At 32.6% G+C, this 72,089-nt stretch overlaps 5 protein-coding genes across 5 annotated transcripts; 4 read left to right on the plus strand and 1 right to left on the minus strand.

Annotated features, from left to right (window-relative positions):
• The first annotated feature begins 15,355 nt into the window (after nt 1-15,355).
• LOC133294364 (phytolongin Phyl2.2) lies at nt 15,356-16,669 on the plus strand. Its single transcript, XM_061493019.1, has one exon. It carries the CDS (start codon nt 15,643-15,645, stop codon nt 16,309-16,311), a length of 669 nt encoding a protein of 222 aa, XP_061349003.1. The 5' UTR covers nt 15,356-15,642; the 3' UTR covers nt 16,312-16,669.
• A 4,724-nt stretch (nt 16,670-21,393) lies between these two features.
• On the plus strand, nt 21,394-26,191 carry LOC133294303 (PP2A regulatory subunit TAP46). The gene is made up of 9 exons (XM_061492962.1): nt 21,394-21,687; nt 21,796-21,918; nt 23,348-23,434; nt 23,590-23,694; nt 23,903-24,064; nt 24,488-24,523; nt 24,604-24,675; nt 25,053-25,333; nt 25,657-26,191. Exons 1-9 carry the CDS (start codon nt 21,592-21,594, stop codon nt 25,901-25,903), a joined length of 1,209 nt encoding a protein of 402 aa, XP_061348946.1. The 5' UTR covers nt 21,394-21,591; the 3' UTR covers nt 25,904-26,191.
• Nucleotides 26,192-31,166: 4,975 nt separating this feature from the next.
• On the plus strand, nt 31,167-34,607 carry LOC133294358 (uncharacterized). Its single transcript, XM_061493011.1, has 3 exons — nt 31,167-32,980; nt 33,093-34,009; nt 34,177-34,607. The coding sequence occupies exons 1-3, from the start codon at nt 31,843-31,845 to the stop codon at nt 34,519-34,521; spliced, it is 2,400 nt and encodes a 799-aa protein (XP_061348995.1). The 5' UTR covers nt 31,167-31,842; the 3' UTR covers nt 34,522-34,607.
• An 11,002-nt stretch (nt 34,608-45,609) lies between these two features.
• Nucleotides 45,610-48,311, plus strand: LOC133294370 (uncharacterized). Its single transcript, XM_061493025.1, has 2 exons — nt 45,610-46,388; nt 47,956-48,311. The coding sequence occupies exons 1-2, from the start codon at nt 45,861-45,863 to the stop codon at nt 48,007-48,009; spliced, it is 582 nt and encodes a 193-aa protein (XP_061349009.1). The 5' UTR covers nt 45,610-45,860; the 3' UTR covers nt 48,010-48,311.
• A 19,887-nt stretch (nt 48,312-68,198) lies between these two features.
• On the minus strand, nt 68,199-70,008 carry LOC133294313 (protein RKD4). The gene is made up of 3 exons (XM_061492971.1): nt 69,917-70,008; nt 69,163-69,670; nt 68,199-68,414 (listed from the first exon to the last, which is right to left on the minus strand). The coding sequence occupies exons 1-3, from the start codon at nt 70,006-70,008 to the stop codon at nt 68,256-68,258; spliced, it is 759 nt and encodes a 252-aa protein (XP_061348955.1). The 3' UTR covers nt 68,199-68,255.
• Between the last annotated feature and the right edge of the window lie 2,081 nt (nt 70,009-72,089).

The following is a 72,089-nucleotide window of genomic DNA, read 5'->3' on the forward strand; positions in this document are numbered from 1 at the left end:
AACCCTCGATATGCGAACGTCGAGAACGACGCTGGACAGGCGGAGGGTCCTGTGTATTACGTATCACCGGTGGGGCTGCGGGCTCGCCAGGATCTGTCAATCTGGTCATATCATCACACGCGGCAACTACCCTGAGTGACTCGTGATAAATCTGATCCATAGAGAACGATACCCGACCCTCTGGCGAAGTCATATGGACCACCGTCTCTGCGCGATCAGCCTGTAGTACAAACATGAATTAACTTGTTAGTGACTGAGAAACAAGATTATAAAACAACACATCAATAATATAACAACATACCACGTGCGTCGCAATTGCAGCCCTTCGGGTCATCCATCGACGGGTCACTCTATGATACCACCCCATATACTCACTGTTAACAGATAGGTGGCCCTGATCATTATGTGCAAGAGGCAAAAGCTCCTGTAGTACCAGAGAATCCCTATCCTCCCACTAAGCGATAAAGAATCAATGTCTCTCCCTCCAATCTACGTTTGTCTTACCAGTAATGCTAATCGTCAAGAGGTCAAGACAACTTATCGGAGCATGTGGAACAGGCTACTGAAATCCAAACTGCCGTAGAACTCGATCGGGCTGCTGATAGACAACGACCTGGTAACAAATAAGTGGACAGACAGAGATCCATTTGCGGGCGGTGTCAGAAGGTGGTGGATGACCTTCGAAACCCAGGTACGGTCTCCAACAAAACTCACGTCTCCGCATAACGTCCAGACAATGCCGGTACCTGCGAATGTGTGTGCACACAGTTTGCCGCACATCATAACTGTTAAACCTGCAACAAATAGTCCACATGTATTACCATACAATAATCGCTAAAATATTGACAGCCTGCAATTTGAATAATTTACATTAACAACAGTGCATTTACCTGTGTCCATAAGCAACATGTACATCAGTGACTTCGGGTACTCCAGGAGAGATAGGCTGGAATCTGGTCCACGCCCATAATTGCAATAAGAGTGCACAACCACCCATTTCAGAACGTCTCTTGTCAGTGACTTTGCACAATTCCTTATATAAGACGGCGAGAACTGCAGAGCCCCAACTGTAGGTTCCACACCGCTGAAAATTATCCAAATATGTTAAATATCTAGCAGGAATGAAGCTGGAAGCAGTGTCAACAAACAGTGTCCCCCCGAGTATGCGCAAAATTAGTGCGCGAGTATATCTCATACGGTCAACCTTAGTGTTTGCGTGGCCTGCATAATCCCGAAACTTCTGCCGTAGGAAGTGGAGACCCAGCAAACCTCCAGACAAATCCCTACCAGCCTGTGGATTTATGCCTAAGTAGTCATTGACTAACTGCGTAAATGGATGTCGTCCGTGGCGCCCGGACACAACCTCACCATCAATGGGTAATCCTAGTAGATGATGCACATCCTCCAGGGTAATGGTACCTCGCCCATCCTCATATGAAATGTCCGTGTCTCTGGGCGCCATCGCTCGACAAGCGCAGACACAAGTGAATGGTCTATCTGAAATCATAAAAAATATGTGGTCAATCAGCAATAAATATATTATTATCACAATGCCATATGCCAAAGTCAGGATATAGTGATACAATAAAAAAACTACTAACCTCATGATTGCGCAGGCGCGCAATATGGTAGAAGCCAGCCTGCCTCAGCCATGGCTCAATCTCTTCAGGAATGGCACGGTGATCATGTGTCGCAGCATGTCGCACATTAATCACACGATCCGGGACATTCGGATCCTCACAGGTGTTCCACACATGTGTGGACATATGTTTCTCCTGTAAAGTTAAGAGAGTCTTGTCTGAAGGCCCAGGGTCAATCATGCTGCGTGGAGACCCAGGACGAGGTGCCTCATCATGCTCCATATCTAAATAAATTAATACTAAACAATTAAATTAATATTCATCAACCAAAAATTCATGAATATTTAGCTAAATAAATAAAATTAATAAAAGCACAATTCAAAGGTTTTTCTCCATTTAAGTTTCTGCTTTAACTAAATTAAAATAAATTGATAACCTATCGTGTCTAAGATCAACAGTAACTAACAATGAAATAAGTATTAAAACATAAATAATAAATTAAATTAATTAAACCTACGATTTTATAACTTAATAGATTCACATAATTTCCAACCTAAGGTTTCAAAATTTTAAGAATTAAACAATATTTCTAAATTATTAACGTTTATAAATTAATTAAAAAATTTAATTATGTAGACCTAACCATTCATTTATGCGTAAAATAAATTAACACATTTATTAACCTAATGGCTCAAATACCAACATTAAATAATATTAACACATTTTACTAGCCTAAGGTTTTAAAACCCTAAACCCAAAATCTAAATTTATAAATTATTAACGTTTATATATTTTGTGCAAAATTTTTAATTATGTAGACCTAATCATTCATTCATGCGTAAAATAAATTCACACATTTATTAACCTAACGTTTCAAATACCAACATTAAATAATATTCACAAAATATTACAGCATAAATAAATTTTTTTATTTATATTAGCCTAAGCATTATAGCATGGAATTCATTAACACATTTTACTAGCCTAAGGTATCAAAAACCAAATTAAATAACATTACACATGTATTAAAGCTTAAATAATAAATTAAATAAATTATACCTAATCATTTATGCATGATTTAAAATTATCACATTTACTAGCTTAAGGTTGGAAATATCAACATTAAATAATATACCACATTCACTAACCTAAAGTTTCAAGTATCAACACTAAATACTATAACATATTTACTAACCTAAAGTTTCAAGCCTAAACACTAAATAATATAACATATTTACTAATCTATTGTTTAAAGTATAAATATAAGATAATATAACTCATTTATAAAAAAAACATAATTAATGAAACAAACATATTATAAAAGCAATAAAACAAATTACTAACCTTGTAGAGAGAGAATGCACTTAGAGAGAGAGGGAGTGAGGGAGAGGATGAGAGGAAATGGTGGGGGGAGGGGTGGGGACCGTGGGTTTATATAGGAAAAAATTTGCACCTAATTCGCTATCCAAGGTAGCGAATTAGTGCCAAGCTGCCACGTGTCTGACATGCGCAGGGCAGCAGGTGACCGTTGCCACGTATTTCGCTACACAGTGTAGCGAAATATGAGTGGCTTGACAAGTGTCCAAAAGGTGACTGACCAGGCTGACCTTTTGACCACGTATTTCGCTACACTGTGTAGCGAAATACGTGGACCAGTGAGGACGTGACACATCATCAGGCCTAATTCGCTACACTGTGTAGCAAATTAGCCTGCGTTACAGTTTGGAAATTTTTACTGTGCGTGTAGCATTCTGATAAATTTTATGATGAACAGTGACAAATTGGTCACTGTTCCAAATTACACGCCATGTATTCTGGAAAATATATAGGCATAATATTTTTTTTTTTTCATCTCTTAAAAAATTATGTCAACTGATGTGCTATAGTACTAAATAGTATATTAGATTTTTTCCAACTTTGTCACGATCCTGATGTTATAGTATAGCTTTATAGGTTTGAAAGTTCAAACAATCATTCTACAAAAAATTTATTGCAGGACTGCTGTCCATTGTCACGCTGCACGTTCATTGTATTTAATGAGGCTTATGCTTTGCACTGATGGCCAATTTCATTCTCCATCGGTAAAAAAGTCAACAGATAAGAGATGCTTGTCACACGTTTTGAAATATAGCATGTGGATCCTAATATTCGATTTTTAAACAATTCTATGTTCTTCTAAAAATCTCCTTAATTCTTCTATATTTTTAAGTTTTAAATATATTCATTTTATTATTATTTGTTTTTTTTTTGTTTTAAATGATTAGAATATGCATCATGACTTGTTAAGACGATATTGCAACATTAACAGTTCAATTCGCATTTTTTTAAATAAATTATTGTTTGATTCAATTCTGATAGCGACAAAGGTTTTATATTAATTTTTTAAGAGTTCATTTTTTCTGTAGTTACTGTAAATAAGTTATATACGACGTTATTTTGGGACAAAAAAATTATGTTTTTTTTTTATTTTAAGTTATTTCAGAATTATTATAGTCTTTATAATTATATTTTTTTAATATTTCAATTCCAAAATAACGTCGTTTTGGAAGTAAATGCAGATAACTTATCTGCAATAATTGCAGAAATATTTTTCTGATTTTCTAATCATGTTATTCAATCATTAAAAAAGGTTGATCTTAATAATAATTATGATAATATATATTTATATAAATGGTTTAAAAATTTACAATTGATGTTGATACTTGATAGTATTTACCTTGGAGTAAAAATAAGATGCCATTGTTATAAAATAAAATAAAATAAGATGCCATTAATTAAAATACTTTTTTTTTAAATGATATTTTTCCATCTACAAAACTTTTATTACCATCATGTTCCTTTCAATGCATAAAACTTTCTCTTTCTATTTTTATTAAAAATATAGTTTTAATAAATTGGGTCTGTTATTGTATTCTATTTTTTTTAATTATTTTGTAGAATATTTATAAAATATGTGTTTTATGTATTTTTTAAATTAAAAATCAAAACGCAAAACAAAACTAACTGCGATATATTCTATAAATTCAATTTTAAAAACTTAAAAATAATTATAATCTTTAGAACTAATTTTACGAAACATGACTTGTCAAACATGACTTTTTATTTTTTTATTCTAAAAATAAATAAAAAAGAACTATTTTTGAAAATAGAATTCAAAAAGCCTTATAAGCTTGTTTTGATTTTTGTTTATTGTCGGCACACCACTGATTCGCTTTAATTGGTCAAGCATCCTTGATTAATAGATCATGCATAAGCGGAACAACTTATATATGTCTGTACAAATTGAGTAAATCTATCCTTATACATTAAGTTAAAATATTTTTTTCTTTAAAAGAATTTAAATGTTTTAAAGAACAGAACATATTATTTTCAATTTAATTTATAATAAATTTTAAAAATTACTTAAACCTTTTTTTTAAAATAAATAAATATTTACTTAAATTAAATATTTCTTAAAAATACACTGTTGCAATAGACGAAATACTTGCTAGTAATATATTATTATTAATTTTCGTACATAACTAGCATATATATGTGACTAAATCTCAAGTAGTTATTAGTATTTTCTATAAAAGGAATATTTTTTACTTAATTCCAAAATATTAATTTTCTTGGTTATTTTAAATCTCAAACCTGCTTAATGACTAAATCAATTTTTAAGTTTTTTTTATGCCACGATCTATTTACATGTATCTCTGTCGCCTAAATTTTAAGGAATTTTTTTATTTTATTACAATTTTTTTTTCTATCACATTCCCATAAAAATAAATCAGTTTTATTATGATGAAAAGAAAAAATAAAATAAAACTCACTTACTTTTACTTCTGTGTAAATATGGCATAAAAAATTTGTAGCAGCAAAAAAAATATTATTCCTAAATTATTAATTCGTTACGTGCTTCAATTTCAATTGGTTTCGACTTTGATGCTGTTGCCACTTTGGTTTATCTTAAGGTATTATAAATGAAATAATAAAATAAAAAGAAACATGTACATGAATATATGGAAAAACACTAACATGAAAATAAATTATCTCAGGTTTTATTTAACATCACGTCATATGAGAGAATCCAACTCATATTAACGATGGTGATTTTATAATTATTTATTTTAATATATTTTTCTCTTTTTTCTTATTGCTATTATTCAACTTTATATAATTAAGATTATCGTACGTAATATGATCATCTTAAATAATACAGAGGATTTACTCCTCGGAGTGATCAAAATGTCACTGTTCACCAATTTTTTTATCTAAATATCACTCGAACAATGTTATTTGCTAATATGCCACGAGAACAAGTTCGCTACAGTGTCCAGCAAACTCGATTTGCTGACGTAGCGTGTTTCTGGTGGCCATCTAATTCTCTACTGAGTGTGGCGAACTAGATGACAATTAATACCTTTCTGCTCTAATAAAAGCAGAACACGTGACAATGTAATAGAAGTTCGCTAGAGGTGATAGCAAACTAAGAGCCCGTTTGGATGAGCTTTTAAAAAAATGAATATTTATGCATTGTTTTTTAAAAGATAAAGTTATTTTACGTTTGGATGTATGATCTGAAAATCACTTTTACATAAAAAAGTTGTTTAGATGTTAAAATAATAAAAAAACACTTTTTATATATAAAATTACAATAAAGGAGAGATAAAATCAATGTTATTAAACTCGGCCCAGTTATTGATCCGGTCGAGGTACTGGGTCACTGGTTCAACCGCATGACCCGGTAAGTATATGTAAATCTACAATTTATATTAAAAAAATTATAAATATACTTAAATACTTGTAAAAATATATACAAATTTCAAATATTTTAATATGAAAATAATAAATTACACATCATTGTCCAACAAAAGATCAATCAAACATATAATTTTGTGATACTAGTATTTCAGGTTCAGTAAACGACATATCTAACTATAAATCAAAATTCCCTGCATATTGCATAATCAAGATAATATTAGTGTTGTAGGTACATAATTTATGTAGTTAATAAGCTACAAATCACTTAAATATTTAAAAAGAAAACAAATCATTTGTGTTTGAGAGTAAAAAAAAAGACATTAATTTTTTTATAGAACGGGCTGAGTCACTGGTTGAACCGACCGGGTCACCAATTTTTACGAAAATCGGCCGGGTCACACCGGTTCTATAACATAGTCAGTCCAATATGAAAATCAGACCGGTTACATGATCGGTTCACCGATTTTTGGATCGGTCCAATTTTTATAACATTGAATAAAATAGCATGATCGTAGAGTAAGGAGAGATAAAATAGGTATGATAGGATAAGGTTAAAATTGTATTTTAAAAATTTATATTATCTTTTTTTCAAAAAAAAAAATTTATATTATCTTTCATTTCTGCTTTTTTCAAAAGCAACCAACCTTACTAGAACTTAGTGAACTGAATTTCATTATTGGAAAAGATGATTACAATGAGAACTAAGTTCTACCTTATATACTGACTGAGTCAGATTAAATAACTAACTCTAACTGACTGATAAAGTTAAAACAGAAATGGTAACAACTTGCTAAAACTATCACGTGGGTGCTTCTGTTAATACAGTATCAGTGTGCAAGACTGATGTATCAACTTGGGCTGGACATTGTTGGGCCGTATCTGAAATGGACTCTAATATCCCCCCACAAGGTGGACTATGGATGTCAAATAGGCCAAGCTTGCCAATGATAGAAATAAAAGGTGAAGGATGAAGTGCCTTGGTGAAAACGTCTGCCAACTGATCAGAAGAGTCAACAGGTAGAAGATGAATCAAACCGGTTTGAATCTTCTCACGGGTGATATGGCAATCGATCTCAATATGCTTGGAGCGTTCATGAAAGACAGGATTTCGAGCAAGGTAGATGGCAGACCTGTTGTCATAGTAGATAGAAACAGGTTTGTCATGAAAAACATGTAGCTCTTGAAGTAGAAGATGAAGCCATTGGACCTCACAAGACAGAGATGCAAGGCGCGATACTCTGCCTCAGTGGAAGACTTGCTCACTGTGGTTTGTTTCTTGGAACGCCAAGAAATCAATGCAGGACCCAAAAACGTGCAGAAGCTAGTAATGGAACGGCGGGTATCAATGCAGCAAGCCCAGTCAGAATCGGAAAACCCAGTCAAACGTAAGTCATTGGAGGAAGGAAAGAATAAACCCTTCGCTGGAGCTCCTTTAATATAGCGAAGCACTCGGGTAGCAGCAGTGTAATGATCTTGAGTAGGAGCAGAAACAAATTGACTTAGTTGTTGGATGGAGAAACTCAAGTCAGGTCTTGTAGTAGTCAAGTAAAGGAGACGACCAATGAGTCTGCGATAAGAAGAAGGATCATGATATGGTTCAGCTTGATCACGTTGGAGTTTGGTGGCTGGTAACATGGGGGTTGTGACAGGTTTAGCAGCCAATAAACCACTGTCTTCAAGGAGTTCTAGTGCACACTTACGTTGGTTCAACATTATACCAGCTTTAGAACGCGAAACTTCCAATCCCAGAAAGAAGCGAAGCTGGCCCAGATCCTTGATACGAAAACGACTATCGAGAATATGCTTGACACGTTGAATTTCCCCATTGTCATTACCAGCCAAAACTATGTCATCAACGTATACCAAGAGAGCAGTGAAGGAAGAAGTATCATTCTTGACAAATAATGAGTGATCTGCATTGGACTGAATGTATCCAAGAGAAATAAGGGTGGTAGAAAGCTTAGAATACCACTGACGACTTGCCTGCTTGAGGCCATATAAGCTCTTTTGTAACTTGCAGACCTGAGAAGAATTGGAACATTGATAACCTTGAGGCAAAGACATGTAAACTTCTTCAGTTAAATCGCCATGAAGGAAGGCGTTATTAACATCCAACTGCTCAATAAACCAGTTACGTGCAGCTGCAATGCTTAACAGAACACGTACAGTTGTCATCTTCGCAACTGGGCTGAAAGTGTCGAAGTAATCTATTCCTTCGGTTTGAGTGTAACCTTTGGCAACGAGACGTGCTTTGTAGCGTTCAACTGAGCCATCAGCACGAAGTTTGATTTTGTAAACCCATTTGCATCCAATGAGATGCTTATCGGGTGGAATAGTAACCAGTGACCATGTTTTGTTCAATTCTAAAGCATGCAACTCATCAAGCATTGCTTTCTGCCAGGCAGGATTTTTAGAAGCCTGAGCATAAGTTTTTGGCTCTTTGTGGATCATGGTATTAAGACAAAATCTGGTAAAATTGGGTGAGCAATGATTATATGAAATAACCTGAGAAAGAGGAAAAGGAGTGGTACCTGAAGACTTTTGGTGAACCATTGCATTGGAGAGGCTGCAGTGATAATCATGAAGATAATGAGGCTGAGTTCTCTGTCTGGTGGACCTGCGAGGATGATCTGTTGTAATGGCAGGGGCTGTTGGAGCAGGTACATCATTGTTGACAGTAGAAGAAGGTATTGGAATGGAATCATTGTCAAGACTAGGTATAGAAATTGGAAAGGGGATGGGTGATGTGTGTGTAAAGGAATCTGTTTGAGAGAAGGGAAATTTATCTTCAAAGAATACAACATTACGGGATGTGAAAATAGTATGAGAGTGAAGATTGTACAAGAGAAAACCTTTGATGCCTTCTCGATAACCAAGAAAAAGACATTTTTGGGACCTAGGATCAAACTTGGTGCGATGGGAGGAAATTGTAGTGGCATAAGCTAAGCAACCAAAGGAACGCAAATGGGTTAGAATAGGAAGAGATTGAAAAAGAGTTTCAAAAGGGGATTTATTATTAAGTAATGGAGTAGGCAATCTGTTAATAAGATGGACAGCATGTCTAACTGCATAAGACCAGAAATTTTGGGGAAGATGGGCTTGAAAGAAAAGAGCACGAGACACATTTAATATGTGTTGATGTTTCCTTTCTACGGTTCCATTTTGCTGAGGAGTTTCTATGCAACTTTTTTGATGTATAATGCCTTTGCTATTAAAGAAATGGGGCATCATAAACTCTACTCCATTATCACTTCGAAAGGTTTGTAGTTTGGTATGAAATTTGGTTTCAATATAGGCAATAAAATTCTGTATATTTTGGCGAACTTCACTTTTCTGTTTCATCAATAAAATCCACGTAAATTTGGAAAAATCATCTACTAAAGTGAGAAAGAATTTGTATCCATGAATAGATGGGACAGAATATGGTCCCCGTATGTCTGCATGTAATAGTTGAAATACATGTGTGGACTTTGTAGAACTAGTAGGAAAAGGTAATCTATGTTGCTTAGCTAATTGACATACATCGCAAGGGGATACACTTATTGAAGGTATGAAAGGAAATTGAAAAGAAATCTGACGTAACACAGATGAAGACACATGTCCCAATCTGAGATGCCATAGTGAGGCTTTATTGCTATCTGCTGTATTGAGAGAAACATTAGCTTGGGCTGCATCTGGGCTCTTGGCTTGTTTTGGTTTATGGCTTGTTATCACATACAGCCCCTCCTTAGCTCTAGCTATACCAATCGTCCTCTTGGTGGAGATCTGTTTTATCAAACACAATGAATTGAAGAATGTGAGATAACAGGATATAGTGGAAAGAAGCTTACTAACAGAGATCAGATTTACCTTGAACTCAGGAACATATAGAACATTGAATAGAGTTAAGAAAGGAGAAATATGGATATTTCCAGAATAGGAGGCTAATACACAAGAGCCATCAGGTAGTGTAATAGAAAGAGAAGGTATTGGATGTAGAGAAGAAAATAGAGAATGTATTGAAGTAACATGATCCGTTGCTCCTGTGTCTAAAATCCATTGAATTACACTGTTACCTGAGTTATCTGCATTCTGAGTATTAGATGCCAAACAAGCAGTTGAAGTCTTGAAGTGGTTACTAGCTGGTGTTGTGATTTCTTGCGGTGAAGCTTGTGATTGAGGATAAGGTGAGTGCAAGATATCCATCAGTTTATGATACTGATCAGGAGTTAGTGAAAGATTCGAATTCTGAGCATTCTTGAATTCATCATTGACATTTTCTTCTAAATCACCAAATGCAATGTGGTTGGCAGCATTTCTTGTTCTTGCTAATTGATTTCTGTATCCAGGAGGGAATCCATGGATTTGGTAGCAAGTATCCACAGTATGGTTCCTCCTTCCACAATGTGTACATATTTTTGTTCCACCTCCACGTCCAGCATTTTGATTGTATCCACCTCCACGTCCACCATTTTGATTGAATCCACCTCTGCCTCGTCCATAAGATGGAAAATTTGGTGGCTTATTTTTGTTGTCAGAAATATTTGTATAAGCTCGAAGATCATTAGAGACTTCGACAACTGCTTCAGATTGGAGATGCCTTTCTTGTTGGATGACTATGGAGAAAACTCTAGCCATATTAGGAATAGGATCAATCATCATGATTTGTGACTTGACATGAGCATATTGCTCATTCAAACCCTTGAGAAACTGAATTACATAGTCACGATCTTTATCAGCTCTTAGTTGGTCGAATGCTCCACAGTTGCATTGACTTGCACATCTACAAATCGGTAGGTGCTTGAGATTATCTAACTCATCCCAAAGAGTTTTCAGTTCAGTAAAGTATTGTGAAATAGACATGCTTCCTTGTTGAAGCTTATGCATATCTTCTTGGATGTCTGATACTCTAAAAATATCAGATTGAGCAAAACGATTTCTGAGATCATTCCAAGCATCAAAAGCTTTGTCAATCCATAAAATTGATCTTGCTATTGAGTCATCAATCGATCTGTGAATCCATCCAAGAACTATAGTATTACAACGTTCCCACGCAGGGAATAAAGGATCTTCTATTTGTGGAGATACAATCACACCAGTGATGAACCCTACCTTATTCTTTGAGAGCAGGGCCATCTTCATTGCTCTAGCCCAGCTATGGTAGTTCTTGCCATTCAACACTGGAGAAACAAGAACCAAGGAAGGATTCTCACTTGGGTGAAGAAAGAAAGGATTTGCAGGATTGGTAAGGTAATCTGGTAAAGGCTGTTGTGCCATTGTTGAAAGAAAAGAAAAAGGAAGAAAATAAACTCTGGTATTCTTGCAAAGAAAGAGAAAATTGCAGCGGAAAGAGAAAAGTAATACCAGAGCTTTAAACAAGCTCTGATACCATCTTACTAGAACTTACTGAACTGAATTTCATTATTGGAAAAGATGATTACAATGAGAACAAAGTTCTACCTTATATACTGACTGAGTCAGATTAAATAACTAACTCTAACTGACTGATAAAGTTAAAACAGAAAACAGAAATGGTAACAACTTGTTAAAACTATCACGTGGGTGCTTCTGTTAATACAGTATCAGTGTGCAAGACTGATGTATCAACTTGGGCTGGACATTGTTGGGCCGTATCTGAAATGGACTCTAATACAACTACTGGCTATAAAAAAAACAGCATTTTAACTTTTATTTTAAATTTTACATTTTTTAAAAGTTGTTATCCAAACACCTAAAATTTTTCAAAAGAACTTTTATTTAATAAAAATAATTTTTTAGGAATAAAAATTCATCCAAATAGATACTAAGTACAAATAGTCTGACACACATAAGTTCGCTACACTAAGTAGCGAACTACGTGCCTTCTAATAATAATAAAGGACTTTGTCATCTTAGTACTTTGCCTACTAATAATAGTTTGACGCACACACTTAACTTTTCTCTCTCCGATACTATTTGACTGTTTGGACTTTATAGGTCCTTTATAAGTTAAAAGCAAATATTTTTATAGGCACATACTTCTTCACTTAGTGTAATGAATTTGTGTGTGTCAGACACATGTTTCAACAGTTATTTTTACTTAGTTTGTTATTACCTCTACCGAATTTTTATGATATTGTCACGTGTTCTGTTTTTGTCATAGTAGAAGGATATTAATTGTCACCTAATTCGCTACAACCAATAGCAAGCTAGATGGCCAACAGAAACACGCCACACCAACAAAATCGAGTTTGTTGTCTACTGTAGCGAACTCAGACACGTGGCATTTTGACAAATATTAAAAAAAATTACGAATGTGTGATACATTGTTCATTGTTCCTTACTCCTTACTAACCTTCAAACCAAAAAAATCGACTCAAGGGAATCACCAGCGTATTTAATTTTCTTTTAACTGAGGGAGCGACATTTTCTTCTACTCATCATCAAGAAGGGCTGTAACATTTAGGAGAATTTATTTGGGTACTACTACATTATTTGTACGGGGATTGTTTTTCTCATTTAACACGAGAGAAAAACAATCTTCTACACACACATATGGAAGAGAGATAAGAGAGAATAAAAAAGAGAGAGAAAATTTAAAGTGGATCCTACATCTAGATAATTATCTCATGTAAAATGAGATAATTATTTCCTTATTTGTATTTATTCTAAAAGAGGAAAATTATTGGGACTTAAAAAGAAATATGAAAATAAGTCTACATTCAAATAGAAGAAATGTTGGATTTGAATTCTCTCATGTGAAAAAAATGATCATATGATCATGTTATTTGATTATAATCACTTATTTAAAAATCATATATTTTTCTTTCTCTTATCTCATCATCAATGAATGAAAATGAGTGATAGTGATCAAATAACATGACCATATAATAACTTTTTCATACGAGAAGATTCAAATCCAAAAAATATTTACCTGTACAGATAATGTCCTCAGAGGCGGAGCCAAAGGCACCTGCTTGTTTTTTTTTTTTACTTATTATATAATTAATTATAAATAACTAAGGTAAAAAGTATAATTTGGCACCACCTAATTAAATAGAACATCAAATCTATATACAAAGTAACAACAAACCATCTAAGTACAAACAAATAATAAGGAACATTGTTCTTAAAATCTCAATTTATCATTACGATTTTACGTTTTTATGATTTTTTTTCATCAAAACGATTTTACTAATATTCCAAACGCTTTTACGTTTTTACAATTTTTTACGATTTTTTTACATTACGATTGTACGTTTTACGATTTTTAATCCCTATCCGATTTTACTTAAGATCTCGATTTTAACAACATTGATAAGGAACATGTATAGTATGGTTATTCTTGTGTTTTACCTTTTTTTTATTTTTATCTTGTATATTTTTTTTTTACTGCTTTATTCTAATCAGTTATGTTATTTATTCTTACTCCTATTTTTTAAAAACTTAATCACAAAAATGATTAGTTAACTTATTTCAAAATTTGGGCCCAACTAAATCAAATAAACCCATTTAAAAGTAGGAAAAAGGGTTTATCTTTTTAAAGGACATGAAGTTGTATCCTTTTAGTTTTTGACACTATATTTTACCGGTAAAACATAGTTATAATATGAAAAATAACTTTTTTTTCCTATTAAGTGACTTGGAGAGAGAGAGAAAATAAATTTTCATGTTATAACTATATCTTACCGGTAAGACATAATGTTAAAAATTAAAAGGACACAATTTGTATCCTTTAAAAGGACAAACACTTAACCCTTGAAAGTAACAATCGTGAAACCAAATGAATAACATGACTATAATTATGGAATACGAAGGTACATTGAACTATTGTGTTTTGGGTTGTTACACACACAAAGAATAGTCAAAAACCTAATTCCCAAATGTGAGAATTTTTCATCGTTCTTATGGCTGTTGCAAACAAGTGCGATGTTCTCTAACGCGAGATATTGAAAATTTAAGGAATAAAAATAATGAAAGAGGAGACGAAAAACAATGCTTATTATACACATAATTATTATATTTGTGTGTTTTCATATCCATAGGATAAGGTTTGTTTGGTTCATTACTTATTATATTGTGGGAGGAAAATGAAATTCTTATGTTTGAAATGTTTACCGAAAAGGTTGATGTATTTTTATATGTTTGTTTTGATATATAATCAACGATAATTGTTCATTTGAGTTTTTAATATTATGTGATATTATTTAGTACATAATTTAGATAATTATGTTAGAATTCGTAGTAATTTTTTTCTGATAAATTTGCGTAATTATCATAAATATTTTGATAATTTAATATGTCAAATTTTTTGACACCGTCCCAGCTCCGCGACCGAGTGTCCTCCTACTGCATTGAAAAAAAATCCCAGCATTCGGAGCTTATATAATCTCGAGTCTCGACTGTTGAATAGCGCAGCATCCTCGAGTTGAACTCAACTTACAACTAATCTTGCTATAAATGTAGTCATCAAAATAATAATTAAAAAAATGGAATAACATTTATCCTTTTAAAAGGATATAAACTTATATCCTTTTAGATTCTAACCGTTGATTTTCGTCCATCAACGGTTATAATTTATTAGATCAAAATTATTAATTAATTAATAATAAATTTAGCCCATTAAGTTTAACTCAATAGATCATAACCGTTGATAGATGGAAATCAACGGTTAAGATCTAAAATGATATAATTTTATATCCTTTAAAAAGATAGATGTTTTTCTCTTAAAAAATATAATATTTATCTTTATAAAAGATACAAAAGTCTATTATTTTATTCAAAAATATTATAGTTTATAGTGAGAGAAATAAAAATAATAGTAGGAATAGTGAGAGGTTATCTTTTAATTTACATATTAAATAAAATTATAATAATAAAAATTTTAATTTTAATTTTAATTAATTATTCTTTAAAATGATAAATATTTTTTTATTAAAAAAAGTCAAAAAAAACGTAATTTTTTACGACATCGAGGAGAATTTAGTAATTTAAAAATAACGACAGGGACAGTTGGCCATGGTTGGCGCAGCAAAGCCATCCATCCAATCGCGTCGGACTCAAATTTTGTTTTCCCCAACTCTCTCTCTCTCTCTGTTTATTTTTTATTTTTATTTTTTTCAATGCCTTTTTCATCTTTCCTCGTTTTATTTTCTTCCCAAATCAAATCCTCCCTAAACTCCATGCCAAAATTGAAACCAAGACCAAAACCCTAAATCCACAATGGTCTTGTTCAGATTGAAAATTCACCTTTGTGGATGCATGGTTGGAATCCCAATGCAATTCAACCTTCATCTCTGAACAATTAGAAATTCAATTCAATTCAATTCCATATTTGGCGTTTTCTTTCTATATCCTTCCAATGATTTCGAATCCAGAGTTAATCCACTATGCGTGCATTGCAAGATCAAACACCATCCTGGGACATCACAACAACAATTCCAAAGACCCAAACATTGAAGCATTAGCCTCCAAATGCATCTCTCTAACCCCTCCAAACCACTCCCTCTACACCCACACCGTCAAAAACCGCACCTACACCTTCCTCATCGACCCTCCTTTCGTCTACTTCGCCATCTTCGATCACCAACTCCTCAAATCCCAAACCCTATCATTCCTCAACCGTATCAGGTCATCCTTTCGTGAAACCCTCGCCGGTTCCGATCATTTCGCCTCTCTCTGTTTTCAGACACAATTCGATTCCATTTTCCGTGACGCGCTCTATCTCGATTCCGTCGATGGCAAGAGATCCGCGACGCTTCCTATGAAGCCCGCTGAAGGGTTGACGAAGAAGAAGAGGCTCCATGAACCCAATGGAATGATCGATGCTAAAGATGCTGCTACGGTTGATCTCTGTGACGACGTCGTTTCGTTGCCGGTTTCGAAGGGCACCGTCAACGATCGCCAGAAGGCCAAGCACGTGTGGAAGAAACACGTGTGGGTTGTGTTGCTGCTGGATTTGTTTGTCTGCGCGATTTTGTTTATCATATGGTTATGGGTTTGCAGCGGTTTCAAATGCATGGCCTATTGAAGATTCAATGCTGAAAATTCTTTTTTTTAAAAGAAAAAAAAATGGTTCCTTTTTTTCCGGGGTTTTTGTCCCTTCTCTTTGGGGGATTCTTAGCTTCCGGTTTTTATCCATAATTGACAAGCATGAAATTGCAGAGCATCAATCTTCTGTACAAATTGGGAAAAACCGGTTTATATACATTAATATATATGGAATTGGGGTTTCGGTTTGCTTCTTTTTTTCAATTTCCCTGCTTTTCTTGATGGGAATTGTATATGAAGATCTTGTGAAGTTATTAACCGGCCCATGGTCTAATCTTTGTGTTATGGTCTCATACACTCGTGAGATTTGTTCAATTGTGCAAAATTACAGATTCCAGATGTTGAATATAATTAATATACTTTCTACTTGCTAAGCATTATTGTTATTCTTAGTTCATGGATTGTTCAGTGATTATGTTAACATCGGTATTTTGGTTCTGTGGGTCAGTAGATGGTTTGTTAATGGGTTTGATGTGGTTGCTTTATGTAATGATAACGTTTAATTTGAACATAAAAGGGCTGGACATATGTCTGAGAGACTATAGAGTGAGTGATCTACAACCAACTTAGGAATCTATCCTTATCAGTTGTCATAAGGTTAATTTTTCTGCACTGTGATGTGGTGAAAAAGATGAGTTGTATTTGGGATAAGGGATATGCAGGTGTTCATGGTGTTCGCCTCTACTAAGTTCCGTGATTTCTGAAAAGGTTCATGTTAGAATTTTTTTTTTCTTTGGCCATATATTTAACAGGTTTAATATCGACATTTAGTAAGTTTTGTTCATAAAATATGTACTTATGGTAGAAAATCTGGAAGCACATGTTAGGTTGGACACAAAAAAATGTTGAGAATGGATTCTGATCTAGTCATGTGAAATTATCTCTCTCTTTATTAATAATAGGAATAAATTGAATTCCACTAATTTAATGCATATGAAAGAGAAGAGATATTCATAAAAAATTCAAATTACCACCCAAGAATGTTACTTTCATACCAAGTACAGCACAAAATAAAAATCTTCAAGTAGAAAATCTGGAAGGCGAATGCTTTTTGGTTCCCTTAAACTCCCCACAATAAAGGAAAAATAGTCAGTTATGCTGTCGGTAAAGCCGGTGCGGTGGGACTAGGGAAGGACAATATTTGTGCTTAAATGTGCTGGCAATTGATGTGGCCAACTATGAACTATCCTCTTTATGCTCATTGATTTGTCCGTGGTCGACAAACAAGTTCAGTTTTAGAGAACCAGCACATGCGCAGCGAACACGTTGCAGACTAGCATCCCAACTTGGAAAAGATAAGATGAGATGTGTACTAAATTACTAATAAACAAACTTTATAAAAATAGCAATCATTATGACAAGTCGGCAAGCTGGCCTCGGATCTAAGAAATATTGAATAATACGATATGTGCCATAATATAGTTTGAAGTATCTGATTAACGTTTCCAACTATATGCTCCTTTCATTATCAATACTGTGTTATATTTGAAATTTCAGATTACTGCCTAATATCCATCTATTTCCTCTTTCTTTTTTCACTCTTATATTTAAACGTTATTTGATGACCGGAAACATTATTTAAATACTTAATTACTTGAATTTGAACCGTGGATAGCCTTCTTCTCATGAATATTATAATACACATATTTACACATATATGATCTTTTGTTTGTATAATTTTTACTATTTATTTTAATCAATCACACATAGTTTGTACTTTGTAGTATACTTACGCTGGACCTCGTTAGTTCACTTAAGTGAGGGAAGTAAGAGAGGAAAGTAACAAGCAACTAGTACTGCTTTCTCTCCCTTCTATTACTCTGTCTCGTTGGTTCAACTGTCTGATGCAAAAGCAACTCTTCTCTATGGAAAAATGTAAAGCAAATGTTATAAAAAATAAAAATAAAAATTAAAGCGAATGTAAAACACATAAAAGATGAATGGACTAAAAGAACATTTTTTTTCATATATTAAATTTATGTTACAAAAATAGTGTACCTTTATCTTTATTTAAAAAAATGCTAATGTCGAATGTATAGCCTATCTACTATGATTCAAAATCTGAAAGATACTGCAATTATTCATGTGAAGAAAATAATTAAATTTGAACTTGTTAGAGGGGTGAGGGAGGAGATATTTCCTTTCGAGGGTGAAGTAAATTAATGTAATAGTGACTGATCAGGCAGCGATATGAACTACGTAGAGGAAGGAGAAAAAGGAAGGTGGTTGGGGGGGAGTAGGGCTCGATTGTGCTTGGTAAATGGTGATTTCAGCAGAATTTGAACAATGATGCAAAAAATACTCCTATGAGAAAGAATGCAGGTATAGATAGTGGAGTGAAGATTCCCATAACGTGTGCGTTGGGTTTGATGTTTGTAATTTTAAATGACATAAATTATGTCATTTTAGGAGAGAAATAGATACAGAAAGATGAAAATCATGGGAGAGAGAAAGTTGGTGATTTTTTATAATTTATAATTTAAATAGAAAAAAGTTATGTGTCTGTCTCTTTCTTAAAATGACATAACTTTATGTCATTTAAAATGACAAACACTTTTCCCAAACTTGTTTTCCAGTAGTGTGCACCCCACTAAGGTATGTGCTTGGTCAAGTGTGTGTGCAAGTGTAAAATAAACTATTTGTCCTCTAATGAGTTAATGGGCTAGACCTTTTGAGTGGCTCATGAAAGCCTATCCAAGACGGTTCAAGAACAAAATTGTCCATGAGTTAATGTAAAAACAAATAATATAATTTTCATAAATTAAACTAGGAATTTATAATTCTCGAGAATTTTAATCCTACGTTACAAACACAAATTAATTGCGGGTCTCACCACTAACTTTAAACAAATAAAAAAAAAGATGGGGATTTCAATGAGTCAGTAGGAAAGGAAAATTAACAAAGGGGAATACTAGTCTCATGTTATAGGAGCCTAGTATCTCATGTCATAGACACAAAACATGTGAGACTTATTCATTTATTTATTTTAAAAGAATGGGCCCCGCATACTTTGTGTCTATAACATGAGATACTAATTTTCTTCAACATGAGACTAGTATTTCCTTTAAACAAATCTAGTAATACAAATATATCAAACTTTTGTTTTAGAAAATGTACCAGAAGAATACTCCTCTCTATGTGCTTGTAACATCTATTGATCTCTTTTGCCTTCTTATTTTTTTCATTCGATATCCTTGTTTTGCCTAAGATAATTGTGGTTATCAACTAATTCAGTATTTTTTTTTCTCTCTCACAAGAAATATTTTTACACCCAAGACTAATCCCTCTTTAGGTTTTGAAAGGTGTAGCCCTGGCCCTATGTGTTGCCAATGAAGTTCTACAAAACGAGTAAAATTTACCAGCATTGAACTTAGATTGCTAATTGAGGACACGTTATGATTAACTAATTTAGTAACTGGTAAAAGGCTCTACCAATGAGACATTGGTTGGGCCTGTGTGACTGAAACTGTTAATTAGGGCCTAAATCCTGTAAATGCTTTTTAAAAGCCCGAAAGAACCGAACACTGTGTGTGTCAAATGTAATGGATCCTAACTCTAACACACCTGGGCCTACGTTAGATCTGTGGATGCTATCATTCTTTTATATTATAAGATTGGGAAAAAAGTTTCTGATGTTACTTTACACAACTTTGTCTAATGTTCATCGAAACGACGTCGTTTTTGAAGTGAGTTAGTTTTTGAAGTGTACAAATCCTTATTTTTGAAAAAACAACTTTAGACAAAACAAACCCTATAAGATTTTATAAAAGTGAGTTAGTTTTTGAAGTGTACAAATACTTATTTTTGAATTTTAGTAAATTAAATTTATAACACATTTTAAAATCCGTTGGTAGAACATTACTCGTGGGTATAGATCTCTCATATAAGTTTTTTATATGGCAATTAAATATATGAAATTATATTAAAATTTGTGAAAACATAGGGATAATCACAAAATTTTCATTAATCGTATACTCTAATGAAGTTCCTTAAATTCCAATTATTAAGCTAGTTTTTTAGGTATTTAATTATTAAGATAATTAATACATGTTTAAATTAACTTATTCTGTATTTAAAAATATTAGTAATGATTTAAAAAAAATACCAAACATGCTGTTAGTTCAACAATTTTGTCTCTCTGCATATATATTTTTGGTTTATATTTTTATAGAATGACACTTTAAAAATAAATTTAAAAGAATTAATTTTATCAAAATAATACAAAGTAAAAGCAGAAAATTATTTTAAATTTTTTTGATTTAAGTCTTAACTCTAAAAGTTTAGAACAGTGAGAGCAAAATTGTATTATGACATGATAGGCAATTAAGAAACTACTTTTTTTTTCCTCCCCCACCCAAAGCACATCTTTCACTGCTTCATAGTTTTAACCATGCATATCAATGGGCATAAAAAATAGCTAATCATAATCCTCTTCATAAATAGTTGCTTTCAAAAATAATATAATTCATAAAATAATACAAGGACAATTATTTTCTCTTATTACAAGAGAAAAATGTTCTCTCATGGTGATACAAATTCATGGCTCATGGTTTAAAAAAAAGTAAAAAAAGGGCTGACATGATTTTTGATATACTTGCATGAGGGAATTAGTTTCTCCTGTTATCCATAATATAATTATGAAAAGGGATGCAATAAATATTAGCCTTTGTAATCTTAAGCAACGATAATCATGGTTATTTTGATAAAGTAAATCCATTTACTATTTTATCCACTAAAATTATAGCTAATAAGGGGAAAGAATATAGCATTGTTTTTTAGAGAGGTTATACGTTTTTTTTTAATTAAATTTTAATCATTAATTTCTATCAATTTAATAGTTATAATTTATTAAAAATTATTAATTAATTAATAAATATAACAGAATAAATTATAATTACTAAATTAATAGAAATAAAGGATTAAAATTTAATAATAATAAAAGTAAGTATAACATTGTACTTAATTTTTTATTATATGTAAAGAGTGGATTATTTTTTTTTTTTGAAGTAACAGTGAAGGGCGCATGTATACACCGTGCACCCTTCCACACTCAGCACATAACGCTCCTCTTCATCGTTTCTCTTTCTGCATCGTCAACCGTTCTCGATCTCTCTCGATACTTTCCTTCCTTAAATTCCCTTTTTATATTTTTCAACAAACTGGGTGCTTCAGATTTGCACCACCAAACACCTCCAAAAGTTTTGATTTTAAACCCAAAATTATAAAAATAAAAAACACCTTCCTTCTTCTGATTTCAGCGATGGGCGAGTGCAAAATTGAGGACTTGCCGTTGCCGGCGCTGTTTGAACAAGCTCGGAAGATCCACGCAACGGCGACGGAATCCGGGGCTGGCCAGGTACCGCTTCGCCTTTGTTAAATATTCCCTTCTCTTGTTTTTTTGTTTCTGGATTTTTTTATTTTTTTTTTGATTGGACATGGTTTTGGGTGGGTGTGATTTTTTCAGGAGCTTTTGAAGAAGGGATGCGAGACTCTGCAGAAGTGCGAGGACATGGTTAACAAGCTGGGTTTGTTCTCTGCCAATGAGACCAAAGAGGATATCAGCACCAACAATCTTAAGTATATTCTGGTACTTGTTCTTCATTCTTCTCAAAAACTTTATCATTCTCTTGGAAACGTTGTTGTTCTTTGCTATTATTATTATTATTATTATTTTACTGAACTTGGTTTTTTTATTGATTTATGCTTGCTTTCCTGGTTTACTATTCGTATTTGATATATCTTCATCCTGTTTTAGTTTAGATGTTTTGGGTTTTAGGTTTTAACATGAGTGTTTTATATATTGAAGGCAAATGAATAGTGTTATGTATGACGAACTTAGGCTGTGTTTGGAAGAGTTGAGTAGGGTCTAGTGGATTTGTTCTTACTTTTGAGTGATAGAGACATCTGTTTGGGAGTATTTTTGCTGATAGAATGGAGTTGTGGGAGGTGCCCAAATCCCTCCTACGCATTTGGATTCAGTTTTTCAAACCCCTAGAATTAGAGAAATTTTTATGTACTTTCAGAGTAATTTACCAATCCATCAAAACATAACACGTGAGACAGAAATTTAATTTGTGCAGTTAGATTAACTGTATGCCCTGTAGTAAACTCTGGGTCATTGAGTATATTATATAAGAATTTCTCATAAAAAGATATAGTAAATTACCCTTTTTTTTTGCTTTTTTCCTTTTCTTTCCCCTACTTTCTGCGTAATAACTACTTGACATTTTATAAATTATAACCACTCCATTACAAACCATTGATCTTCAATATCCAAACAATGTGTAGTTTATTTTTCATTCCACTCAACTCCATACACAACGGGGTCATCCTGGAAATCTGTTATCAACAAATCCAAACTGGAGGAAAATTACTATTAGAAGATTCTTTTAAAAATTACTATTAGAAGATTCTTTTAATCCTTTAACTGAAACTAACTTTTCTTGTGCCTCTACTTACTCATTTCAAGGTTGAGAAAGGAAGGTAATACGGCATTGAAAACTGAGAATTGTGTTTTAGTTCTATTTAAATTTCTTGTTTGAATGGTTTGGATTGCATTCTACTAGAAAGATAGATCCCTGATGGAATAGATTTGCTCTCTTTTGAGCTTCCTTTGGGGGTTAGATATATTTTGGTCAGTAAAAGCACTCACTTGCCATGTTCAGCCGCTATTCAGTTACTTGATAGATTTAGTGGTGGATTTTCTAATGGAATAAGTTTCATCATGGGAATGGTTGTTTATGCTGGTTCCCCCTAAGTATCAACTAAAAGGAATGTGCAGCAATTAGTACTGGCTAGGGAAATTCGTATTTAGAAAGAATTCCTATCATCATTATTCATTTTCCCACCTGATTATTTGAACCTATTATGAGGATTAAAGCTGGACATATGCACCATCTATGGAATATTTGATTCATCTGTTTTAACTTTTTAAGTACCGATTTTTGAAGATAACTGAGACATTAATATTGATAGCTTTTTACTATTATATTAATTTCACATGATAATTCCTGCAGGTTCCCTTTTATCTTGCTGAGTTGACTGAGAAAATAGCACAGGATGATAGGATACCGATTCTAAAGGCTTCCCAAGAAAAACTAAAGGTGAGAGCTGATAACGACCCCCCCCCCCCCCCCCCTCTCTCTCTCTCTCCAAAAACAGCCAATTCAACATAATATGCACAATTTTTATCAAATTTATGTAATACTCATTTTAATTCCCTTTGATTGAAGCTTACTAAAACAAAACCTTTTTGTAGGAATTTATCTCATTCTGTGAGGCAATGGAGCTGGTCCCGAAAGAGGAGTTAGAATCTTATATGCAAGGGGTACCAAAATCTGTTGCTGATCAGCGGGCAAGAAAGGTATTATTTTTTCTATTATTTTATTTTATTTATTTATTTTTATTATAAGACATGCTTTTCTATAGAATTCAGGCACTATAAATGTGTTTTTTCAATCCCTTTTTCCCTTTATTCCTTTGGAAGTGAAAATTAGACAAGCAAATTTGAATGAAGAGCATGATAAATGCCCACAATTGATTTAGTGATTGATTTGTATACGGTTGTACAGATTGCTAGATTTAAACGTCAGAAAGCTGCAGAATCAAAGTTATTGGAAATAAAAGAGCGAAAGGAACGGCGAGGGCGTTCTACCAAGGCAGCTGCCCTGTCGACCCCTGTTGAGGCAGGAGAAGAAGAAGTATTGGATGATGATGGTGAAGAAGAAAGAGAGGTTCGTGTCTTGATCTGCTATTGATTTTAGTGCAATGCTGCTAATATTCTGTTTCTGCTACTCATGCTTTATTTTGTGAGCTTATGCTGTATGCCTGTATCCCTGAAAATCTGTTCTTGCCGGATTGTTTTACCTTACATTAGATATGCTTAAGTTCGGCTTACTTCTGCTCTAAGCTTTGATAATTAGCACTCACTGGAGATATTTAACACATAGGTTAAGCTCTTAAAATTTGGTTTCTGAGACCTATACCGGTCATCTATATTGCCTGACTGGTTTGTGATTTATGAAATGGATTCTGCCTGTTTCAAATGCCCAAAAGCATTGATTTATTTGTATATAATGACTGCAAATTCTGATTTCTGTGAAGTATGACCTGTATCTGGTCACTGTACCATTCATTTTTTTATTTTTTATTTTCAGGCTTGGAATACTACCATATCTTTGGCGATCTGTAAGGTTGGTTCATAATTATGCAACTTTTTTACTTGTTGACACTTTTATTTCCATTGTACTCATGTTTATCTTGCCATGTTTAGGCATTAGATCTGCTGGAAATGTTAAAGAAAGAGGAAGAGATGCTTTCTGCTGTAAAGGATAGACAATCCAAGGTAATAAAATGCTTGGTGTGTGATGCTGCACGAAGCACAGTTGTACCTTGTTGGCTGTTGGCTGTGGGCCTGTTGCCACTATTTTATATTGATATTGTTACACTGGAAATCTTTATTGCTTTATGGAATGTTGTTTAGCTAAAAGTTTAAACTTGAAAAGCTGTTATAAAGTAAGTAGCAGAAATTAATACATAACTAATTTTGTTGTGAGATCATAGCACGTTTCGTATCCTTATTGTAGAATCTCAGGCTTTGTAACATATATAGTTGAATCTATTAGACATATTCTGTTTTAAAGAGGAATGGGGAATTGTACTTTTTTGCTGGCTCACATTTGGTTTTGTTTATTGTTTCTTTGTTATTTTGCCATGTTTTAGGATGGGGATAAGGAGTTCTCTACGGATGTTCTTGACGAACGTGCCAAGAAAGCAGAGGCTTGGCATCGTGACGCTGCTGTTCGTGCACAATACACCAAGCCGTCACAGCCTATAACATGTGCCACTTTTGCTCAAGACGTTCTGGAAGGAAGAGCAAATGCTTCACAGGCACATGATCACAAACACCAACCACTCATATTTGGACCAGCCAGCCTTGTGAATGGAGGCTTAACAACTGAGAGGGAAAGAATAGCAGCTCAGGTCTTCCAACCTGGTCATAGGTACATATTTATCCTCTTTATGAATAAAATGCACATATAGCCTAGCTAATCAAAGGCTTTGGAATAAGGAAACATAAGAAATGTATTAAACAGAGTAACAGACTATGCCTGAAAGGAAATGAAGTTTTATTTCCTTGCAGTTTGCTTTATTGCTAGGAATGATAGAGGATTAATAGCATCATGACACCATTTATTGCCTATGACTGAGAGAAGTGGTTGGGTAGAATTTTGCATATAGACAAATCTTACGGGGACATAATTTAGGCTAAGGATGGACTTTATTTACACCCTGGTTAATCTGATTACATTTTTTGGGGTGGAAGGTTGCCAACCATGAGCATTGAGGAAGCTGGGGTTAAAGAAATGGAAATAATGAATAAATGGCAAGAGACAAATGTCAGACTCATGGAAGAAGCCAATTCATCTTGGTACAAGGATAGGGTGTCAAGGCCTGGAGAAGATGATGATGAAGATGATGATGCTGCACAGGACAAAGCAAGAGCTTTGGATGACTGGAAGGATGATAATCCGCGGGGTGCAGGAAATAAGAAACTTACTCCTTGTGGGTAAGTGACTCTCATCTATTCTTCCCTCGCTACAGAATAGTGGGCTTTGGATAAATCTCTGATTGTAACGAAATCTCAAAAAGTATAGAGTTCATTTGCTCGTAGTTTGTGTTAAAGATTATATGTATGCCAGGGTGTCTAGTTGGTTACATGTTATATTCTTGGAGCGCAATTAGGGTCCTATTATTTTCTGTTTTTCATGTTCTTTCCCACAAATTTTTGTAGAAGTAGCTTGTTTTGCAATTTGTTTATAGAGCTTTTCAACCAGTTTTTCACTGAGGTGAGAGAATGCATTGAAAGAATGACGCCTTAATATATTAACAAAACATGATTATTTTTCTTATTCAATTGCTGGTTAAATTTTACATTCTACTAAAATTTCTTAAAATGCATGTTCGGTTTTGATTAATTTTGAGAAAATAATTGTTTTTTTTCTTTCTTTCTTTCTTTTTTTTTAAAAAAAAGAAAAAGTTTTTCAAGTAAAATTTTGATAAAACAATTTAGTTCCTCAAGTTTCCCTTTTTAGAATCATTCCTTCTTCCAAATTTATTCTCAATTCATTGAAGGAATAATTTCTTTGATAAATCGCTTAGATATGTTCGTTGAATTATGAAATGTTATTTATCGGTCTACATTTCAGAATAAGAAATGCGTGTCTATGAGCCAAGGGTGTGCCTAAGATTGTATATCAAATTTTTTTTTGGCTTTATTAGTCTTTTTTATTAGTCTTCTTTCACATGAGATAGTTATTTTATGTTGTAGAGAGAAAATAAATAAATTCTATAATTATAAGAAAAAAAAGAAAAAGGTGAAATGCGAAACTCGAAATGAGAAAGCATCTTATGTAAAAGATTGAAGTGACAGAGAACATAAGAGAAATTATCAGTTATCTTACGTATTATCTTTTCGAAAGCAATTGCCTGCCTACATTCATTTATTTGTATAATTACTTTTTTTAGTAATATAAAATTTTGGAAAAAGGAATGTTGACTTGTTTCAAGACCAAACAAGTTGCCAGTAATAGGAATTGAATTTGATTTTTACCCAATAGCGAAATCAGGATTTAATTTTAGCTGGCGCTAAAAAAATTGACATATCAAATTATCAACAAAAAAATTTATTAGGAAAAAGGAAAAAAATTTACTTGAAATTTTTAAAGTAAAAGTATTGATATTATTTTAATAAATAATAAATATTTATTTAAAATATAATATAAAATTAAATTAGTATAGAAAGTACAAATTATATGTATATATACATATATGAAAATTTCATGTGATCTTTATGAATATTATTTCATGTGATGCAACTGAAAATTTATTTCATGTTATGTTAATGAAAATTTATTTCATTTTCGTGAATAAATTTTTTTATCTTATATATTTTAATTTGGTTTGGACTTATAAATTTTAGTTTGCCACTTGATAGGCCTTACAAGTTGTATTAGGTTTTTAATTTTTTATAATACGTCAGTCCAGACATATAAATCAAGCTTTCAATAAGTTAAAAGGTCAGCATAGGCTCTAAATATTTTCATAGGCTTAGGTTATCAAAGCTAAAACTTGGCCTAACTTGACCCTTTTGTACCCCTAGTCGTGACCTATGAAGAACATCAACGTAGAGGGACAACAAACTTAACAATTAAAAAGAAATATGGAACAATCAGCGACAAATGTCTAAAATCTTTTAAATGACATTGGATCCACATAAATCATTTAATCAGTGTTTAGATATTTTAAAAATTTTAAAAAGAAGAAGAAGAAGTTGTTAATGAATATGTATAAGAAATTTTCATACTTAATATATATACATATATCTTCATTGATTTTTCTCTTAAATAATTTTCACTGATTAATCGCCAAAATTCTCATTCCTATTGTGAAATCAAATACGAATAACACCAAGAAACAATTCAATCCATTACCAATAGCAGCCGTAGCTCTACATTAAAATAAATATATTTTTTTAAAAAAAAGGTAAACGTAAAACAACACTCCATTTTTGAAAAGAAATAAAATCAATAAATACAACCACACACAAAAAAGTGGTAAATAATGAAAAAGGGGCATGAATTTCACTATGTTAAAAACATTCAATACACAATTATGGTCAGCAAAAACAAAAAACTTCTATTTTACAATGTTCAAAAATGTAAATCAATTTTTTTCCTAGTGGACAATATAATTACCCATGCATATTCCAAGAACATATATCCGTAAAATCTTGAGAAAAGAACGAAATATCACTCCTTGTCATAGAATGGCTGCTGGGTTTCAGGTGGTGAGTGCGAATAAGAAAAAACAAGTTAGAAGAAAACTCTAATTGGAAAAAAATGAAAGAAGAAGAAGAAGAAATTAAGAAGAAAACAACCTATTATCTGGTCAGATACGCAAAACAGCTCCAAATCTTTGTCTGTTATCACTGTTATAATTACTTATATAATTATATATAATAAATAAAATTTGTTGAAATATAGCTAGGATTCATGCCCTACCTAAATATAATATGGGTACGCCACTGGTTCTACCTATAGTAAAACTAAAAATCCTAACCATTTTTTTCCATTGAGAACGAAGAAGAGTGAAACACACTTTTTAACACACACTCTTTGTCTCTAAGGGAGTTTGATATGTTAAAAAGTCATTTATATATTAAGTCAGTTTCAATCGCCATACTAAGAGATAATTTGCACTCGCACTAATCACTGATGCAACAATGCAATCTGTAATATCATATATCAATTTGCATGGACCCAACGTAAACATCAACGAAAATTCGAGATCCGTGGTAGGAACATAGGCTACGACTTCCTTCGTCTAAGATCAATAAATTCTCACTCTTCGTTATCACACTATCGTAGTCAATTCGGTGGATAGATATCTACATCCACCGGTCCTCACAGCAAGCTCGTTATCCTTTTATGTTTGAAAAACAAATTATAAAAATTAAAAAAAAGAAGAACATTTCTATAGTTTATCGGAGATTGCATAGAATGTCATCTGAATTTGGAGCCACCATTACTGAGTTCACATTCCAATGACAGATCTTCGATTTTGTAAATTACGAAATCTTAATGTGCAAACTGCAAACGGTCCGGTGAGTCATCGCCAGGACAATAATATGGACAAAACTATTTATAATTTTAGAAAAATATACTCTTATATTGTAGGAGAGTGTTTTTTTTTCTTAGTACAGTATGAGAGTGTTTTATCTCTTATACATACATCAATTTTCGTGTTACTTTTTTTATCTTTTTTTTTCTTCTATAAGTGAGTGGGTTCCACACATGATTGTCTCTATAGCATGAGAGAGCTCTCTCCTATTATATGGGATTAATAAAACCTTGTAATTTTATATATGATTTGATAAAGTGTTAGAGAAGTATAATATAAAATTATTAAAATCACCTTCACTTAAGAACTTAAATTATGAAGTTGAATTTATTTCTTTATCATAATATTATGGATTCTTACCAACTCTTTTTTCTAATAAATATTTAAATGTGGTATTTTTTAACACATGTAAGTAAGTTTGTGCAAGTTCAATGAACTCTTGTGCAAGGGGCAGCTTAGAGAAGTCTAATACAAAACCATTAAACTAACCTTCAATTAACCGTAAAGTTGTGGAGTTGAATGAAAACTATAAAAGAAAAGTTATGGTATCATTGTTGTGATATTTATGTCAGGCTGACTCTTTTATTAATTATTGAATAATGATTAACTGAATATAATAATCAATAATATTTCAACTGTTATTCTCAATTAGTTGATTATTAATTTTGAGGATGGAAAAGTTATGACTCAAGCTTAAAATTAACATTAATTCAATAGTGAAAAGTTTACTGTAATGTATTGTATAAAAAATAGAGATAGGATATTCTTAAAATCAAATATTTCTATTACTAATTTATTATCACTTTTCAATTGTTGGATCCCATTTTTCAGCAGATAATTTCTGAAAAGTTTCTGGAGAGAAAAAAAATAGCTTTTGATATACTACCGGTAGTATATAGTTATATTAAATTGATAGTAAGAACATTTGATAGTAAAAATATTTTACCTCTAAAACTTGATAGTAAAAATATCATCCTTCCATGAAAATACATAAACTTAGTGGAAGAATTTGAAACCCCCCCTCTTTGGGTAGGCTTTATTGGGACTTAAAAGAGAGGCCTACTCCTTGAAAGTATCTTATATTTTTCTGTCATATAACCCTGGCACTCATAATTTAGTTCAATGTTGTATAGCTTTCCTTTAACAGTAGTCAGCTTTTACGCATCTCAACTCTCAAAAGGAAACGAGTTAAAAGAGAAGCATATCCCTCTAGTACACCTTTAGTGGATGGAGATCCATCATGACCCAAATATCTTTATTGCTTGCAAACTGAGAAATCTGTACTGAATGCAAGATATATTTTGTCTTAGTGCTACTATCAAGGAGCTGAGATGGTAGCATTGTTAGGTATCCCAAGATATTAGAATTTTTTATATTGGGTTTTCTTGTCTATTATATATGGATGTAAACAACTCCCTGGTAATCGTAGGTATAATTTAAGGCCAAGATAAGTGGTCCAACAAAAGTTATTAATTTGGTTGTTTCTGTTTGTATTGATTTGTTATAAGGTTTTATAAGAGTTATGTTGTAAGAAAAGTGATTGTGTAATGTTATAGAGATTCGTTTTGCGTGTCATAATTATTTCTTTTTCTTTTTTTTTTCAAAAAGTGTGGGCCCCAACAAATGTTGTGTGTAGGAAAGTTTGTTGTGTTATGTTAAATGATAAATGGAAACCTTCTTTTATATTATATGCTGCCAATCATGACAGGGACCAACTTGTCAAAATGGGTAAACCATGTTGCAAAGCAACCAGTACTTATTCTCAACTTATACACTTATATAAAAGAAAAACAGAAAAATACACTTTATGTAACTGCTTTCATGCACTTGCAAATATGTACTGTCTATGATAACTTACATTTTTCTTTGTTTGAAGTCTGCTCTTACAAGTCTCTCTTTTTTTAATTATTATTACTATTAACATTTCAGTTTCAGCTATAATTTATTACAAAAATAATGTCTTTGTTGATTCTGGTCATCAATATACAGGTAAGCAACTCTAATTATATACAATATTCTATAGCCAAATTGATTGAAGATATTTATTCTTTTTGTTGTTCAGTTTCTCTCTCTTGTAAGTAATGGTGACAAGCATCCAGGAATCTAGTGCTTTTGCTTGCTAAAATGGTTAGTTAAGACCTGAGGCATAGAGAAAGGAGTGATCAGTGGGGGGGTTGGTGGTGGTAGGAATAGAAGAAATGAAAATTAAAAAAAGAAAAGAAAGGAAGGAGCATGTGGGGTTCATAGGCCAGTCTTTCACTGAAAACCAGGGAGCAAATTGATCTATAGCTTTCTTTCTATTCACTATTATAGACTTCTAAGAGTATACCCCTCCTTTTCAACAGAATGTGCAGTCTAACACGTGCAAACACCCTTCTTTTCTGCATTCTCTGGTCATTTATAGAAGATACCTTTCACATCAGTTACATGATCTTTGCTATTCGGTGTGACTGATGGATTTAACTTGTCCTTTTGGAATACTTTTTTTGTGAACCACTTTTTTCCCCCTGGATGTGAGTTTCAGCAAGGAAAGTGTAAGTTCTTGAATGCTCTTTTAGGGAACTATTGCTTTACTCACACATTGCACCCATCAATTTCACCGGGTATTGCCGTTTCTCAATTATTGTACTGATAAAAATTGTACTGGGATATTTTGGATCCCAATTATTGAATTATTTGTGATCTATTTTTACCAAAAGTGGGTCTGTGCTCTCCCTCATTGGTGTGAATCATTTGAATTGTTATGTAATGTGGGATTTGGAGTTTATTGGGGTTGTTTTCTAACTTTTGGTTTTGAGTTGCAGAGGCCAGGAAAATCAATCTCATAGTAATGGGTGAGAAGGAAATTTCTGTTTTGGATAGTATTGGGTATGACAAGAAGATTGATACTCATAGCATGGTTCCCATGTATTTTGGTGTTTCTTGTGCATTCTTTGCCCTCCAAGTCCTCAAAAAACCACATGTTGAGGTTGAAAAAAGATGGTCTGAAATTCGTGATACCATACTTCAAGGAAGTGCCCAGCTCTTGGGGTTGATTGTGTGGAAGGTTCAGAATGGAGTGACAAATGGGGGAGACTGCAAGCTCAAAAATGCTGAGAGAGAAGTTGAAAATCTGAAAAAGATGAGACATGAGGATGCCAAAGCCAATGAGAAAGTTGTGGGCATCTTTGCTGCACAGGAGCAAAGTTGGTTGAATGAAAGGAGGAAACTTCGCCAGCAGATTGGGGCTCTACTGAATGAGTTGAGAGTTTTTGAGAAAAACAAGGACACTGCTATTTTTGAACTGAATCAGAAATTGAAGGAAATGGAGGTTTTGGTTGAGTCAAGGGACAAGGAGATTGAGGAGAAGAAGAAGGAGCTTGAAGAAAAGCTAACCAAGGCTGAAAAAGATGCACAAGAACTGAGAGAATCAGCTAGGATTGAAGCTCAAGAGCATTCTTCAGATCTCAGGAAGCACAAAACTGCTTTCATTGAGTTGGTGTCAAACCAAAGGCAGCTTGAGGCTGAACTGGGTCGTGCACTGAGGCAAGTGGAAGCTACAAAACAAGAGCTTGGTTCTGTCTTGGAGAAACAAAAGGAGTCAGATTTGATGGCCCAGAAATTATCTATGGAGATTGGAAAATTTCACAAGGATTTGGATCAGAAAGATAAAATTTTGTCCGCAATGTTGAGAAAATCTAAGATGGATACTGCAGAAAAGAAAATGTTGTTAAAGGAGGTTAAATTATCAAAGGCTAGGAGGAAACAAGCCGAGCAAGAAACAGAGAAGTGGAGGGCAGTTACAGAAGGAAAACATGAAAGACATTCCCTAAAGAATATGTTGGTGAACTTGAGTTCAAGGATGGATGTTTTCCCCGGTGCTAGAGGTATGCAACATAGCTCAACAGGTTCATCACACATTGCAAAGGAACCAGACCAATTTTCACCCTTTTCTGGTCACTACTTGCCCCAAAGAAATGAAGACTTATGTAAGATTAATTTCTTCAAAACTTCTATTTCAATTTATTTGTTGTTAGTCTACAAAGCTATATAGCTAGAGCATCTTTTTGTCTTCACTGTTTCCCTTATTTTTATCTCTAGCTATTCCTGCTAATGCCAAGCGTTTGGAAGATTGGATGCGAGCTGAGGCAGAAAGATATGCAACACTGATTGAACAAAGGCATCACTTGGAGCTAGATGCTTTTGCAGAACAAATGCAACTCAAAGATGAGAATTTAGAGGCATTTCGGTGGCAGTTGTTGAGAACAGAATTAGAAACAAAACAGCTGCAGTCCCATGTGGAGGGATTGGTCAAGGATGTGACACAGCTAAGACATGACAAGATGAAATTGGAGACCTTACTTTTGGAGAGAGAAGATGAACTGAATTCACTGAAAGAGCAATTTGCATCAAAATTGAGGCCATTAAACTGCTTTAGAAATAACTCAAATTTGCCTCCACAATCTTCAGAACTAGCCCAAGATGCTGTCTGGTCCAGAGTCAAGGTTCTCAAGAGAAAACCAGGTGAAAAAGTGATACAAATGATGGAAACTTTGATTGAGGAAGATTGTGAAAAAGAAGTACAGTCCATGCCCCATGATCAGTTTAACAATGCTAATTTACTTGTTCAATCTCCAGAAATTGAGATTGAAGAAGAAAAGGGTGTTTGTAGGGGGGATAGTCCTACTCCTATGCAAAATCAAAGTCCAAATCAGGTAGAAGTTGATGCTGCTGAAAAAATAGCATCTACCAGCCAGCATTTTAATAAGACAAAACAGTTCCCATGGAAGATGGATCTGCATGCTCTTGGAGTATCTTACAAGATCAAGAGGCTGAAGCAGCAACTTGTTCTCCTTGAAAGGTTGACAGGAAGACAAGCCAATGATGAACAAACACAAATTAATGATGATAGCAAAGTTGGTATAAAGGCTTATCTGTCCTTGACTACTTTGTTGAATAAACAAGTTGGAAGATATCAATCCCTTCAAGAGAGGACTGATGATCTTTGCAAACGAATGGTAAGCATAGATTCTATATAGTTTTGACACTATAATCCATTTATAATTCCTTTATAATATCCATTTATGATATTGAAAAATGATGCAATGTTGTTTTAACTATTATAACTTCATTTCGCATTGCAAATTTGAGCATAAGTCAAAACATTTCTTGCACATTATTACAGCAAGAGAATGACCTTTATGCAAATCGTGGAGATATGAATGCTGCAAGAACAAAGGAGAAAACATCAACACTGGAGCACTTCCTAGAAGAGACATTTCAATTGCAGAGATACATAGTTGCAACAGGACAAAAATTGATTGAAATTCAATCCAAGATAGTTTCTGGATTTGTTGGAGTGGCAGAAGAGATGGAGAAAAGTGCTGGAATTGACATGAAGCGCTTTGCTGACAGTATTAAAAATCTGTTCCAGGAAGTTCAAAGAGGTCTAGAAGTTAGGACAGCTAGAATTATAGGAGACCTTGAGGGAACACTAGCTCGTGAAGGAATGATATGCTTAAGGAGGTAACTTCAATTTCCTGAGGCATAGAAAAGGGTCATTTGTCTATAGTATACTTGTTACTATAGTTCATTACATCAATTTGTATATGGAAGTCACAGAAAATTTCCAATGGAATTGTTACCTTAGTTGATTTGAAAGAACTCATGGACCCAATATACAAACCAAGGTGACAGAGCATACCCCATAAAGAAAATGTAAAGTTTCTTTTAAAAAAAAAAAATCTAAAAATTGCCTGCTAAAACTTTTCTGGCTATTATTGCTCCCATTTCTGGCTATAATTTGCTGTTTGGTTGGTTGGATAAATAAAAGGTGGAAAGGTAAGTGTACAGTGATTTTTATTTCAAAATTTTCATAGTCCCACTTCTAATATGCTCGACCAAATACACATTTAATCAATAAGATGTGCCATTGATTATCCCTCTAAAAAAAAATGGCCATTTTTATTTCTAAAAATAATCTAAGCTTGAGGAAATAAAAAAAAAATTGTGGCTTTTTCACTTTAAATGCACAATGAATGTAATACTGAAACATTAAGGCACGATGATCTGTATTGATAGTGATGCGTGCGACAGGAAAGAAAATTTGGTCTCTTGGATTTATTGAATCCTACACTAATAAATTATATCTAGCTTATTGTTTGTTTATTCAATTCTAATCACATGGGCTTTGTAAATACTTTGTGGAATCTTTCCTTTGTTTTTTTTTTTTTTTTTTTTTGTTGATCCAATTTTTAATCAATAAGGTGTTTATGGTAGATGATGTCATCTTCTCTAGACAGTCCGTGAATAAAGACCCGTTTGATTTTTATTCTCAAAAATAATTTTTGAATTTTTAAAATAAAAGAGTAAAAAAAACTTATTTGGAAAGGGATGTTTTTATAAATGACTCTCAAAACAATAATAATTTTTTAGTTTTAAAAACTAAAAAACATAACAACTTAGGGACGTTTTTAAAATTTATTTTTTTTGGTTTTTTTTCTCTTTTGCGGTGGTAACTTTATAAATATGAGAATTTATTAATGACACTTTTGTAAATAAATTTAACTTTTTAAAATTTAAAATACTTTATGGTAGCGGTGACAATTCATGTTGAAGTCATGTCTGTGTTGAATTCGTGTCAAGTTGTGTCGATTCGAATTGTCACCTTTACTTTACGGTGGCAATCTTATAATTATGAAACTTCGTTAATGACATTTTTGTAAATAATTATTATTTCTTTATAAGTTTAAATCTAACTATATTCAAACAAGATTTATTTATTTTTACTCTCAAGATCAGTTTTTAAAATTTATATTCAGAATAATTTTTGACAAAAAAAAAGAAGAAGTCATATTCAAATAGAACCTAAGTCTCTTCTCTCCTAGTTTCCTCCTCTGAATTCACAAGTTGCAAATTAGAAGAAAAACATAAATAGTAAAAAGAACAGCAAAAGTGTAAGCACCGGTTCATATTGTCCGTAACTTTTTTTTTAATATATACATTACTTTCGTAATTCGATTCTGTTGTAATAAAGGCTAAAGTTTTCCAAGAATGCTTCTAATATCAATACTTTGAACTTTTTGGGTTGATCCATAAAAGCTAGAGTTTTTCATTTTGGATCGGGAAAGTGTGAACCACAATGCTCAATACAATACATTAATCTTTTGGATTTTTGAACGATCTGATTCGAATTGTCTAACTATTTATTAGTTTAATTTTTTAATAAATAATTTATCAATCTCACATATTCTGACAGTGCATGTTTAAGTTATACATTACCTTATTAGTGATTTGTGCAAAAAATAGTGCGAGTCTGCCATTCATTGTGCATGCAAAACACACAAATGGAAAATACACCACCTGAATGTGCATAAGTGTGATATGACATGTTGGATTTTGCAAAAGTCGCGTACAGGAGAAATGTATGACTTGAATACGCATCATTAGGATACACGTCTTTTTCACATAAGATTAATAAATCTTTATCCAAATAATTTTTTTTGAAAATATTTCAATCGTTTCATTGTTTCGCAACTAATTCGATTCGGGGCGGGTCCAGGATTAAGGCTTTAAACTCCTTCCAAAGGTGGTACTGGGGAGATTCGAACACATGCTCTCATCCCCACCTGCTTAGCTCCCATGCGCCAACTCAGCTACCACCATTTAATTTATCCAAATAATTAAACCGATAAATAATTACAAATTTTGCTTTACACAGACGAAAATCCTAATATTTTCCCTTTATTAGACCACTATTAGTTGGATGAAGTCTTAAAAGTATCGTCGTGGGCTCTAACATGCAACTTTCTCTAAAATTTAAGAAGCAATTCATCACCACTTTGGAAATAACAACTCATCGGGCCCAATATCTCATCTCTTTTATCTTACACTCCTCGGTCCTCGAGCACTCTTTTTTTAATACTATTGAATTTGCTAGATGGAAGACTTGTTTATGTCATCTTCATTCTTCAATCCAATCTCAGTGTTAATTTGGTAACTTTGAGGGGCGTTTGGTACAGAAAAAATTTTTATTTGTCCGAGAATTTCAATTTTTTACATTCAGTTTACGATAATATCTGAAAATTTAAAATTTAAAAAAATTCAGTTTCTCAAAAATTCGAAAAAAATCCGTGCACCAAATGGTCGCTAAAATTGAGAATAAAAATCAATTTATATGTTCTTATTATAATTTTATACAAATTTATTCATGTATCTTTAGCCGATTTTAAAAAAATATATCAAACTATTTATTAGATAAAGAATATTAAAAACATGCACACTCTTTGATATTTATTTTTAACACTTTTATTATTAGATGAATTTCATGTCAATCTACTAAATAAAGACAGAGTCCAAATTATTTTACAAGACTCAAATGATATATATCAAATCATTTCCCTTTACTATAAATACATTCACCAACAAATATAAAATGGAATGTGAAATTTCAGTTGGGGCAATCAAAGCTATACCAGAGATGGACAACACACATTAACATATTGCATATAATGTAAGAGTTTTGAAATGGACAACGAACCTTACCCATTAGCCTGTCAGTCACGTAAATGTCCAAATTAAAACTGCAAACCAAACATTAATTTCTTCTTTGTCTTTTATTTTTTCTTTCGGTCCTGTATGTTTAGGTGGCTTATACCTTCAACCTCTTCTGCTTGCGATCCTCCTATGTATACTGTTGTGCTTTTACCAATAAGTTTGGTTTAATGTCAATTGTTCGGCCACCCTGCTATAAAGTTCCTACTTCCTAGTTGAGTTGGTGCAATGCCCTTTATCTGTTGCTTTGTGTGTCTGTGTGTGTGTATATATATATAAATATATATATATATATATATATAAATATATATATATATATAGAGGCAGGATCTTTTGACTCCGGTGTCAAAGAAAAAGTTTGACACCTCATCTGAGAACCGTTAGATTAAAAAAAATCAACGATTCTGATTTGTAAACATGTGACACCATTGATTTTTTTTTAATCTAATGGTTCTCAGATGAGGTGTCAAACTTTTTCTTTAACACCGGTGTCAAAGGATCCTGCCTCGTATATATATATATATATTTTTTTTTTTTGTGTACAATGTGTGTGTTTTTTTAATGAGGCACCAGGAAGGAGAGAAGAGGCATTAATTGTTGTAAGAGGAAAGAAAGAGAAAAGAAAGAAAAGAAAATTTTCATGTTCAATTTATTTAAGGTGGTGGATGTTTCCACTAGTAAAGATACATTTAATCTCTTGCACTAACATTATAGGAACTTTCGCAAATTTATTTGAATACAAAGCTTTCCCAACCGGTGATACGACTTAGAGATAAGCTTTAGGGGAAATTCTAAGATGTATAACATTGCTCAAATGTGGTCACGCTAATAATAATTTATTGTATAGTTAATCTTCAAGTGGTTAAGAGCAGCATCGAGTTCATTTATGAACTACCATTCCTTTTACGGGACTCCTGCTCTCTTTCTCTCTCACACACCTTTTTTTTGGGAAAACAAAGTTAGAGAGAAATGTGTGTTAAAATGTATAGTTTTCTTGTTTTATTATCTAAAAAGAAAATGATCTGAGAATTATATAAAAAAAATTTATAAGCAAATATCTTTTATCTTTTAAGCGAACTGTGACGAAGAATTACCTTATACATATAAAGACTCCAAATTCTACAAGAGCATGGCTAACTCTAGAACATGAACTAGTTCAAAAAAAAAAAAAACTCTAGAGCATGAAGAAAAGACAAGGATAAAAGGGGTAAGAAAGAAAGTGTTGGGAGTTGAAACAAAATAAAATGAGGTTTACCTAAATATGTAAAGGAAGATTATATTTACAAATTTTTTATTTACAAATTACACTATGTCTTATCAGTAAGACACTCTTGAATAGAGTCTTACCGGTAAGATATAGTGTAGTTCGTAAGTTTATAAAAAAAAATTGTCAATATAATCCTACTTAAAAATGTATGCCAGTTTTATGACTACGCTAATTTTTTTTTTTTTTTTTTTGGTGTAATTTATTATCACTTACCCTTTAACAATGTGATATGTGAAGGTGAAGGAATTTTTTTGAATATAATTAAATTTGAACTATATTCACTTTATTTTTAATTAGAATTATTAACAAATTGTGTTGGGCTTAATGCCGTTTGACATGTATTATTTTTAGTTTTTTTTTTCTTTAAAAGCAAAACTTAACCAAACATAATTTTGTAAAAGTTCTTTTTATAAAAAGAGCTTTTTTTATAATGAAGAAAAAAAGTTAAAAGTTAAAAATTTCTGAGAGGAGGTTTTTTTTTTTAAAGTATGCTAGCTTTTTGGAGTCGTCATATATATTTTACAGTTTTACCCTTATTCAAAACTTATATTTATAAATTTTGTTCTTTACCTTAATAATCCATCCTAACAATAAATTATTTCATTTTTCTTCCTTCAAATCATTGGAACAACTCTATATAATTACCAAATATTTTTTAACTTTATGTGTAATAGAACTACTTGCACTCATGTGCATAAACCCAACAAGTCGGTGTCGTTGCAAAATCTATCTAGTAACCATAAATGTAGATGATTTGATATGGCTTTATGATACGCGTTGGCAAGTATACTAATCGAACAAGTAATACAGTGATAAGAAGTATTGTTTCTAGAGGAATTGTGATCAAATATCAAATAATTGTTCCTTTTAAGATGGAAGAAATTCAAATAGTTGTGGAAAAATATTGTGGATTTCGGTAAAAAATAAAAACCAAAGGTAAAGACATATTTTTGGATTTCTATAATGAAAATATAACAGATATGGATTTTATAAAATATAAGAAAATATTGTAGCTAGAGTGCACTCACCATATGATTCCCGCCTTTTAATCTGGATTGATTTAAAATACTCATCTAAATAAATATTCAGATAATTTATCATCTAAAAATATTAAATAGCTAAACCTCAATTCCTTGCAAGATTAACCATTTAACCCCAATTGAAACCCTAATTCTTTGCAATATTCCTCATGGAATTAAGCAATAAGCACGATAAATTAAACATCTGCAATAATATATACGCCTATTCCTAGCACGCATACAAATTGTTATCCTACTCCCTTTCAAGATCAAAATTCCAATATTCCTATCTAGAGCTCCAACCCTCAAACTATCATCTACTATCAGATTGATCAGTTCTAATAAAGAGGATAGACATTACGCATAGAGTAGAGATAAATATAAATATATAAAAGAGTAAATATAAATCAATCCGTCGTAACAGGGGTTCACATAGGGTTTGTGACCCTAACTACAATAAAGAGTACTAGCCAACCATGGTCATGGCTAACACACAAAAATCCAACATAAACTGGAATAGAAAATGGAAGAACAAAAGATGAACAAGATTTTCTCTCAAGAACTCTCTCCTTGAAGCACTGTCGTCTCTGATGATCCAATTTTCCCTTCTTTCTATTTAGCATCCTTTTTATATTCTTTTCTCAAAATTTCGTATTTTCCTTCTTTTTCCTATATAAAAATAACAAATAAGTGAGAAATAACACTGAAATGGAAAAGTTAATATATAAAAGCAAATATGTACAAAAACTGCTATTCTATGACTTAATTCTTATTATTTTTAGCTTGAAAAACCACATATGCCAGAGGCACATCACTTTACATAGATATGAGAGCAATGCAGCTATTATTGTTGACTGAATTACCTATGGTGGTATTTGATTTATGGTGAAGAATGCATAATTTAGACCATGAATCGTAAGGGTTAATATATATATATATATATATATATATATATATTGATCAGATCGATACTATATGAGCTGACCAATACGTATTAGGCCTAATCACATACGGTTGATGAGAGAAGACTTGGAGTTGAATAATCTACTTCTTGGGTTCTTGGGCTGTTGTCGATGGATAATGAGGGATTGATATGACTCTCTTTCAGCGCGATGAATCCGACTAGAGTGGGTACCTGCAATGACACTCCGATGCTTAAGTCAGTATCAAAGCTAGGCTTATATTGTACTTTTACTGAATTAGATTATCCTACCTGGGTATGTACCCTTTGTTTATATAGTGAATTTGATACCGCCTTTGGTAGGCGGTATGCCTTCTGATTGGCTGTTTATATGCTGCAGGTTCAACTGGTGCCTTTCTGGCCTTATCTCTATTATGTCAAGCTATCTGGGTAGAGTGGTGGCAAGCTGGAGCTGTCCTTTGTGTATTGATTCTGTGGCGCGGTGGCTTCTTATTCGTACTTTATTGATCTATTCCTTAACTCTGAAGTCATGTTTAAAGACGGTTTAGGCGCGATGAAACCATCGCGCCCCCTGATTCTTTATGCGTGATGTGGATATCGCGCATTGTTCGGGCCTTGTGTGCTTGGGCTTTTAATCTTTAGATTTTAACCTTTGGTGGGCCTATTGTATTTTATACAGATCATATATATATATATATATATATATATAGGGTTCCTCATTTCTGTTGTCACTGCTGATGAAAAAACTTGCAGCAAATATATTTATATTAGGATACGGAGCCGGATCCTGAAATTAAAAAAAAAAAATCCAAGATACGGAACCGGATCTTGGTGGAAGTAAGTGTTGCTGCACATTTTTTGATCTGCAGCAACGGGAGAGCTATTAAAGCCACACACACACACACACACACACACACACACACACACACACACACACACACACACACATATATACTCAAGCCTATGGAATTATTGATCTTGTAGCGGTTTGAAAAAAGAATTCGCAGCTAGGATTCCTCGCGAATACATGGTTTGAGATTTGATTTGATCTTGTTAATCTTTTTATCGGACTAAATCGAATATTTCTATTAATTAATCTATTCCTATGATATAATATAAGTAATTCCTAATAATATTAGTAATTCCTAATTAATCGTTGGGGGTTAGGATTGATCGGAACCAGCTGATTATGAATATGACTCATCGTGCCGACTATGAAACAACTTATTAAAAAGATAAGACAGTCAATCCGAAATGTCACGAAATCCCCCGCCCTTCAGGGATGCCCTCAGCATCGAGGAACGTGTACTAGTGTATATATATATATATATATATATATATATATATATATATATATATATATATATATATATATATGTATATGCAGTATATTCTTACACCGGTGTAAGAGTTCGAAGTCTTACACTCAATCTTGATCATTGATCCACTTGTATCCAATGGCTCACATTACTAAAAAATTTGAGCCCTTAGATATAAGTGAGATCAGCGGACAAGATTGAGAGTGTAACTTACACTGGTGTAAAATGATCCTAACCCATGTATATATATATATATATATATATATATATATATCTATTTCTTCAGTTATAGGAGATAAAAATATCTCTTACAACCTCAAAATAATATCAAATTAAGGTTTGCGAAAAATATATAAAATATTTTGAGAAAATTTATATTGTAAGAGAGAATCAAAATTCTTAAAATACCTTTTTTTCCATTTCCTAAACTCAAAATAATAACATTTGGGTTTAGAAAATAGTTTCCACTCTGAATATTATGTCTGCAGGAAATTCATTCAGCCCGTAAACATGACCGGTGCATTTCTCATGCATATAACATGGAAATGTTATAATCCCGTGAAAAGCAGATCATCATGAGCACTACCAGTTCTATTAAGGACTTTTTCTAATGTCTTGTTGTAATTTTTTTTTTATTGCTCTAAGGATATTCTCACAATCGACAATCGAAGAGTAATCTTTCAGAGGCATAGAGATTACCAAATGAGACATAAAAATTATCGAAGTGGACTTTGTCTCTACTAACAAAGCATTTTTCATGGCCAAAGAATCGAACCTCTATTAACATAATTAAGAAACTTAACTGTATTTAAGATAAGAGAGTGTTATATTTATAAATTTTTTGTTTATAAATTCTTACAAACTACACTAAATATGACCGGTCATACTTCAATCAAGAATGTATGACCAGTTATACTTAATATAATTTGTAAAAAAAAAATTGTAAATGAATCCATCCCTTTTAAGATATATACATCTTCCACCACGTTGTAAAAGTAGAAATAATACTACTAAACAACAAACGGAGAAAACCTTTACGGAGAAAAGGCCTCGTATTAGTGCCTTAGTTTTATTTATCTTTTTCTTTTTGCTTTCTTTTTCAATTTTTTTAAGCTGGAACTTTTTTTTTTGGTTGGCTGGAACTTTGTCTAAGACTCAACCTAAAAACCTTCCATTATGTTAGGATAAAGACGGGTCTCTTATGCAGTGTTTTTAAATATTTCTTTGATATTTGCAAGTTTATTCACGAAGCATGTAAATTATTGAGAAAACGACCTCAAAAGAAGATCAAGGACAACTATAACAATTTCAAAACTCCTTTACAACCCACCGACTTTATATAATTTGCATAATGTTTGCACGGTTCTAATTCTTTCTTTCAATAATTTCTTACTTTTTCATTTTTTTTTTTTAATTTCACTTCACCATAAAGGCATATATACTTTATATTTGACTCTACTAATTATTTGCCACTTTTTTTTGGCCAAATTGTGTTCTGAATAATAGCAGGGTGTATGCACAATAAGAATAAAAAAGTTGTCAATGTTACCCTCTTTTTAACTAAAGATGGTATAAAAGGTGGAACTCTTATTTAGATTCTCTTATTATTTGTTAAAAAAAAATGGTACAACGATATGATCAAAAGATTTATTACGATAATATGTTTTTACTTCTTCTTCTTTTTTTAAAATGATAATATATTTTTATTTTATTTTTTTTGAAAATATTCCAATCGGTTCATCGGAGTAGGTACATAATTAATAAACTTCTCCTAAAGATGGCACTGCAGAGGATCGAACACATATTTTTCTCCCACCTACTCAGTTCACATGTGCCAAGTGAACTATCATTATTTGATTGTTTTTACTTAGTAATAAATTATAAAGGAAAATAAACTTCAATTGAGCTATCATCATTTGTTCATTGGTTCGATTTGTAGGCAAGACAATTGGACCAGTGGTAAGATTTTTTACCCTTTATCCCAAAAAAGGGGAAAACCAAAAATAAAAAAAAAAATACAGGCAGAAATTCCAGTCTCACCAATTTTAAGTGGCCACCAATGGGATTAGTCTCATTAAAAAATAAATTGTAAGAAGAAATACCTTACCATAATAAGGATCTATAATTCATTCATCAAAATAAGGAGCAATTCCAGTAATTACAGTCACCAATTTTGAATGATGATTATACATACCCTACACATTATTATAGAAAGATATGTGGAACCTCGTGATCTAACAATATTCATAAATCCAGTCCTTTTCATTATTTCGACATGTCAACATACGTTCCAGGCCAGGTAATTTTCAGTTTATGAATATTAATTTATTGAAAGGAGTCGAAATGTGTGTAATAATCATTCCATTATGAAGTACTAAATCGACTGGGAGACTAAATTATTATTATTATTATTATTATATTTTTACAGTTGACTTTCTACTTGCAAATTCAAGTTATACTTGTAAGCCATTTCACTAAGAGTAAATTTTCCATACGATAATCTATATTTCATCATTTTCATTTTTTTATACAAACATTATTGTGAGGGTATTCACGTAGGTTCCAAAAAAGAATTCAGTTAGGTAGTGTTTGGTTCGGGAGAAATTTTTTTTACTAGGGAAATGTAATTGATAGAAAAATAGTTGGAAAGTGAGTTTGATAGGAAAATGTAAAAAAAGTTGTTTGGTTGACCCAAATATTACCAGGGAAATTTATTTAAATATGCAAAATCTATGTTCGGGAGAAACTTTGCACCTGTTTTTTCACTTCCCCAGTCATCTCACAATACCACATCTCAAGTGGTATTTTGTAACATTGAATTTCATCCAAAAATCAACACAAAAATCATTTTCCCATCTATTCTATTTGTCTGGTATTTCTTGAAAAAACCTGAACCAAACGTGGTATTTTGCAATATCCACCTACACTTTCCCATCAATCCTAAAATAAACCTTCAACCAAACACTACCTTAGGGAAAATCTGCCTAGGATTTTACCACTTGGTCGGGAGTTGCAACCCGCACACAAATAAAATGATTGAGGAATGATAATTATATTATAGGAGATAAATTTATCTATTATGTGGGAGAGGACTTCGGTTCGAATTCTACCAACAATATCTGAGGAGAGGCATAAGTACCGTAATCTTTGGACTCGCACCCGAACTCTGGATTAGTCCCATAGACGGCTCAAAGAGTCGAACCCGTAGGAATACCGGGAGTTCTGATTCGCCTCAAAGAAGTAATTAGAATCAGTTACCAAACAAAAATTTATCTGCTATACATATATAAAAATATATAAAATCTATGTGAATTCATATGAACGAAGAGAGATAAGAAAAAAATATAAATTTCACACACTTTATATATATTTACAAGATAAATATATCTCCTGTAACGTACGAAAGGCACTATAAAATCACGAACATTGAGCAGTTTCTATCAAGGCAGGTTACCTTTAAATTGGGGCAGAATGGAACACTACCACCCTTTTCTTTCCTACATTTCTCATCTCTCCCCCAACTACAAGTCACAAACCAAACCCACGAAATTGATCTCATCTCTATGACTTTTCAAAGGACCTGATGGCACTTCTATAAAACCACAATTCACATTCATTCACCACCGTTCTCTCTCTCTCTCTCTATATATATATATATACAAACTCAGTGACACACGTTTTTATCTCTATAAAACCACAAATACCAACTTCACTAGCTCATCATAAAGTACCCCTGCCACTGTATTGTGTTCGAGCCTTTTATTGAGGAGAAGTAACAAACATTATTTGATGGGGTCAGAATCTGACCATATTCGCGAACGGACCTACAAACCGACAAAACTCTCCCAGTTAAACTCACGGCTAACCAAGCCGCCGGAGATTCCGCCGCCGCCGCCGCAGACTACGGTTTCGGTTCCTTTCAAGTGGGAGGAAGCACCGGGGAAGCCTAGGCATTGCCACACCGAATCGGAGCCCGGGAACAATGCTAGAACCTTGGAACTGCCTCCGAGGTTGCTGTTTTTGGAGTCCAAGGTTTCCAACATGGACGCGCCTTCCCCTACAACAGTGTTGGATGGGCCGTACATGGGCCGGGCCATGTCCTTCACATCCTCCTATAGGACTCCTAGGGGCTCATGGAATTCCAATTTTGGGTCCACCAGGTGGAGCGGTTTCAAGAAGATTTACAAAGAGGATTATGAGGGCAGTTTTGACTTTTCAGGCCACTGCACTACAAGTACTAAGCCTAAGGTGAAGATCACAAGGGCTCCGAGAAGAGGAAGCTTCTTGAATTTTTCGAAGGCAAGGTCACATTTGTGGGTAAGTGATAATTCATCTAATTTATCTTTCTCAATCTTCGATAATTAATCGGTGTTCCATCTCCTAACCCTTTCTCTATTCAGAAATTCTTAACAAACAAAAAAATCTCTTCAATGTTATATAGTTAAATATTTATCACTTTGATTATGCGGCCATTATTATCTCATTTTTTAATTATACTTTTCATTATGATATAAATTGAATATAAGAAAAAAGAAATTGTACTTTAGAATAATTGTGCTCGATTCAATATATTTCATTCCACTGAATCTTGCATAATGGAGGGTTATCCAAGATGTTAGATGTGCATTATAAAACGCAAATTGATTCATAGGAAAAAGGTAAATTTTTACTCTAAATATATTGCTTTTTGCATTTAATTATATTGTCTAGGTGGCTACAACTAAGCTACCAAATTTATGAAAATTTATATGCTCCTTTTCATTTTCTTCGCTAGAAAAGCTACACTTGCGACAGTAATGACAAAATTTCCCTTACTTTCTGTGAGTCAAAAGATTAAAACAGTCAAATGGGAGCAATATTTGGGTACCCGAAGCTGGACTTTCACTCCCTGGCTACAGAAAAAGCATTGACCGCTATTGCTGCTGCGACTTTTGGTTTTTCTTGCGTGTAAATTTGGCTAATATTAACGTTAGGAGCATATTATATTTACAAATTTTTTTTTTATAAATTTTAAAAAAATACACTAAATACGATCGGTCATACTTTAATCATCCAGCGTACGACCTGTCGTACTTAGTGTAATTTGCAAAAAAAATTTGTGAACGGATCATATCCCTTAACGTTATCCATACATTATTTTTATTATAGTATTTTTTTAGTACTAAAATAAAAAATACATTCTAAAATAGCTTTATTTTCTTAAACTAAAATAATGTAAAGTATATGTAATTATTATGGTGTTCAAATAATAATTTTTTTTTTTTTTTTTTGGTAAGCAATAAATTCTTTGTTGATTGAGATATTCTTGTGTCCTACTGATATAATTTTTTTCTTTTAATAAAACTACTACCATTGAATTTTTGTAGATCCTACAAATCATGCAAGTCTTATTGACAATTTAATGATAAAATGTCATTTTGAAGGGGAAAACTTGATGAGGACACAAGAATTTTGATTTCTTGGGAGAGTATCGAAAAATTAGGTTACATACTCCTTACAAAACTTAATTCAATGAGTACAATTTTTTCCTCCATAATTTTACCAGTAACTAAAAGAATTTGAGTGTTTATTGCTCCATTAGATTTTTGTACCTGCACCATTTGGGTATTTAACTTTGAAATGGATCCTTTGTTTAATATGACCATGCTGTTTGAGAAGATCTTGATTATTAATAAACAAATGATTTGATAAATTTTTTGTTTTTTTTGGGTACAGGATTTGGTAACTTCTTGTCCTAATATTTTTTTATTTTTTTTTTCTGTTTTCAGCTTATCATGATTTATTTACCCTTGTATAATATGTTAAATTTTCCATCTACTATTTTTCTCGTGCTTAGTTAGGTAGATATCATATCATGTAATTAATAGTAATTATATAACTGCAGGCAAGCATTTATGAAAGCTTTAAGCAAGTGGTCCCATGGAGACGCAGGCAATGAACACTCAAAAAAAGAGCTTCCAAATTGACACCGTTTAATGAAGATTTGGAGTGATCCCACTCACTGGGTTACAGCTTATGGCTGAGCCTCTTGCCCGTATATTTTCCGTTTCTTTTTCTTTTCTTGTAATTCACAATATATTTAATAAATAATGATTATGATAATAATGATTTATATAATCAAATTATTTAGTGGATATGCATATGATATATAAGTAACTAGTAAGTAGTAAGTATATGAATATATATATTTGAATTTTAACCATCTTAAACTATGCTACAAAGAATATCTAACATTATGATCTGTCTTTGATTGGAATGGGAGATAAATTAGTTAGTGTGCACATAAGTTATATCGAACATCACCTTCTTAAAATATCAACAACAAAAAATCTTCAAAAATGTTAAATTATTTAATTAATGTGTCAATACATAAGTTGGTGATAGCATATATTTTTTATGCTAACAATAAATTCAATATTTCACCAAAAGAATTCATTAACAATTAATTTTATTATTAATAGTGTTTATAAGTTCACTCCTATATTTACCAGGCGTATTTATTGGATCGAAATTGCTTAGGTATCCAAACCTTTTTTTTTTAAATGTCGAACATTTGATCCTCTATCTTTTTTGTTGAGTTTTTAATTAAATATAACTAGGGTTCACTTTTTCTGCAGGTACCGCATATAAGTTATCTGCAGTAAATTTAATATGATATTCTTTTGGGGCAGAAATTATGGTATTTTTGTAATTTTAATTTATTTCAGGGCTATAATAATCTTTATATTTATAATTTTTTAAGATTTCAATAACAAAATAACGTTATTTTGAAAATAAATGCAGATAACTTATCTGCATTATTTTTTTCCATATAACTATACATGTCTGTAGCATATTTTGGGAGAGCGTATGTTGCTTTTATGTTTCATGTATTACTCTAAATTTTAAATTTAATAAATGAATATCTAGAAAGTTTAAAATAAAATTTTAAAAATATAATTAAAAAAATGTACACAAATTTTCCATTATTTTTTGTGTATAATATATTAGTTTAAATATATTTATAATTTCAAAGTATAATAAAGAGATTCATTGAAATTTTGATAATTACATGAGTAATTGTATTTTGTTTTTGTTGTATGTAATATTTATGTGAATTTGTGATTCAGATTTATATATTTGCATGTACATTGTACACGAGAAAAGTGTTTCTCTTGCGATAGAAAAAAAATTATCTCTAGCAATTTTAAAATGTTGTTATTTTGGGGTTTAAAAAAAGAGATTAGTGTTTATTATTTTAAAAGACATAAAACTGTTTAGTCAAAACTATAATATTTTATGGTGAGAAAAAGAGTTACACAATACAAATCATTGAGGGAAAAGTGAGAGTTTTTTTTTAATTTATATTAAATTAAAAAATAGTCATTTTAATTAAAATAACTGTCTTTAAAAAAATAATTTTTTTCCATAAAAAATGTAAGGTCTTGTTTCATGAATTTTTTTAGAATATTCTATATATTTTTTTCTAAACCCCAAAATGACCTCATTTTACAAGAAAAACATTAATTCTATTGTATAAAATATAGTAAAATCAATCTTTTTAAAAAAAAAAATTCATATTATGATAGTCATTTATAACATGAAATATTTTCACTTGGCAAATGGTGTAAGAAAATCTCATATACTCAACGACATAAATAAAATTTCAATTCCACCCATCAAAAAACGATGTAAGAAAATGATATAAAAGTTAGGATTTTTCCCCCAATATACTCATTTAATTACACGAAGTGCTTATAATATAATTTTTTTTTTTACACATGATAAAAAAAAAATCTTTGCTTGTGTTTGTATGCATAGTTTGTCTCAAACTAAGATAAAGAAAGACGGTGACAAGGTGTAGCAAGTCGGCTATAAAAAAAAAAACTGTTCATATGATTATGAACCATTATGATTTTTTATTGGAGCATGCCTTTTATAGCGACACATTATATTGAATACCGGGTGTGATGAGAAATGGGCAAGGCATCACATCTTCATCCATATTTGGTAACAAGTATATTAGAATCCAAACACGCTTGTGGACGAGCGGGGTGGGTAAGAAATGCCCAAGGGATAGGATGTGATTGTGAAGTTAGAACATAAGAATCATAATGGGTAAGTTGAGGAAGTTAGTAGATGTTTTTGTTAGAATCTCGTGTGTAGATTGCAAAACTATCTTGAAGAATATATTGCTATGCAACATGTGTTGATGGTTTTAGAGATTCAGTTAAACAAAATACCAAAAATGAAAAAAAAAAATTAATCATAACCCAAGAATAAGATGGTGAAAGCTAAAAAAGAAAAAATAATTCGAGTTTAAAAAAGAACACTTAAATAAGAATCGTGGAAGTTAGATGGAGGAATAAATGAAATGTTGAACGAGATGTCTATTTGTATCCAAAAAGTGGGAAGTGGTTCTTAGTGGAAAGTAAAAAGAACATATACCAAACAAATGAAGCTTGGTGGTGGAATGAAGATGTGCAATAAGAATTAAATAGAAGAACAAGTGCTTTAGATTTTTGCATAAATGTCCTAGTAAGGAAAACTCAAAAAGTTTAGACTGGCTAGAAAAAATGCTAAGAAAGCAGTATCAGAGGGTTAAGGCAAGATTTTTCATGATTTTTACAAAAAAAAAAAAAAAATGAAGACTTGACCTAGGTTAGATGCATCAATGATGAAAAATAAAAAAAAATTGGCAAGAGAGACAAAAATTAAAGAAAGATGGATGAATTATTTTAACAATATTTTTAACGGGGATAATTAAGAAAGTGAGGTGGATTTGGACGATGATTATGATGATTTGAATAAAAAATTTGCGTGTAGAATTAGAGTACATGAAGTTAAGAAGGCATTAAAGAGGATGAAGATAAGTAAACCTTTGGAACTCGATAATATCCCTATTGAACTGTGGAGATGCCTAGAGAATATGGCAATAAATTGGTTGACAAATCTTTCTAATAAGATTCTTCGAATAATAAGTATGGGTGGAAATTCGGGTTGACACGAACATGAATACACTTAACACACACGAATTTGAATTTGGGTTTAAAACTTTCAACACGAACACAACCCGCTTATTTTGCGGGTTAACATGACACAAACACAATCCACTTATTTTACAGGTTGACACGACATGATATAAATAACCCACAAACTCGTGGTGTGTCGCTTATTACGCGGGTTGACATGACACAATATGAATGACCTGTAAACTCCAAACTATGTTACTTAATATGAAGGTTGACACGACATGATAAAATACGAATAACTTATTTAAGACACGACATGACACAAATAACTTGTAAAAAGATTAATGCAAGCCAATTTTGGGTTTGCATGTTAACACGCGACACAACACAAAAATATTTAGGTCAGTTTTTGAAAACAAGTTGACTTACACACAAACTTTTGTGTCGTGTCACCAAGTCGTATTGAAAATTGTCACCCCAACTAATAAGATATCTCATGTATGGGAGGAATAGTATTCTTGTGCCTATTTACAAAAACAAATGAGAAATTCGTACTTGATCTAACTATAGAGGCATTAAGGTTATAAGTCATGTTATGAAGTTGCAGGAGAAAATTGTTAAGAATCACTTGAGAATAGAAACCAAGGTCTATGTTAATCAATTTAGAATTACATCGGGAAGATCTACCTTGGATCTGGTTATTTTCTTGATGCGATGATTAATGAAAAGATATCGAGAAAAGAAGAATGACCTACATATGGTGTTAATTGATCTTGATAAATCATAAGATAACGTTCCAAGAAAGCTTCTCTGTTCAGTTCTTGAGAAGAAAAAAATATCATAAGAATATGTAGAGGCAATCCAAGAAAAAAAATAGTTCGCTGACTGGGCCAGCGAACTAGGTGCCAAGTGGCAGACACTGACACAGTTCGCTGTACCCAGTAGCGAACTCTGTGCCACGTGGCAGCTCCCCAGAAGTTGGCTGCATGGGTAAGCGAGCTACCTGTCGACAGTTACAGTTCGCTGGCATAGGTAGCGAACTTTGTGCTATTTAAACCCCAGCCCCTCCCCTTCCCGACCCACTTTGTCATTCTCGTGCATTTTTCTTTAAAGGTTCCATTCTTGTTTGCTATTTTTTGCTATTTCAGTACTGATGCTCACCGGCAAGTATACCGATCACACAAGTAATATAATGATAAGTAGAGTATCGTCTCCATAGGGATTGGGTCGAATATCAATTAATAATTCTTTTCAAGAATGGATGAGTTCAAATGGTTTTGACAAATATTGTCGATTTGTGTGAAATCGAGAACTGAAAATAAGGACTTGTTTTTGTATTTTTAATTATGAGAAAAAGAATAATAAAAAGAGAATTGATTTGAAAAAATGTGAGAAAAGCATTGTAGCTAGAGCGCACTCACCTTATGATCCCCACTTCTTACTTTGGATTTATTTACAAAATTCAATTATATAATTACTCGGATAAATTATTATCTAAAACAATTAGTTAAATCCCAATCCCTTGGCAATTTAACCCTTTAATCTCAATTGGAATCCTAATCCCTTAGCAACCCCTCATGAAAATTAAGCGATGAACTCAATAATTTAGGCATCCGCAATTCAATACACATCTATTCCTAGCATGCATACGAACCGTTATCCTACCCCCTTTCAGGATGAAAACCCCAATATTTCTATCTAGGGTTCTAACCCTCAAACTATTCTCAACTATCAGATTGATCAAGTCTAATAAAGAAAATATCAAATACGCACAAGGTAAAGATAAAGATAAATTATATAAATGAGCAATTATAAATCAATCCGTGTAACAAGGGTTCACATAGGGTTTGTGACCCTAACTAAAATAAAAAGAAAACTAGTCAAACATAATCATGGCTAATAAATCAATATTCAATATTCAATGGGATGGAAGAATGAAAGATGATCAAGAATCCTTCTCCGAAGCTCTTCTCCTTCAGCACGACGGTCTCCTTCGGTCTAGATACCTAATTCTGTGCTGAGCCTCCTTTTTATAATACTCTTGTAGGTCTTCCAAATTTAACCTTTTGGACAAAACAGATTTACAGTATCGCACGCTGACGCTCTCAGCGTCAAATCCACGCTGTGAGCGTGGTTGTCTCTGAACTCCCACGCTGTCAGCTTGCTATCCACGCTGTGGGCGTGGGTAGAAGGATAATTTTTCACGCTATCAGCGTGGAATCCACGCTGTGGGCGTGGAAGCCTCTGGTTCTTCACGCTACCAGCGTGACATCCACGCTGTGAGCGTGGGTCTTTACTTTGGCAAATCCTCATTTTGCTCCAGATTTGTTTGCCTTTCCTACAAGTTAAGCATAAAATCAATTGAACAATTCTGAAATTGGAATTTAAGCAAAGCAACACTAAACGTTGCCTTTTTACTGAGAATTAACCCATAATCTTCTTCTTTTTGGCTTGGAAAACATCACATGCCAGAGGCACATCAAGTACATGATGAGAGTAACAATGATGTAATATGCATTCTATATTACAATGGGAGGAGATATTTTGGACCGAACGGTCAAGTGTTTGAAGGAGATACGAAGATTTTCCGAATGAGTCCGCGTTGCAAATATGTTGAGCTGAAGAGAATAATATACAAAAAGTTGATATTACAACGAGGTCAATCCCTGTCTCGACTGATTGCTAGATGCGCTTCTGGTAACCCGGTGCAATGGGTTGTTGTGGAGGTGGTTGAGGATGAAGATGTGTCACTAGTAGTTGATGCATTTCGACAGCATGGAGAGTCCTTATACATCGAGTTGTATGCAGAACTAAACACCGGTGGAGAGGCAAGCACTCAAAGTTCCATCCCTACCAGTTACTCCGTAGACATTAACAGGGAGCCGCAAGTAAATACGGATGATATGCATGTCTCACCCCCACCACCATCACCCCCAATAACACAACCTTTAGATGTGATTCCTGCCAATGACATGTATGATCCGTCGTGGCGTACTGATAGTTCCAAGGATGAGGTTGATGAAGGTCTAGTCCCTGACAGCGACTCGTCGGATACAGACGTTGGTGGTGATTTTGAAATGGAGTCGTCTACTACATTGGTTGAACCGATTCCATCACCGGGCATTGTTGGTATGCATGACCCACCACCTGCTGCAGGTTAGGTAATTTACCGTTTGAGTTTTATTTTATTTTAATGTGGTATTAGTAATGGCATGCAAACTTATGTCAAACAGGAGAGGATAGTGTACCATTTTTGTCGCAAATACCACATTACACGAACATTAACTGGACACACCCCGATTAAGAATGTGATGGCATGCAAGGGAAACAAGTACCAAATTGGCAAATGGGTCAAGAGCTCTATAAGGACCAGCAGTTTGAAAGAAAGCAGGATGTACAAATGGCCATCAAACAATATTGTATGGCAAATCATCGCACAACTGTCGTGCTAAAAAGTGATACGAAATGGCTGATCATGATTTGTCAAAATCACAATGATGGTTGTCCATGGAGGATGCAGGCATATCTTAAAAAAGACGGTCATGAATGGATAATAGGCATATGGAACAACTTCCATACATGTGTTAGTCAAACACTTTCACAGGATCACAAACAACTTAACTTTAATTTCATTTGTTCATTGATCATCGGTAAGTCAACCAGCAACTCTATATTTAAATAAATATCGTCTTCGTAACGCTAATACCACTGGATGTACGTGCTATTGATAGAAAGAGATCCATCTGAATCGTCGGGCACTAAACCCTGCACAATGAGGGCATCCCTTGAATGCCACTGTGTTATCTACAGTCCATGTTGATCCCTCCAGTCTACGTCACCCTTACCAGTGAGGGTGATAGTAAGCAGCTTCGGACATTGCAATGGATCGCTCGGTATCGGCTGCCTAAAACGAAATTGCCTCAGCACTCTATCGGGCTGTTGGTACACAACGATCTGGTAGTGTGTGAGTGGGTATACAGCTAACCATCTGCGCGATTCCTCGGACGACAGCTGATGTGCAGCGAATCCATTGTAAGGCCTCCACCCTATCTTGCGGATGGGCATAACGTTAATGTGATGACGGTAGCGTCTGACGTGGGAGAACCGAAACCGTCGCGACGTATAGATATTAAATCTGCAAAACAATAAGACAAATAATATTACTGATTAACGTAACAGACACAAAAAATGGAGTTATAAAACAACTGTGTATAATGATTGCAAGAAAACTAAAAAGTTCAAAAGGCAGAGACCTGGCTCCGAAAATAGCTTGGACGTCAGTGATCTCAGGGAGTCCTGGTGAGATAGTAGGGAAACGCGTCCATGCCCACAACTTTAGTAACAGAGCACATCCCCCCATATCTGATCGTCGTGGCTCAATAACCTTGCACAACTCCTTGTACAAGGTAGCCAATACAGCGGAACCCCAAGAATACGTCCCCGTCCGCTGGAAATCATCCATAAATAGTAGATACCGCGCATACACGAAGCTCGATGCAGTCTCAACGAACAAGCAACCACCCAATATGCGCAAGATCAAAGCACGTGTGTATTTCATACGGCCAACTTCAGTGCCAGACTGGGTATGATAATGCAGAAACTGTTCCCGAAGAAATGTCAGAGAAATTTGGTTCTTATGAAAGTCGCGCTGCCGACCTGGCTCTACGCCCAACAAATCTGTAATCAGCTGCGAGAAGGGATGGCCTCCAACGCGGCCACATACAACCTCTCCATCTATGGGCAATCCCAGCAGATGGTGTACATCCTCCAAGGTAATCGTAACCTCACCCATCGGCATATGGAATGTGCGCGTCTCAGGCCGCCATCTCTCAACAAAGGCCGAGATGAGTGAGTGATCAATCTGACAATAAAAAAAAATTACATTTTATCACAAGTTATGAAACATACAACATGTAATTTCATTTGTTATAAAGTCTACGTCTCACTAACCTCATGGTTGCGCAGAAGTGCAACGTGATAAAACCCAGCCTGCCTAAGGTAAGGCTGTATATCCTCGGGTATATCCAAATGATCGTGTGACGCAGCGTGTCTGACATTGAGGACAGGATCACGTGCCTGTGCGTCATCTGATGTGTTCCACACATGCGTGGAGATGTGTTTCTCCTGCAATGTTAGGAAAGAACGCACTGATGGACAGGGTCAATGAAAGTCTGGTGCGGGTCCTGCTGCTCAATGGATCTTTTTACAAAAAAAGTTTGATATTAAAATTACGACATTATATAATATATAGAAAATAAATACTAATTAATTACTAAGAAATGAATAAATATTCAACATTATTTAGTTATTCTATAATCCATAAATACTTAAATATTACATAATAAATAATAAATAATAACAACATTAATATACTTAGCACAATTAATAACACTAGCCATGACATACTAAATGTTGGATAATAATGCATAATCAATAAATAATATAACACAATTAATATTCTACAATGGTATTTTCAAACCTATAACAAAATAATGTTATTTGATTATTAGCAACAACAATTGCATAATAAAAATTATAAAATACAATAATTTAACAAGATTAATTGTGTAATACAAAAATTGTATAATATATTAAATTATAAAATACAATAATATATAATATTATACAAAAAATAAATAATATATAAAAATTAAATACTAATTACTAAGAAATAAATAAATCAATATTTTTATTTAATATTATATATTATATTTAAATTATATTATATTTAAAAAATAAATACTTGCATACAAAGATATATATTATATTATACAAAAATTATATAATAGCTAAAAATAAATACTAATTACTAATAAATAAATAAATAAATAAATACAAACATTATTGTAAAATTGTCTAACCTATTTTTCAATCCTATAACTAAATAATGTTAATTAATTCAAATATATTAATTATTGCATAATCAAGAATTTATTAAATACAAAATCTAACAACATTAAAATTAATATTTTCTAACCTAGATTTCAAACCTATAAATAATATCAAACAATTAATATTATTAAATAATAAATTAATATAAATTACTACACCTAATAAGATTTACATACATATTCTATGCCAATGTCAGAATTTTCTAACCTATATTTCAATCCTAGAACTAAATAATTTTATTTAATTCAATATTATTATTTATTTCATAATTAACAAATTATTAAATACAAAATTTAACAACATTAATATACAAAGTATCTAATCGAAACCCTATAAATAAATAATGCATATAAAAAAATTTATTAAATAGATTAATTAAACTATAAAATATTAAACTACTAACATTAACATGCAATTACTAAACTACTAATATTAAACTAATTAAAATAATAAAGCAAATAATATGTCATCTAACCTAATGTTTCATCCTATAAATAATATAATTAACAACAATGAAATAACAATAAAAAACTGTAAAAAAATTAATGAAATCATAAATGACTAACCTCAAATGAAGACAAAGAAATGAAATGAGAGAGAAAGAAAAATTAGAAAGGAGGAGAGAAAGAGAAGAAAAATGAGAGGGGGGGTTCGGGTGGGGGAAATGGGGGGAGGGGGGAGGGGTTTGTATAGGGCTGTGAAAAATAGTTGTTACACCAAGTTCGCTGCCCCCCACAGCGAACTTGGTGCATGTTAGCCACGTGGCATGCTAGCCGTTACGCAGAGTTCGCTGATGTGGGCAGCGACCTTCCTTGCATGTAAGTCGCGTGGCCTGACAGGTGAGGCATTAATTGCTACGGAGATCGCTGGTGGCAGTAGCAAACTACATGTCCACCAGAAACGTGACATATCATCACACAGAGTTCGCTACTTCCCTGGGTGAACTTGCCCTCGTGGCAGTTAGGTATATTTTACTGTTGGCGTGGCATTTAGGAAATAAGTTATGGAACAGTGGCACTTTGGTCACTGTGCCTATCTTTTTGCTCTTGTAATGGATATGATGGAGATTTGGGTTGACAAAAAACTACACAATACGAATTTAAAAATGGGTTAAAACCTTCAACATGAACACGTCCTGTTTATTTTGAGGGTTGACATGACACATTACAAATACGTCGCAGTCTTAAAGTGTGTCGCTTAATATATGGATTGACATGAATGACACAAATAACCTACCAATCTCAAAGTGTGTTATTTATTAAGTGGGTTAACATGACACATAAGACACAAATAACTAATATACTAAATGTTTCTTTCACCAATATCTTGTTGACACGACACAAATAACTTGTAAGAAAATTAATGCAGGTCAATTTCATATTTACGAGTTGGAATGCAAAACAAAACAATTTTTTCATGTCAATTTTTTTAACACAAACACGACACGTATTTGAAAACAAGTCGATCCAAACACGAATTTTGTGTCATGTCAATAGTTTGTGTTGAGAATCGCCACCCCTAGTAATGGATGAGCGGGCCAAAGATATCTAAGATAACGTGTCATAATGTATGCTATTTACAAATGATATTGTACTTATTAATGAGACCAAGGAGGGTGGTAAGAAAATATAATTATGGAGAAGCACAATGGAATCTAAAGGATTTATGCTATATGTTTGTAGGAATGAATACATTAAGTATGAGTTTGCTACGATAATAGATGAAGATTAAGATTATGTACATTAGCTTCGATAAGAGGTACTTAAGAATTTAGATCTCTAGATCAACTTTGCAAATCAGGGTAGGGAGATATTGATGGTGATATAGATCCTAAAAATAGAGCAGGTTGAAAGGAATGATGCAATGCATTAAATTTTTGTGTGATAGCAAAATTTATTTGAGGCTAAAAGAAAAATTCTATAAAACAACAGTAAAGCCTATAAAACAACATAAGCACAAAATAAGAGTAGCGAAAATAAGGATGTTAAGATGGACATGTGGTCAAACAAGGGTGGATAAGATATGAAATGAAGATATTTGACAAAAGTTAGAATAGTATTAGTGGCTAAAATGATGACTAAACATAGATTGAGATAATTTGGCATATTATGCAAAGACCCCTAGATGCTTCCTCAAAAACACAAGATTGTTACCAAGAGCATGACACATAAAAAAGAGAGGAAGATATCGCCTGAAACTTACATGAGAGAAAGTAGTAAAATAAGACTTAATGGAGGGGAAATAAATTGGCAAATGATGTGTCTAATGGCGGAATGGATGAAAGTTATTAGCATCGTGGAGGGATAAACCTTATTTTCTTCCTATATTCCAAATTATATGTTTTTAATCCTTTTTTTCCTACATTTTCCTTCATTTGAGAGAATACGAGAAAGAGCTTATAAGTGTGTATTGTGTCAGATTTTGTATTTCAAAACAATTATTGAGTGTTTTTTTAGTAGATGTCAATCGGTATCCGAAGTTTTAATGGACTCGACTAAGCCGATTTCGGATTTGTGTCTCTCCTCCCTCTCATATATCATTTGAGTGTTTTTATTTATTTATTTATTTATTTTTAAAAATTCCATTTGGGATTTGTCTACCTTTCCTGTAATATGATTATTAAAATTAATAAGTCTCATTTGGTATACACTTTATAATATGTAAATCACAATTTTCTTATATTTAATTTTATGGTGGGTTAAATGAAAAATTAATATTCATTACTTTCTATGAAAAAGTATGAACTCAAAATTCAATAATATTTACAAAAGAATATGGTCATTAAGTCATATGTATAGTTTTTTGTTTTAACATTCTATTATTGAAAAAAGAGGTGCTACTTTAAGATGAATTGTGTATATAAGGATTAGCAGATCAAGAACTTACAAGTTTCTCTATTATGTTCTCTAAGGATTTGAGTACGCTCCGATCTATTCATTTTGTTGGCGATTTAGCATAAAAGATTTTATTTTATATTATAGTTTTCATGTTTAAAGCATCTGCCTTAAAATATCTAACACGATCAATCAAAATATGAACATAATTAACCGTTCATTCATTGTAATTTGTATGCTAACCAAATATCCACCGTTACATAATAAAACAGAGTCTTCTAAATAAGAGTGAGATAATATATTATCTGAGGAGGGGGATAAGTACCGTAATCTTTGGACTCACACCCGAATTTTGGATTAGTCTCATAGATGGCTCAAAGAGTCGAACCCGTGGAGATACCGGGAGTTCTGATTCGCCTCAAAGAAATAATTAAGATCAGTTTCAAAAAAGAAAAAGAAAAGAGTGAGATAATATTTTATTGTGTTCTCTTCCTTTAGCTGACATGTGCCTTCAACATTGAAAAGCAACTCTCTTTTTTATTGTTTCATGTTCAATGATATTCTATATTTATTGCTTATTTCCTTCATTTTACTATTTTTTTAGTGAGAATATTTTCTATTTTTAAAAAACATTAAATATCATATTTAAACTAATTAATAAATAATTACATCAATTACATTAAATGTACATTAAAATTATAAAAAAAGAAATACCTATTATTCGAGCTACTAAGTAGTAAGTACTAACTAGTAGCATATTAATCGAATTTTAATTTATTTATTTTTGGTACAATAAGGGGCTGAGCCCCAAGGAAAAAAAAAACAGAAGGAAAAAACAGAACGGAAATAAAACTTATGCAAAAAAAACAGTCACAGCTCCGGAAGAAATAGCAGTAAAGTCTTCTCCAGGGTCAAGATTATCACAAGCGAGCAGGTTAACTAACTCCAAGTGGGGAGAGAAGAACAAATTAAGGCCAAAGCTACTCTTAATAGCCTCTTTTGCATGCCAATCCGCACACCTGATGTTATCTCTTGGCACATGAGAAAGAGAACAACACCACTCTTTAACTAAAAAATCTCGAATCTTAGCTACTAACGGGAGCTCTCGAGAATCATTACAGAAATGGTACGAAGGCTTAAAGCTTGAATCGAGTCAGTCTCCACTTCAATTTTTCTCCATCCCTGGTTCCAAGCAACTGATAAACCGTGGAACACAGTCCATAATTCTGCTTGCAGTGGAGAACAAGAGCCAAAGAAACTAGAGAAACCACCGACCCAAACTCCATTCGAGTCTCTAAGGTTGCCTCCACTAGCAGCCATTGCACCAACTACAGCTCCATCTACATTTAATTTGATGTATCCTTGGGCAGGCTGAGACCAAGAGGTAGAAGCATTCAAATCTGAATTTCTGACGATCCTTTGCTCTTTTTTCAACCTGACAGCTTTCAACTCCTCCAAATGATTAGAAATTAGGATGGTGGGATTGTCAGGTCTACTAAAACCCTCTTCATGCAGGTCTTTATTTCTCCAACTCTTACATACCATAAAGAAATAGTCTCTCCAGTCAATTGCTCGAAATTTAACCTGCTTTGTATTCAGAATCATCCAATCCCCAAACTGATTAACAGTAAAGAAACCAGCAGGAAACATTTGTCAAAGAAGTTTTTCTAAATTCAGATAGACGCCGAAAACACAATAACAAATTGGGCCCAATAAAAATCTATTTCATAAGCAAGTTTATAAGCACAAATTTTCATGACCAGCGGTGGGCTTTAAACTGCGCATCGTGCAAATATTAAATGCAGATGATCCACATTGCTTGGATATATATAGATGATCCAGACTCATATATATATATATATATATATGGGGAGAGATCTTTTGACTCTAGAGTAAGACTTACAACTCTTACTCCTCATCTCTACCGTTGATTTCCGTTCATCTAACGGTTATTTATAACAATTAATTATTTATTTATTTCAAATAAATAATAACCGTTAGATGGACAGAAATCAACGGTTGAGATGGAGAGTAAGAGTTGTAAGTCTTACTCTAGAGTCAAAAGATCTCTCCCCTATATGTATATATATATATAGAGGTAGGATCCTTTGACACCAGTGTCAAATTTAAATTTGACACCTCATCTGAGAGCCATTAGATCAAAAAATATCAACGACTCTGGTTTATAAGCATGTGATACCATTGATATTTTTTGATCTAATGGCTCTCAGATGATGAGGTGTCAAATTTCAAATTTGACACCGGTATCAAAGGATCTTACCTCATATATATATATATATATATATATATATATATATATATATATGAGTAAAGGATCTCTCCGGTCAATGGAGTTATCTCTGGTGAGCTCAAAACGACGTTGTTTTGAGGCGAAAATCGAGATGTTTTTGTAATTCTAATATATTGCAGGGTTATATTAGTCTTGGTCGTTATAATTTTTTAATCTTATAACCCAAAACGATGTCGTTTTGAGCTCACTGGAGATAAAGTTACCTCCAATGACTGGAGAAATACTTTTCCATATATATATATATATATATATATATATATATATATATATATATATATATATATATGTAGGGCTTATCGTTTCTCAAGCTGCTTGAGATAACTTTATCTCATGCTACTAAATAATAACTGTACAAAGATTGATTAATGATGATAAAGGAAGAGAAAGAAAATGAGAATCATAACTATTCAAATGTGAATCAATTAATGTAAGAAAATAAATAAACAAAACGACGTAATTTTTGGCTGACCGGAGATAAATATATCTCAAATAACTTGAGAAATATTTTTCTAATATATATATATATATATATGGGAGGGTTCTTTTGACTCAAGAGTAACACTTAAAAGTCTTACTCCTCATCTCAGCCGCTGATGGACGAAAATCAACGGTTGTCATTTATTGTGTAATTAATAATTAATTAGTGACTTCCTAAACTATAACCATTAGATGGACGGAAATCAACGGTTAAGATGGAGAGTAAGACTTGTAAATCTTACTCTAGAGTCAAAATATCCCTCTCCACACACACACACACACATATATATAGGTATTACTATTCCCATGTTACATGAGAGAGAAATTATCTCACGCACACACAAAATGCAATTGGGTCGCACTTTGTGTTTTTCTCTGTCCTCTATTTAGTGGGACCCACATTGCATTTTATGTGTGCATGAGAGAATTTCTTTCTCATATAACATAAGAAAAATAATACCCTATATATTTTATGTGTGCATGAGAGGATTTCTCTCTCATATAACATGAGAAAAATAATACCCTATATATAGGACATGATACTTTGACATCAAATCTTAACCGTTGTTTTCGTAAATCTAATGATTATAATTTATTGGATCACATTTATTAATTAAATATTAATTTTCAATAAATTATAATCTACATTGACGAAAATCAATAATTAATATTTGGTGTCAAACTTTTTAGCTAGGTAGCACCGATACCGAAACGGGATACGGGACACGACACGACTCGACACTCTGACACATTAATTCTAAAAAATGTTAGATTTCGACACGTTAGGAGAATAAATGAGAGATATTTTTTAATAAAACTTATATAATAAAAAAGTGAAAAAAATTATCAAAACAACCCTTATTAATTTCTTCAATCTTCAAGATGATGTAATTTTGGAATAGCAAAAAATAACTTTATTTTCAATTTTCGCATTTTAAATTCTAACAATTGCCCTCGTTGGGGCTCTCATTAGGGGTCTGCCAACGGAACCCGAGCCATTAGAGAGATCAAGGAGATGGGAGAGGATATGAGAATACTGAGAAGGAACATTATTCTCCACAAATGTCCTGCTGCTTAGCAACATGAGTTTATAAAAAGAAATTAATATATTTATAATTCAAACATATGACAGCATATTAATCAAAAATTACATATTCCCTTTCACCATTTAAGCAAACCTTTTGATTGTCAGCTAATTATCTAAACCATGTCTAAGGGTGTAAATTAGTTGGGTTGAGTTACGCTTTGCCACAAAGAGGTCAAGTCTGTATAAAATATTTTAGGCCTGAATTGATTTGTTAGCTTTGTATAGACTTAAATTATAAATTTGGTATGACCTATATTTAAAAATAAAAAATATTAATTTAGGTCTGTTAGCTTATTTCAGGGTATTAAGCATTTAATAATTTAAAAAATATTAAAAAAATATTAATTTATTATTCAAAATCATTAAAATAATAATTTATTTCTCTTATTTAAAATAATATGATATAGGTCGTCCTGTAAGCTTATAGACTTGGAAAACAAAGCACATGGTCTACTTTCTAAATAGGCCTTTTTTAAGACTTGAGTCTGTTTCATTCAACTATATATAATAGGCTGAGTCTGACTTGATATAGATCGAACCATAAATCTTCAGCTGACCATTTACACTACTAATAATGTCATTTTATAATCACAGGGCAAGCATTTTGAGAAAGCTTTAAGCAATTGGTTATATGGATTGCAATTAGAGGTGGTAAAGAAGGCAATTCGCCCAATTTTGTTTTTGAGAGTGGCTCAAAAATTTGGTCTACCAGCTTGACCTTATTTTACACTAATCTGTCCCTCTCCGCCATTAATCCAGCAAAAAAAACAAGTAAGCCTATCTCGCCCCGCTCTTGAGAGTGGGCTATAAAACTCAGTCAGCCCTGCCCGAGCTAAGCGAGTTTACTCGCCGAGCCGAACCCGTTTTGTCAACCCTAGTTGTAACAGACAATAAAAAATAAAGTAAAGGGTTTTTTCTTTAAAAAAAATATTTAGCATCAGATAATATTTTTTTGGGAAAAATCATCAGATAATATTAGTATCACTCGCTCTATACTAGATGTATGGCAGAAAGAATGTAGAAATTATATGTTTCACTATTATAACGTGATTCTACCTCATGTTTTGAAATTTAAAGGTAAATTACTACTTATCACCCTTTTTTAAAAAAAAAAAATCACCTTGTGCTTTAAATTGAGATATACCAATTACTTATATTATATCGTTACAATAATTAAGCATATTTCCTAATTTTAACCGCTTCTTTGCAAAATCTCAACCGCTTGTTTGGACGTGCTATCTGCATAACAGCTAACAAAATCTCTTACCACTGTGAAAAAGAAAACAATATAGTAGATAAAGTTTATTTAATTATTATTATTATAATGTAATGTAATTAGATTAATTATTAAATATAGGGTGCTTTTTTGAAAAAAAAAGAAGCTAAGGTAGTGTTTGGTTGACGGTTTATTTTGGGATTGATGGGAAAGTGTAAGTGGATATTAAAAAATATCACGTTTGGTTCAGGTTTTTTCAAAAAATACCAGGCAAATAGGATAGATGAGAAAATGACTTTTGTGTTGATTTTTAGATGAAATTCACTGTTAAAAAATATCACTTGAGATGTGGTATTTTGAGATTACTGGGGGAATGAAAAAACAGGTGCAAAGTTTCTTCCAAATATAAATTTTGCATATTTAAATAAATTTTTCTGGTAATATTTAGGTCAACCAAACAACTTTTTTTACATCTTCCTACCAAACTCACTTTTCAACCATATCCTTATCAATTACATTTCTTTAGTAAAAAAAAATTTCTACCGAACCACCAAACACTACCTAAGTAAAAAGTGATAAATTGTAATTTACCGAGGTTTAAACAGTAACTATAATAATTGAATCCTATCCTGGCTCATTACCAAAACTTTTTCCTGGTAGATAAAGAAGTCAAATGTATTTACCCATTTCGAGGCACGTGCTTGCTGGTTTGCTTCTTTTCGACACATACGTGTTGCAGAAGAATAAACCACGTACATCAATTAACTGACTAGAATATCCAAGAACGAAATCTCTTCCAAAAGTGATTTTGCATAAAAAGATATCTGGAGCAGTCAAATTACTTCTTTTTTTGGAAACTGATCATAATTACTTCTTTGAATTGAATCAGAATTTCTTGGTATCCCTACAAGTTTGACTATTTGAGTCGCCTATAGGACTAATTCAGAGTTCGGATGCGAGTCCAAAGATTACGGTACTTATGCCCCTCCCCAGATGGTGTTGGTGGGATTCGAAGTCAAATTAGTTTCTTTAGACCTAATATATCTACCAATTCCGTGTAGTGTTTGTTTATATCTCCAATTTTATTATCTGCAAAGTTCCACGAAATTTTCTTGATTTTCTTTAAAGAAGAAAAATGAATTCGTCTATTTTTCTGTATTGAAAATCTATCACTTTTTTTTTGGTACAAGAAAATCTATCACTGTTTCTAATAAAAGAATTCAAATTAGCCACACACAAAAAATCATAAATAACAAAATTAAAAAAAAACGAAGGAAAGTGAAGTTTTTATATAAAGAAAACCAAATTTTTATTTTTAAAATTAATGATAAATTTATATAAGAAAATAATTTTAAAAAAAAATAAATATAATGTTATTTTATCAAATGATATATATATATATATATATATATATATATATATATATGAGTTTTGCATTCATCATTTAACCTGATAAGAAAAAGTTTCCTACATACACATTTTGTGGGGCCCGCATTTTTTGGAGCAAAAATAAAATAAAATTACGACATGCAAAACGAATCTCTATAACATAACACAATCACTTTTCCTACAACATAACTTTTATAAAACCCTATATATATAAAGGGAAAAATGTTTCTCTAGTCACTGGAAATAAAGTTATCTCCAGTGAGCTCAAAATGACGTCGTTTTAAGTTGTAAGATTAAAAAATTATAATGTTAAAAGACTAATATAATCCTGCAATAAATTAGAATTACAAAAATACCTTGATTTTCGTCACAAAACGACGTCGTTTTGTGTTCATCGGAGATAATTTATCTTCATTGACCGGAGAAATGTTTTACCTATATATATATATATATATGCCTCAAATTTATAATTATTAAACATCTAATAAAACATGGACGTATAGTCATGAGTCATTCTCATTTATCAACATTACACGCCTGATCACGAATAAGAAAAGAAGAGAAGAAAACGAAGACATAGAATTTACCCTAATTCACTTAATATGGGCTATGCACAATAATATTTGGTATATATTATTTTATTTTTTATTTTTTTATTTGGTATATATTATTGATTGCACTCGTTACCACACTCAATTTACAAAGAGGATAAAAATAGGCTTACAAATCATAAATAACAGCACCTGTTCATAGCCTCTAGCCTAAACCACTTAAAAAGAGAAAAAAATGAAATAAGTTAGAAGCCTATAGCATTACCAAGCCTTCGCGGTCCCGAGGATGTTATCCCAACAATGCCACCACCCCAACAATCCTATTGGGGCACAGGATTTGCGTTGACTTTCTTTGCAACCTGTCAGTCAGAGTCTTATTTGAATTTGTCAATCAGATATCTAAATCACAGAAGCATTACTCTCGTTCAAAATGAGACATCTCTATTATGGTTAAATCACAAATTATGTATTTCCAAAAATATAATATTTGCAAAGTATTAAAATTATTTTTTTTTATCTTCTCAGAAAACATATCAGCACATGTGTCATATTTTCATTATAGGAATATAGGTGAGACAGTTTATAGTCAGCAGGGAAAGCATTTCGAAAAAGCTTTAAGCAGTTTGTTCCATGTAGCTGCAATAAACAATATAAAGCAGAGTAAAACGAGGTTTTTAAATGCTTATAATCAGATCATGATTATTTGTGCATAGTAGGAGGAATGTTGAAATTATGTATTCCATAGGTATTCCACCGCGGAATGCATCATCTCGTCGGTTTGTGAGAAATCCCAGTCATTCATTAATAAGTGAACGGAAAATTTCAGTATATAAGTAATAATTTAGGAAAAAATGTTTATCCTCTTAAATGATACAAAACTTATGTCATTTTACTCTCATAAAGAGGTGAGATTCATACTTTTATATTTTTTGTCACTTTTCTCTCCTTCTTTATCTATCTCTTTCTCTCACTTAAAATGACACAATTTTACCTCCTTTAAAATAATACACATCTTTTCCAATAACTTGATGCTATCCAACAAAAACATTTCTCATAGACGAAGTGGACAAATGTTTTGACCCATTTCCACGTATTTGCTTGCAGGATTGCTTCTTTAAGACACATACGTGCTACAGAAAAACAAACCATATATACCAATTAACTAACAAGAATATACAAGAAACAAAATCTGCTTCCAAAAGTACTTCTGCATTGAAAGACAACTGGAATAACTGGTCAGGGTAAAATAGAAGTAAAGGCCCTTATTATTACAGCTAGATACGCCCGCCTTGGCCTCTTCTATTCCAACTAAACTCGCCAAAAAAACATGTGCTGCGGTCAAATTAGTTTCCTAATCTATAGTATAAACCGAAGATATCTACCAAGGAGTCCTTCTCTGTACTCCTATTCTGTGTTGTGTTTGTTTGTATGTCAACTTTTGTTACCTGCAAAATTCCAAGAAAATGACCATGAAGGTCAAGATTGGGAGGCCAAACATCTTCTCCTCTTGTAATTAGCTTTAAAACAAGCCTGCCTCAGCTTCTTGGTTTCTTCATTCAGTTCCATTCCCGGTAGTCTCTCCAACATCATTTTGTGTTTCTCCAACATGACAACCTCGTTTGCCAAACCCATTTCCTGCATCAGAGACAAAACACTTTGAACCATTGACCACTAGATAATTAACAATTAATGACACTGAATATTCTTCATGTTAATCTTCTCGATTCCATTGCCCACTAAAGGGTTCAAACTACAAAATTTCAAGTTTTAAATTATCATCCCCCACCAAACACCATTGGCACAACTGATAAAAAGCTTGTCCCTTAATTAGTGATTTCGTGTTCGAGCCTTATGAATGAGAAAAAAATGATTTTAGAAGAGCCACCCCTTCTATAGGATCCAACCATGCTCGAATCAGACTAGTTCGAAGGATAAATCGATCGAGGAGACTAAAGAAAAATTATCATCCCTTTTCATTCCTAGTCATATAACTGTTAATTTTTTTTTCATATTTAAAAATCCAACATTTTAATTAAGGGAAATAAGCTTCTTATCGCTTGAGTCATATAAAAGCAAATTATTCTAAAGACACAAGGCACATAAAATTGAGTAATACAAAGAGAATGTTTTTTCAATTCTTTAATAAGCTCAAGTCCCTAAAAACTGTGTTAAAACTTGATAATAAAATTTTGTTCTTCGTGTGATTCTACCCAACTCAAATTCAACTATTCAAATGACCCAATGAATAACATTAAAAAAAAGATATATTATATTTACAAATTTTTTATTTACAAAGTTAGAGACTATATTATATACTATAAGCAGTACAAATAAAAAGTTCGTAAATTAATCTTCAAACAAATAAGTAGTCACCCATAGATACCTTGACGTTGTCGATGAGTAACTTCAAGCTCTTTAGTTTCCTGTGAGGCCACCTCGTGATGTTGAGCTCCCTGCACCTTCTCTTCAACAGGGTCAACCCAACATTCATTTCCTTTGCCGCTTCTGTTATGGGAAGCCCAAAATGCTTCTTTATCTCATCAAATTCCAAAGCAATTGACCTCTTCTTTTTGCTTCCACTAGCAACTGGAGTTGACAACTCTTCATTCTCCACCTCTTTCTTCACAGAAGTCCCAAACCCACCTCCAATCTTCCCCGAAGTTTCGCCAATACCACACTCACGATTGCAATGCCCCCAAGGGGGAACAACAATATTCAGGGGCTTCGGTTCGTGCACCGCAAAATATTCATCAAGCGATGGAAGGTTGAAGTCGAAGTTGAAATTTTCAAGATCTGGGAACTCATTGAAGCAAAGTCTCTTGTTTTGGTATGGCAACTGGGTTTGCCAATCAAACTCGAAGAAACCCTCTAATGGCGAAATTTCCATGATTCTGTTACATACAACATTACAAAACACACACAGAAAAAAAAAAGGAAACAGTATTGCGCAAGACACGAAAACAAAAGTCGTTATCGACCTCGAAAGTCGCAAGAGAATGTTCCAGAAATCATTCTAGGAATACTCTTTCCAAGTGATCAATAAGAAATCATCATAGTATAACCGAAAACAATCGAATAAAAGAAAAACAAACAAACGTAACATTAAAGCTTGGGATGAAATTAGTGACCATTCTTACTTGTCTGTCTCGTTTTGTTGAGGAGAGGAAAACCAGTTGAGGTCATGAGGAATCTCAAGTTTTGGGAAATCAAGTTCGGTGAAGAAATCCATATCAGTGTGAATGAGAAAATGGGTGTGTGAGGAGTGTTAGTGTTAGTGTACTCACTCTGTCTCAAGAGGGAAAGGGGGAAAATATGTGTATTTATATGTATATTTTGGAGAGGCATCAATGACAATGGGTATGATAAAGAGAGAGATGTTGAGGCAAAGGGATGAATTAGAATTAGAATTAAAATGAAGGAGGGGTTACGATTTTTCAGAGAAAGTGTTAGAAGTTAAATTTGGCATTGAATTGTGGAGCCATTGAATGGCAATTATAGAAGGTGGCTGCATCATAATCATATGCATTTGAATTTGCATTAACGTGTAATTAGTCATTAATTACTGGGCGGAACGAGGATTAGTCATTGACGCTCACCCATATACATGCATAGCGCATGCCATGAATCCTTATGCATCACTCTCTCAGTCTCTCTCCCTCTCTCTATCTGGGGTGGGGGTTATTCAGAATTTTTTTTTTTTGTCTCTTAAAATAAAATGAATTAGCCAAATAATTACCTAAATATTAATTAGGGACAAATTATATTTTCAAACTTTCTTGTTTATAAACTCTTACAAACTACATTGTGTTTTCACAGGAGAACAATAGTTACACTATATTCTCCCGTAAAAATATAGTATAATTTGTAAGAAAAATTTAAAAAAATTTGTAAACGAATTTAATTATATAAAACATGTTCGTAGTGGATAAAGTAGTAAATGTTTTGACCCAATTTGGGGTACATGCCTTATTGGTTTGCTTCTTTAAGACACATACGTGTTACAGAAGAATAAACCATATATATCAATTACGCACGTGTTATTAACAAAATAACTTGAAACTATCCATTAAAATTATAAAGAATTATTCCAATCCAAAATTATCTTAAAATATTAGGTAAGGTTACAATAATAATTTTATATTTCTCTAACACATTTTTTCACACAAGAGTCCGTTGAACTTAAGGGATGAATAATGTCCAGATCCACATATCTGTACTAAAAACTACACAAGACTTAATTACTTATTAATTAAACGGGGGCAGTGAAGATCGAATTCGTGAGACTAAGACTCTGATACCATATAAAGAACTACTTTAGCCCAAAACATTAAAACATTGGGTAAAACTATATTAATAATTTTAGGATTTGAATCCTCTCATGTGAAAAAGTGATTATGTGGTCATGTTATTTGATCACAACAATTCATTAATGATGTCGTAAGAAAGAGAAAAAATGTGTGATTCTTAAATGAGTAATTGTGATCAAATAACATGATCACTTTTTTACATGAGAGGATCCAAATCTATAATTTTATATTTCTATAACAAAAATTGTTCAGGATAATATGTAAGTAAAGGCCCTTTTAAAGTCTCTTATAATCTGACAAGTGTTGTGGTCAAATTAGTTTCCCACTCTTATGTGTAATGTTTCTTTCTATATCCATTTTTATTATCTGCAAAATTCAGGTAATGACGATGAAGGAATGAAGGTCAAGCTTGGAGGATCATTAATTAGTGGGGCGGAACGAGGGTTGTTCATTTAAGCTCATCAGTGGATAATTTCATATGACATTATTAAAATTTTGTGTCTCTCTCTCTTTATAAATTTTAAATAAGTAGAATCTTATGAATATTCTTAAACTTTAAACAAGTAGGATCTTATTAAAATTTATGAATATTCATGTGAAACAGTCTCATCTGGCCAAAACTTAGCTTTATGAAGAGTATAACTGAACAAAAAAGAGAAAAAAAAAAAATTATATTGGACCCACCCAGTTCACATTTCTCAGGCAGCTGATTATCATATCCCATAAAAAGAATCACTAGATTAAATTTTTATAATATAACCTCTAAAGATCATGAATATGATGAACTCACAAAGTTGATGGCATAATTATTTTGTTTCAAGAAAAAAAAAATTATTAGTAAGAGGAAAAGTGAGGAACAATGGACATAAGAGGTGTGAGAGAGATACCATGTACTGGAGGTTATTTTTATAAATAATTTTTTGTAAGATTTCATGATTGTTTGTCAGGCAATTTGACTCATTTGAGGTCAAAATATCCTAATTTAGTTGATAACGTATTGTTG

This window comes from Gastrolobium bilobum, unplaced genomic scaffold (assembly GCF_033153095.1).
Source record: "Gastrolobium bilobum isolate Gb01-03AN ecotype WA unplaced genomic scaffold, APGP_CSIRO_Gbil_v1 utg5573, whole genome shotgun sequence".
In the NCBI taxonomy this organism is placed as follows: domain Eukaryota; kingdom Viridiplantae; phylum Streptophyta; class Magnoliopsida; order Fabales; family Fabaceae; genus Gastrolobium; species Gastrolobium bilobum.

Bases quoted from the DNA above. Each gene is read 5' to 3' on its own strand.
- LOC133294370 (XM_061493025.1), top strand. From the start codon at position 45,861: ATGGGGTCAGAATCTGACCATATTCGCGAACGGACCTACAAACCGACA. The intron at 46,389-47,955 runs GTAAGTGATAAT...ATATAACTGCAG, and splicing joins AGGCAAGGTCACATTTGTGG to GCAAGCATTTATGAAAGCTT.
- LOC133294303 (XM_061492962.1), top strand. From the start codon at position 21,592: ATGGGCGAGTGCAAAATTGAGGACTTGCCGTTGCCGGCGCTGTTTGAA. The intron at 21,919-23,347 runs GTACTTGTTCTT...TAATTCCTGCAG, and splicing joins ACAATCTTAAGTATATTCTG to GTTCCCTTTTATCTTGCTGA. The intron at 24,524-24,603 runs GTTGGTTCATAA...TGCCATGTTTAG, and splicing joins TATCTTTGGCGATCTGTAAG to GCATTAGATCTGCTGGAAAT.
- LOC133294364 (XM_061493019.1), top strand. From the start codon at position 15,643: ATGATTTCGAATCCAGAGTTAATCCACTATGCGTGCATTGCAAGATCA.
- LOC133294313 (XM_061492971.1), bottom strand. From the start codon at position 70,008: ATGGATTTCTTCACCGAACTTGATTTCCCAAAACTTGAGATTCCTCAT. The intron at 69,671-69,916 runs GTAAGAATGGTC...TGTATGTAACAG, and splicing joins CAACAAAACGAGACAGACAA to AATCATGGAAATTTCGCCAT. The intron at 68,415-69,162 runs GTATCTATGGGT...TCTCTGATGCAG, and splicing joins TACTCATCGACAACGTCAAG to GAAATGGGTTTGGCAAACGA.
- LOC133294358 (XM_061493011.1), top strand. From the start codon at position 31,843: ATGGGTGAGAAGGAAATTTCTGTTTTGGATAGTATTGGGTATGACAAG. The intron at 32,981-33,092 runs GTAAGATTAATT...TTTTATCTCTAG, and splicing joins CCAAAGAAATGAAGACTTAT to CTATTCCTGCTAATGCCAAG. The intron at 34,010-34,176 runs GTAAGCATAGAT...ACATTATTACAG, and splicing joins ATGATCTTTGCAAACGAATG to CAAGAGAATGACCTTTATGC.